The following is a 72089-nucleotide window of genomic DNA, read 5'->3' on the forward strand; positions in this document are numbered from 1 at the left end:
ACTCATTCCGAATAACATGGAACTGGAGAAATTTCAAATAACACTATGTTACCTCAACGGGGATATGCACATCCCTAATAATAAGAATATCATATTTCTTCTTGACAGTAGGAAGAGGAAATTCAAAACCTCCAAATATAATCGATGGTATTTTTCCAATAGAGTTGATACTATGAACTTGAGGTTGTTTCCTCGAAAGTGTACCGTATGCTCATTACCATTAACATGAAAAGTGACATTGCCTTTAGTGCAATCAATAACAGCCCCTGCAGTATTCAAAAGGGTCTTCCAAGAATAATAGACATACTATTGTCCTCGGGAATATCAAGAATAACAAACTCCGTTAAAATAGTAATGTTTGCAACTACAATAGGCACATCCTCACAAATACCGATAGGTATAGCAGTTGATTTATCAGCCATTTGCAAAGATATTTCAGTAGGTGTCAACTTACTCAAATCAAGTCTACGATATAAAGAGAGAGGCATAACACTAACACCGTCTCCAAGATCACATAAAGCGGTTTTAACATAGTTTCTTTTAATGGAGCATGGTATAGTTGGTACACCGGGATCTCCAAGTTTCTTTGGTATTCCACCCTTAAAAGTATAATTAGCAAGCATGGTGGAAATTTTAGCTTCCGGTATCTTTTTTTATTAGTAATTATATCTTTCATGTACTTAGCATAAGGATTGGTTTTGAGCATATCAGTTAATCGCATACACAAAAAGATAGGTCTAATCATTTCAGCAAAGCGCTCAAAATCCTCATCATCCTTTTTCTTGGATGGTTTGGGAGGAAAAGGCATGGGTTTCTGAACACATGATTCTCTTTCTTTAACATGTTTCCTAGCAACAAAGCCTTTTTTTATCATAACGTTGATTCTTTGATTGTGGGTGATCAAGATCAACAGCAGGTTCAATTTCTACATCATTATCATTACTAGGTTGAGCATCATCATGAACATTATCATTAACATTATTACTAGTTTCAGGTTCATTACCAGATTGAGTTTCAGCATTAGAAATAGAAATATCATTTGGATTCTCAGGTGGTTCAATAACAGGTTCACTAGAAGCATGCAAAGTCCTATCATTTTTCTTTTTCTTCCTTTTAGAAGGACTAGGTGCATCTATATTATTTCTCTGAGAATCTTGCTCAATTCTCTTAGGGTGGCGTTCAGGATACAAAGGTTCTTGAGTCATTTTACCACCTCTAGTCATAACTCTAACAACATTATCATTATTCTTACTATTCAATTCATTGAGCAAATCATTTTGAGCTTTAAGTACTTGTTCTACTTGAGTGGTAACCATAGAAGCTTGTTTACTAATAAGTTTAATTTCACCTTTAAGATTAGCCATATAATCACCCAAGTGTTCAAGCATATTTGAATTGTATTTCAATTGTCTACCAAAATAAGCATTAAAGTCTTCTTGCCTAGCCATAAATTTATCAAACTCATCTAAGCATGGGCTAGCAAATTTAGTTAATGGGATTTAAGCTTTATCATATCTGTAGAGAGAATTTACCTTTACTACCTGTGTCGGGTTATCAAGACCATGAGTTTCTTCAATAGGCAATGGATTAAGATTATATGTTTCTTCAATGGGCGTAAATTAAGACCATGTATTTCTTTAATAGGAGGTAAATTATTAACATCTTCAGCTTTAATACCTTTTTCTTAAATAAATTTCTTTGCCTCTTGCATATCTTCAGGACTGAGAAATAGAATACGCCTCTTCTTCGGAGTTGGTTTAGGAATAGGCTCAGGAATTGGCTCAGGAGGTGTCCAATTATATTCATTTGTCAACATATTATTCAATAGAATTTTAGCTTCATCCAGTGTTCTTTCCCTGAAAACAGAACCAGCACAACTATCCAGGTAATCTCTGGAGGCATCAGTTGGTCCATTATAAAAGATATCAACTATTTCATTTTTCTTAAGAGGATGATCAGGAAAAGCATTAAGTAATTGGAGAAGCCTCCCCCAAGCTTGTGGGAGACTCTCTTCTTCAATTTGCACAAAATTATATATATCCCTTAAAGCAGCTTGTTTCTTATGAGCAGGGAAATATTTAGCAGAGAAGTAATAAATCATATCCTGGGGACTAGGCACACAACCATGATCAAGAGAATTAAACCATATCTTAGCATCACCCTTTAATGAGAACGAAAATATTTTAAGGATGTAAAAGTAACGAGTTCTCTCATCTTTAGTGAACAGGGTGGCTATATCATTCAATTTAGTAAGATGTGCCACAAAAATTTCAGATTCATAACCATGAAAAGGATCAGATTCAACCAAAGTAATTATATCAGGATCAACAAAGAATTCATAATCCTTATCAATAACAAAGATAGGTGAAGTAGCAAAAGCAGGGTCAGGTTTCATTCTAGCATTTAGAGATTGCTTACTCCATTTAGCTAATAACCTTTTGAGTTCATTTCTATTTTTGCAAGCTAAAATAGCTAAAGAAGCTTCTTGATCAAAAACATAACCCTTAGGAATAACAAGTGATTCTTCATCATCACTTCCATCAGTATCATTAGATTCAATATTTTCAATTTCTCTAGCTCTAGCAAGTTGTTCATCAAGAAATTTACCAAGTGGCACAGTAGTATCAAGCATAGAAGTAGTTTCATCATAAGTATCATGCATAGCAGAAGTGGCAACATCAATAACATGCGACATATCAGAACGAATAGTAGAAGCAGGTGTAGGTGTCACAAGCTTACTCAAAATAGAAGGTGAATCAAGTGCAGAGCTAGATGGCAGTTCCTTACCTCCCTTTGTAGTTGAGGGATAGATCTTGGTTTTTGGATCTCTCAAGTTCTTCATAATGATAAGCAAATATATATCCCAAGTGACTCAAAGAATAGAGCTATGCTCCCCGGCAATGGTGCCAGAAAATAGTCTTGATAACCCACAAGTATAGGGGATTGCAATAGTTTTCAAGGGTAAAGTATTCAACCCAAATTTATTGATTCGACACAAGGGGAGCCAAAGAATACTCTCAAGTATTAGCAGCTGAGTTGTCAATTCAACCACACCTGGAAACTTAGTATCTGCAGGAAAGTATTTAGTAGCAAAATAATATGATAGTAGTGATAATGGTAACAAAAGGTAACGGTAGTAAAAGCAATGTTTTTGTATTTTGCAGTGATGATAGCAATAGCAACAGGAAAGTAAATAAGCGAAGAACAATATATGGAAAGTTCGTAGGCAATGGATCGATGATGGAGAATTATGCCGGATGCGGTTCATCATGTAACAGTCATAACCTAGGGTGACACAGAACTAGCTCCAATTCGTCAATGTAATGTAGGCATGTATTCCAAATATAGTCATATGTGCTTATGGAAAAGAACTTGCATAAAATCTTTTGTCCTACCCTCCCGTGGCAGCGGGGTCCTTACGGAAACTAAGGGATATTAAGGCCTCCTTTTAACAGAGAAGCGGAACAAAGCATTAACACAAAGCATTAACACTTAGTGAAGCATCGTCAGTGCTCCACCACCACCATCACCCCCACGCCATCGTGTTGGTTGTGATCCCATCTACTTCTCCTCTCCTGCTTGGTGGATCATGAAGGAGGAGACATCATCGAGCAGCACGTGTGCTAAAGTCGGAGGTGTTGTCTGTTCGGCACTAGATCGGTTGGATCATGATCGGGTCATGAAGAGTATGACTACATCAACCGAGTTATATACGCTTCCTCTTAGCAATCTACAAGGGTATGTAGATGCTCTCCCCCTCTTGTAGCTATGCATCTCCATGGATAGATCTTGAATGTGCGTAGAAATTTTTTGTTTTCCATGCAACGTTCCCCATAAGTTGCACATGAGCCAGGTCTATGTGTAGATGATATGCACGAGTAGAAACCAAGGGAGTTGTGGGCGGTGATGTTCATACTGCTTGCCACCAATGTCTTATTTTGATTCGGTGGCATTGTGGGATGAGCGGCCCGGACCAACCTTACATGTTGCTACCTCTTCAGTTTGTGTTGGTTTTTCCCTTGAAGGGGAAAGGGTGATGCATCAAAGTACAGTAAGTATTTCCCTCAGCTTTTGAGAACAAAGGTATCAATCCAGTAGGAGACAACGCGCAAGCCACCGAATACCTGCACAAACAAACACCAACTTGCACCCAATGCGACAAAGGGGTTGTCAATCCCTTCACGGTTATTTAAAAAGTGAGATCTGATATAGATGGATAAATGGTAAAATAATATTTTTGGTATTTTTGGTTTATAGAATGGAAAGTAAAAGATTGCAAAGAAAATAAATAGGAAACTAAAATGTTAGATCGGAAAAATATATGATGGAAAATAGACCCGGGGCCATAGGTTTCACTAGAGGCTTCTCTCAAGATAGAAAATATTAAGGTGGGTGAACAAATTACTGTCGAGCAATTGATAGAAAAGCGCAAAGTTATGAAGATATCTAAGGCAATGATCGTGAATATAGGCATCACGTCTGTATCAAGTAGATCGAATACTGCCAACATCTATTACTATTACTCCACACATCGATCGACTCCTGCCTGCATCTAGAGTCTTAAGTTCACGAAGAACAGAGTAACGTATTAAGTAAGATGGCATGATTTAGCTGGATAAACTCAAGCAATGTGATGAAAATCCCATCTTGTTATCCTCGATGGCAACAATACAATACGTGTCGGTTCCCCTTCTGTCACTAGGATCGAGCACCGCATGATTGAACCCAAAGCTAGGCACTTCTCCAATTGCAAGAAAAACCAATCTAGTTCGCCAAACCAAACCGATAGTTTGAAGAGACTTGCAAAGATATCAAATCATCCATAAAAGAATTCAGAGGAGATTCAAATAATATTCATAGATAAGCTGCTTATAAATCCACAATTCATCGGATCTCAGCAAACATACCGCAACAAAGTATTACATCGAATAGATATCCAAGAACATCGAGGAGAACATGGTATTGATAATCAAAGATAGAGAAGAAGTCGTCTAGCTAGTAGCTATGGACCCGTAGGTCTGTGGTAAACTACTCACGCTTCATCAAAGAGGCAATGGTGTTGATGTAGAAGCCCTCCGTGATCGAATCCCCCACCGGCAGGACACCGGAAAAGCCACCTAGATGGGATCTCATGGGGTACAGAAGGTTGCGGCGGTGGAAAAGTGGTTTTGTGGCTGCCCTGGAAAGTTTTGGGGTATTTGAGAATATCTAGGCGGAAGAAATAGGTCAGTGGAGTCATGAGGGGCCCACAAGGGTGGGGGCGCGCCTCCCAACCTTGTGGTCACCTCGTGGCTTTCCTAACGTGCACTCCAAGCCCTCTGGATGTCTTCTGGTCCAAGAAAAATCATTGCGAAAGTTTCATTCCGTTTCGACTATGTTTGCTATTCCTTTTCTGCGAAACTCTAAAAAAAGGAAAAAACAAGAAGTGGCACTGGGCTCTAGGTTAATAGGTTAGTCCCAAAAATAATATAAAATAGCATATTAATGCATTAAAAACATCCAAAACAGATAATATAATAACATGGAACAACAAAAAATTATAGATAAGTTGGAGACGTATCAGGCATCCCCAAGCTTAATTCCTCCTTGTCCTTGAGTAGGTAAATGATAAAAACAGAATTTTTTGATGTGGAATGCTACCTAACATATTTATCCATGTAATTCTCTATTGTGGCATGAATGTTCAGATCCGTATGATTCAAAACAAAAGTTTAATATTGACACAAAAACAATAATATTTCAAGCATACTAACAGAATAATTATGTCTTCTCAAAATAACACGGACAAAGAAAGCTTATCCCAACAAAATCATATAGTCTGGCTATACTCCATCTTCATCACACAAAATATTCAAATCATGCACAACCCCGATGAGAAGGCAATCAATTTTTTCATACTTTTGACGTTCTCAAACTTTTTCAACTTTCACGCAATACATTAGCATCAGCCATGGACATAGCACTATAGGAGGAATAGAAGGTGGTTGTGGAGAAGTCAAAAAGAAGGAGATAGTCTCACATCAACTAGGCGTATCAACGGGCTATGGAGATGCTCGTCAATAGACATCAATGTGAGTGAGTAGGGCTTGCCATGCAACGGATGCACTAAAGCTATAAATTTATGAAAGCTCTAAAAGAAAACTAAGTGGGTGTGCATCCAACTCGCTTGCTCACGATGACCTAGGGCAATTTGAGGAAGCCCATCATTGGAATATACAAGCCAAGTTCTATAATGAAAATTCCCATTAGTATATGAAAGTGACAACATAGGAGACTCTCTATCATGAAGATCATGGTGCTACTTTGAAGCACAAGTGTGGTAAAAGGATAGTAGCATTTCCCCTTCTCTCTTTTCTCTTAGTTTTTTATTTGGGCCTTCTCTCATTTTTTGGCCTGTTTTTTATTTATTTATTTTTTTCGTCCGGAGTCTCATCCCGACTTGTGGGGGGATCATAGTCTCCACCATCCTTTCCTCACATGGGACAATGCTCTAATAATGCAGATCATCAAACTTTTATTTACTTACAACTCAAGAATTACAACTCGATACTAGAACAAAATATGACTCTATATGAATGCCTCCGATGGTGTACCGGGATGTGCAATGAATCAAGAGTGACATGCATACAAAAGATGAACGATGGCTTTGCCACAAATACGATGTCAACTACATGATCATGCATAGCAATATGACAATAATGGAGCGTGTCATATAAACAGAATGGTGGAAAGTTGCATGGAAATATATCTCAGAATGGCTATGGAAATGCCATAATAGGTAGGTGTGGTGGCTGTTTTGAGGAAGGTATATGGTGGGTTTATGGTACCGGTGAAAGCTGCGCGGTACAAGAGAGGCTAGCAATGGCGAAAATGTGAGAGTGAGTATAATCCATGGACTCAACATTAGTCATAAAGAACTCCTATACTTATTGCAAAAATCTATTAGTCACCGAAACAAAGTACTACATGCATGCTCCTAGGGGGATAGATTGCTAGGAAAAGACCATCACTCGTCCCCGACCGCCACTCAGAAGGAATACAATCAATAAATAAATCATGCTCCAACTTCATCACATAACAGCTCACCATACGTGCATGCTACGGGACTCACAAACTTCAACACAAGTATTTCTCAAATTCACAACTACTTACTAGCATGACTCTAATATCACCATATTTATCTCAAAACAATCATAAGGAATCAAACTTCTAACAATATTCAATGCGCTTTTACATGTAAGCTTTTATTATATCCCTCTTGGATGCCTAGCATATTAGAACTAATTTTATAACCAAAGAAAATTACCATGCTGTTTTTAAAGACTCTCAAAATAATATAAGTGAAGTGTGAGAGTTCATCAATTTATATAAAATAAAGCCACCGCCGTGCTCTAAAAAGATAGCACTAGAGCAAATTTGCCTAGCTCAAAAGATATAAGTGAAGCATATAGAGTATTCTAATAAATCACGATTCATCAGTGTCTCTCTCAAATGGTGTGTACATCTAGGATGATTGTGGCAAACTAAAAATCAAAGACTCAAATCATACAAGATGCTCCAAGAAAAACACATATCATGTGGTGAATAAAAATATAGCCTCAAGTAAAGTTACCAATATACGAAGACGAAAGAGGGGATGCCTTCCGGGGCATCCCCAAGCTTAGGCTCTTGGTTTTCCTTGAATATTACCTTGGGGTGCCTTGGGAATCCCCAATCTTAGTCTCTTGCCACTACTTATTGCATATTCCATCAAATCCTTACCACCCAAAACTTGAAAACTTCACAACACAAAACTCAACAGGAAATCTCATAAGCTCCGTTAGTATTAAAAAATAAATCACCACTTTTGGTACTGTTGTGAACTCATTCTTTATTTATATTGGTGTAATATATACTGTATTTCAAGTTTTCCATGGTTCATACCCCCCGGTACTAGCCATAGATGCATCAAAATAAGCAAACAACACGCGAAAAACAGAACCTGTCAAAAACAGAATAGTCTGTAGCAATCTGGAGGTTTCGAATACTTATGTAACTCCAAAAATCCTGGAAAATTAGGAAGACCTAAGAAATTTGTTTATTAATATTTTTCAAAAAGAATCATTATTTATAGTGCTTCTGCTAAAATTATTAATTAATCTCCTGGGCGCAAAAGTTTCTGTTTTTCAGCAAGATTAAATCAACTATCACCGTAAGCTATCCCAAAGGTCTTACTTGGAACAAACACTAATTAAAACTTAAAACCACATCTAACCATAGTATAGATGAATTATTTAATGCAAAATAGGACCTAAAAAGCAAGAACAAAAATAAAATCGGGTTGCCTCCCAACAAGCGCTATTGTTAACGCCCTTAGCTAGGTATAAAACACGAATAGATCTAAGTATTCTCCTCTTTGGCATGCAATCCATAAGTGGATCTCATAATAGATTCATAAGGAAATTTAATTTTCTTTCTAGGGAAGTTTTCCATGCCTTTCCTTAACGGAAATTGAAATCTAATGTTTCCTTCTTTCATATCAATAATTGCACCAATCATTCGAAGGAAAGGTCTACCAAGAATAATGGGGCATGTAGGATTGCAATCTATATCAAGAATAATGAAATCTATGGGCACATAATTCCCATTTGCAACAAGAATAACATCATTAATCCTTCCCATAGGTTTCTTAATAGTGGAATCAACAAGATTCAAATTTAAGGAACAATCATCAAATTCACGGAAACCTAACACATCACATAAAGTTTTTGGAATCATGGAAACACTAGCACCCAAATCACATAAAGCATGACATTCATAATATTTAATCTTCATTTTAATAGTAGGTTCCCACTCATCATAATTTTTTCTAGGAATATAAACTTCCAATTCAAGTTTTTTTCAAAAGATTGCATCATAGCATCAACGATGTGTTTAGTAAAAGCTTTGTTTTGATTATAAGCATGAGGAGAATTCAACATGGATTGCAACAAGGAAATACAATCTATTAAAGAACAATTATCATAATTAAATTCCTTGAAATCCAGAAGAGTGGGTTCATTGCTACTTAAAGTTTTGACCCCCTCCAATCCCACTTTTATCAAATTTTGCATCAAGATCTAAAAACTCCGTATCATTGGGATGCCTTCTAACTAAAGTTGACTCATTTCCAGTCCCATATTTATCAAGATTTATATTAGAAAACAAAGATTAAATAGGAGTTACATGAATCACTTTAAGATCTTCATCGTTATTTTCATGGAAACTAGAACAACACCCTTTTATAAACCAATCTTTTTTTAGCACGCATCTTAGCAGTTCTTTCTTTGCACTCATCAATGGAAATTCTCATGGATTTGAGAGACTCGTTGATATCATGCTTGGATGGAATAGATCTAAGTTTCAAAGAATCAACATCAAGAGAAACTCTATCCACGTTCCTAGCCAAATCATCAATCTTAAGCAATTTTTCTTCAATCAAAGCATTGAAATTCTTTTGCAAACTTATAAATTATTTAACACTATTCTCAAATTCATAGGGATCTTATTATAATTTCCATAAGAATTTTTGTAGGAATTACCATAATTATTAGAGGAATTACTAGGAAATGGCCTATGATTAAAATTACCTCTATACGCGTTATTACCCAAATTGTTCCTACCAACAAAATTCACATCCAGAGATTCAGTATTATTCTCAATCAAAGTAGACAAAGGAATATCATTAGGATCAGTAGTAGAACTCTTACTAGCAAATAATTTCATAAGCTCATCCATCTTTCCACTCAAAACATTAATCTCTTCTATAGCATGCACTTTTTTACTAGTGGAAGATCTTTCGGTATGCCATTGAGAATAATTAACCATAATATTATATCGGAATTTAGTAGCTTCTCCTAAAGTAATTTCCATAAAAATACCTCCCGCGGCCGAATCTAAAAGATTTCTAGAAGCAAAATTCAATCCGGCATAAATTTTTTGTGTAATCATCCACAAATTCAAACCATGAGTAGGGCAATTTCGTATCATCAGTTTGATCCTCTCCCAAGATTGTGCAACATGTTCATGATCAAGTTGCTTAATTCATAATATCATTCCTAAGGGAGATGATTTTAGCGGGAGGGAAATACTTGGAAATAAAAGCATCTTTGCACTTATTCCATTAAGAAATATTATCTTTAGGCATAGATGAAAACCAAGTTTTAGCATGATCTCGAAGCGAGAATGGAAAATTCAATTTAACAATATCATTATCCACATATTTTTCTTTTTCATATCACACAAATCAACGAAATTATTAAGATGGGATGCGGCATCTTCATTGGGAAGGCTGAAAAATTGATCTTTCATAACAAGATTCGGTAAAGCAGTATTAATTTCACAAGATTCCGTATTAGTAGCCGGAGCAATCGGAGTACTAATAAAATTATTGTTGTTGGTATTGGAAAAGCCACACAGTTTGGTATTATCTTGAGCCATCGTGACAAAGCAAGCAATCCAACACACGAGCACACAAAAAGAAAGCGGAGAAGAAGGACAAAATAGGGGTGTAGAAAAGGCAAAACTTTTCGAAAATTGTTTTAGAAGTGGGGGAGAGGAAAACGAGAGGCGAATGGCAAGTAATGTAATGTGAGGGATGCGAGTTTATGATGGGTACTTGGTATGTCTTGGCTTGGCGTAGATCTCCCTGGCAACGTCTCCAGAAATTCTTCCTGCTACCTCTTGAGCTTGCATTGGTTTTTCACTTGAAGAGGAAAGGGTGATGCAGCAAAGTAGAGTAAATATTTCCCTCAGCTTTTGATAACCAAGGTATCAATCTAGTAGGAGACAACGCACAAGCCACGAATACCTGCACAAACAAAAACCAACTTGCACCCAACGCGACAAAGGGGTTGTCAATCCCTTCACGCTTATTTGCAAAGTGAAATCTGATATAGATGGATAAATAGTAAAGTAATATTTTTGGTATTTTTGGATTATAGAACGTAAAGTAAAATATTACAAAGAAAGTAAAAAGGAAACTAAAATTGTAGATCGGAAACTTATATGATGGAAAATAGACCTGGGGGCCATAGGTTTCACTAGAGGCTTCTCTCAAGATAGAAAATATTACGGTGGGTGAACAAATTACTACCGAGCAATTGATAGAAAAGTGCAAACTTATGACGATATCTAAGGCAATGATCATGAATATAGGCAGCACGTCTGTTTCAAGTAGACCAACTCCCGCCTGCATCTACTACTATTACTCCACACATCGACCGACTCCTGCCTACATCTAGAGTATTAAGTTAATGAAGAACAGAGTAACGCATTAAGCAAGATGACATGATGTAGCGGGATAACCTCAAGCAATATGGTGAAAACCCCATCTTGTTATCCCTGATGGCAACAATACAATACGTGTCGGCTCCCCTTCTGTCACTAGGATCGAGCACCATAAGATTGAACCCAAAGCTAAGCACTTCTCCCATTGCAACAAAAACCAATCTAGTTGGCCAAACCAAACCGATAGTTCGAAGAGACTTTCAAAGATATCAAATTATGCGTAAAAGAATTCAGAGGAGATTCAAATAATATTCATAGATAAGCTGATCAAATAGCTTATCGGATCTCGGATAGCTCTCCAAGAACACACCGCAAACACACCGCAAAAAAGTATTACATCGAATAGCTCTCCAAGAACATTGAGGAGAACATGGAATTGAGAATCAAAGAGAAAGAAGAAGTCATCTAGCTACTAGCTATGGACCCGTAGGTCTGTGGTACACTACTCACGCTTCATCGGAGAGGCAATGGTGTTAATGTAGAAGCCCTCCATGATCGAATCCCCCTCCGAAAGGACGCCAGAAAAGGCCCCAAGATGGGATCTCATGGGGTATAGAAGGTTGTGGCGATGGAAAAGTGGGTTTCGTGGCTTCCCTGGTAGGTTTTGGTGTATTTTAGAATATATAGGCGAAAGAAATAGGTCGGTGGAGTCATGAGGGGCCCACAAGGGTGGGGGCGCACCCTACCCCCCAGGGCGCACCTCCTAACCTTGTAGTTGCCTCATGGATTTCCTGACATGCACTCCACGCCCTCTGGATGTCTTCTGGTCCAAGAAAAATCATCGCAAAAGTTTCATTTCTTTTGGACTCCGTTTGCTATTCCTTTTCAGCGAAACTCTAAAACAAGGAAAAAAATAGGAACTGACACTGGGCTCTAGGTTAATAGGTTAGTCCCAAAATAATATAAAATAGCATATTAATGCATTAAAAACATCCAAAAAAGATAATATAATAGCATGGAACAATAAAAAATTATAGATACGTTGGAGACGTATCATATGTTCATGCACATAAGACCGGTTCCACCGACTAACATGCATCTTGTTTTGCATAAAGGTGGTTGGCGGGTGTATGTTTCTCCTACTTTAGTTGAATCAAATTTGACTACGGTCGGTGCTTGCAGAAGGTTAAAATAGTAAACTTGACACCGTTTTGGTTTTGCGTATGTAACATCCCAAATTTTCAACTTGGAATGTTATACATAGGTCATTCATGCATGTCATATTTTATTGCATTTCGTTTTGTGATCCTCGAAATCCTAAGCAACTAAAGGACCCTCGGAGAGAGTTGGGGATTTTCCCTCGTTCTCATATTTGAGTTTTATCAAATATTGAAACAAGGATCACTTTGGTTTTCATTATTTTTCTCCCGAAAAATATTTCATATTAAAATTATATGAGAGGAGATAATATGACTTCTCCAAAATAAATGAAATGTTGGAGGAAAAATATTAAAATCAATTTGCATTTTTATTTGGGGTTTTATCGCTATTTTATTTGAATTAGGAAAAATATGTGTTTTTCAAAATTGCATTAGAGGCCAAATAAATGTTCACCTTGTCCGGCGTATTTTTAGATGACGGGGAAAATTTATTTCGAGATTTTTGGAGTCTGTTTAGTATTTCTTTTCTTTGTTTTTCTATGCGTCAGATATTTAAAAAAAATGAACTGCCTTACCCGGCCGTGTCCGCCTAGGACACTGACCCGGCCGACCTCTTAAAAGGCCGAGGCCCGAGCCGCCAGCCCCACCCCGATCCGCCGAACCCTAGCCGAGCCCCGCCAGTGCCGCCGCCGCCTCGCGCCAGCGCCGCTACCGCCGGACGCCACCATCGCCGCTGGAGTACGCCGCCGCCGCCGTCCCGTTCTACGAGGTAGCCATCGTTTTTTATTTTAGAAAAACCGATTGGTTTTTCGTAAACCTAGATCTAGTTTTTTTATTAGATTGGTTTTTTGGTTTTCTCGGTTTATTTATTTTGCGGACGTTCATCCGTACGTTTGTTTTAACGAACATCGTTCATACGTTAGTCACAGACAACAAACGTTCGTTCGTTAGCCTGTTCGTCAGTTTTTCTTTTTCCAGGGTTTTCCGCGATTATTTTCGATCGCGATTTCTGCCCTGATCTTAGTTTTAGTTTATCTTTTCGCTCGTTTATCGGAATTAGGCGATTCAAGCGCCTGGATCTTTGTCTCGAAGCCCTCTTTCTGTTTAACCAACTTGAAGAAGATTTTGGTACTGTAAAAGTTTGACTTTAGTCCAAATTAGTAATCGGATCTTGTTTCTTTCGCAGTTTGAGTTTCGTTGCTCCATTTGATTTGGTTCTTTTTGCAAACCGGAGTTCTTTAGTTGAACTTTCTGGTTAGATCTTCTTATTTGAGATTTACCCGTGCATCCTTGCTTGATTTCTTATGTACGCTATTGTTTGTTTGCGATAGAACACCCGGAGTGTGAAGCGTGCTACTACGAGTCTTTAGGATTTGCACATCGTCAGCAAGGCAAGTAACACTTTGATCATACCCCTTTATTACCTAGTTTTTATGCATTAGTTTCAACCTTCACACATTGCATGAAGTAGATAATGAGGTAGAACCTATTACCTGTTCTGTTATCAAACCCTTGGGAGTTACTTCTACGTTATGCTTATATTGCCACGCTATGCTTGTAGACGTGGATTGGGTTTGAGGGTATCCATAACAGATGTGAGTTGCTAATTAATGGTTCAACTTAAGGTGGCAACTTTAATACACATCTGGGTGGATTGCTTGTGGGCACCTGGAGAATCCAGTGTTGTCCTAGGATATCCCTGAGTACCCGTGTGATCATCCGACGGTCCGCCACCCAAGCTCAAAGGGATCATAAGACTATTCATGCTAGAAACTTCCGTTTGCAGCCACAAGCCATTATGGGATCTGGCATAGTTGAGTAAGTTGCGTGAGTTCTTGAAGAGGTGGACTAGCAGATGTAGGGGATGTAGGTGTACCGCCCCGCCCGGGGTAGAGAGCAAATTCTTCTGGAAGATTGTGTCTCGGTCATCCATTTCTCAAACACCCTGTAGTTCGAGAAATCCAACGGAGGAGATCGAGTCTTGTGGGGAAAAGTGCACAAACCTCTACAGAGTGTACAAACTAATCAGGTTAGCCGTGTCCCCGGTTATGGACATCTTGAGTATCTGGCTCTTGGATTATCATATGGATCTCATCACTCTAAATTAATTTGTTGGGTTGATAATTACCTTTAATTGGGATTGAGTTGGAGGAACCTTCTAAATGTTGTTCAACTACCATGATAGTTAAATAAAATATATTCCTTTGTTGTAGGGAAAAATTGGCTTTTCGCAAAACATATTAACCATATAGCCTCCACCAGCGATATATGCATGTAGTGATAGCTTTTATCTGTTCATTACTCTCCTGTGTTACATTGCCAACATATTCCATGTGCTAACCCGTTTTCGGGCTGCAACGTATCATGTTGCAGACTTTTCAGACGAGGAGTAAGGTGCGATAGGTCGTTTGTCATGCACTCAGCTATGTCGTTGGAGTTGATGGACTCACTTTATCTTCCAAGCCTTCCGCTGTTATCGTATTAGATATCCTTAAGACATATTTATTGTAATAAGTTATCTCTTGAGACATTCAGTGTAATAAGTGTGTGATTGCCACTCTGTTATAAATCCTTCGAGTACTGTGTGCGTGTCAGCATTACCGATCCATGGATGACACTGAAGCACAGAGACTTGACCATTTGAGGTCGGGTCGCTACAGCGTAGGTAAGAACGGTTCTTGCTAGTTGCCCATAGCAGCCACGTAAAACTTGCAACAACAAAGTAGAGGAAGTCTAACTTGTTTTTGCAGGGTATGTTGTGTTGTGATATGGTCAAGATATGATGTGATATATGTTGATGTATGAGATGATCATATTTTGTAATAAGTTCATGACTTGCATGTTGATGAGTACGACAACCGGCAGGAGCCTTAGGGTTGTCTTTAATTATTGTATGACCCGTGTGCCAATCACTAATCGCCATGTAATTGCTTTACTTTATCGCTATGCGTTAGCAATAGTTGTAGAAGAAATAGTTGGCGAGACGACCGTGATGCTACGATGGAGATCATGGTGATGTGTCGGTGATGATGGAGATCATGCCGATGCTTTGGAGATAGAGATCAAAAAGCACAAGATGATGATGGCCATATCATGTCACATATTTTTAATTGCATGTGATGTTTATCCTTTATGCGTCTTATTTTATTTAGCATGATGGTAGCATTATAAGATGATCCCTTCACTTAATTTCAAGATAATAGTGTTCTCCCTGAGTATGCACCATTGCCAAAGTTCGTCATTTAGAAGCACCTCGTGATGATCGGGTGTGATAGACTCTACATTCACATACAACGGGTGTAAGCTAGTTTTGCACATGCAGAATACTTGGGTTAAATTTGATGAGCCTAGCATGTATAGACATGGTCTCGGAACACTGGTGACCAAAAGGTCGAACGTGCGTCATATAGTAGATATGATCAACATAGAGATGTTCACAATTGAAGACTACCCCTTCTCACGTGATGATTGGACATGGGTTAGTTGATTTGGATCATGTATCACTTAGAAAACTTGAGGGATGTTGATTTAAGTGGGGGCTCATTAGTAATTTGATTATTTGAACTAAAATTTATCATGAGCTTAGTCTTAATAGTTTTTGCATATCTATGTTATAGATCAATGACCCATGCTACCGTTCCCTTGAATTTTAATGCGTTCCTAGGGAAAGCTAAGTTGAAAGATGATGGTAGCAACTACATGGATTAGGTCCCTAACTTGAGGATTATCCTCATTGCTGCACAGAAGAATTATGACCTTAATGCACCGCTAGGTGACACACCTGATGCAGGAGTGATGCGGCTTGAAGCTACGTCAGTATTTCCCCACAGAGCAAGGGATGATGCAGCACAGCGACGATAGGTATTTCCCTCAGTGGTGAGACAAAGGTTATCGAACCAGTAGGAGAACCAAGCAACACAACGTAAACAGCCCCTGTGCACAAATAACAAATACTCGCAACCTGAAGTGTAAAAGGGGTTATCAATCCCTTTCGGGTAGCGGCGCCCCAAGATAGGAAAACGGACGTGAAATAAATTGTACTAGATTGATAGATCGAACGCCAAATAAAATAAATAAGAATAAAACGCATTAAGGTATTTTTGTATTTTTGGTTTAATAGATCTGAAAATAAAAGGAAAGGAAAAGTAGATCGCAAAGGCAAATAATATGAGAAAGAGACCCGGGGGCCGTAGGTTTCACTAGTGGCTTCTCTCGAGAAAAATAGCAAACAGTGGTCAAACAAATTACTATTGGCAATTGGTAGAACTTCAAATAATCATGACGATATCCAGGCAATGATCATTACATAGGCATCACATCCAAGATTAGTAGATCGACTCCTGCCCGCATCTACTACTATTACTCCACACATCGACTGCTATCCAGCATGAATCTGGTGTATTAAGTTCATGGGGAAATGGAGTAATGCAATAAGAACGATTACATGATGTAGACAAGATATATCTATGTAGAGATAGACCCCATCGCTTTATCCTTAGTAGCAACGATACATACGTGTCGGTTCCCCTTCTGTCGTTGGGATCAAGCACCGTAAGATCGAACCCACTACAAAGCACCTCTTCCCATTGCAAGATAAATAGATCAAGTTGGCCAAACAAAACCCAAATATCAGAGAAGAAATACGAGGCTATAAGAAATCATGCGTGTAAGAGATCAAAGAAACTCAAATAACTTTCATGGATATAAAAAGATAGATCTGATCATAAACTCAAAGTTCATCCGATCCCAACAAACACACCGCAAAAAGAGTTACATCATATGGATCTCCAAGAGACCATTGTATTGAGAATCAGACGAGAGAGAGGAAGCCATCTAGCTACTAACTACGGACCCAAAGGTCTACAAAGAACTACTCATGCATCATCGGAGAGGCACCAATGGAAGTGGTGAACCCCTCCGTGATGGTGCCTAGATTGGATCTGGTGGTTCTAGACTCTGCGGCGACTGGAATTGATTTTTCGTCGACTCCCCTAGGGTTTCTGGAATATTGGGGTATTTATAGGCAAAGAGGTGGTCCGGGGGGCACCCGAGGTGGGACCAACCCACCAGGGTGTGCCTGGGCCTCCTCGCGCGCCGTGGTTGGTTGTGCTCCCCTTGGAGCACCCCCAGGCGCTGCCTTGGCCCATTGGGTGTCTTCCGGTCCATAAAATATCTCCGTGAAGTTTCGTTGCATTTGGACTCCGTTTGGTATTGATTTCTCGCAATGTAAAAAACATGCAAAAAATAGCAACGGGCACTTGGCACTATGTCAATAGGTTAGTACCAAAAAATGATATAAAATGACTATAAAACATCCAAGATTGATAATATAACAGAATGGAACAATAAAAAATTATAGATACGTTGGAGACGTATCAGCATCCCCAAGCTTAATTCCTGCTCATCCTCGAGTAGGTAAATGATAGAAACAAATTTTTTTGATGTGGAATATGCTGCCTAACATGTCATATCATATTCTTTTCTTTATAGCATGGACATTTTGACTTTTATATTGCTCAAAGCAATAGTCTAGTTTTGACATGATAACTTAAATACTCAAGCATATCAACAAGCAACCATGTCTTTCAAAATATCAACGTTAAAATAAGCTATCCCTAGCCCATCATGCTCAATCATTGATCCATTCATGAAACACACTCGCATATTAACTACACCCAATGATTGACTATGATCATAGTGCCTCCTAGTCTCCGCTTTTATAAAAGAAGAAGGAGACTCAAATTCAAAAATAAAAATTGCATAAAGTAAAAGAAAGGCCCTTCGCGGAGGGAATTAGGGATTTGTAGAGGTGCTAGAGCTCAAAGCGAAAATTGCGAAATAAAAACATTTTGAGAGGCATACTTTTCCCACCAACCAAAACAACTTAGAGTTCCCAACACTTTCCATGCTAGATATATCATAGGCGGTTCCCAAACAAAAATTAAAGTTTATTCCTTTTTCCACCATACTTTCACTTTCCATGGCTAACCGTATCCACGGGTGCCTTCCATACCAACACTTTCCAAGGAATATTATTTGACAACATAAACTAAATTCATTTTTCATTTCGGGACTGGGCATCCCTAATACTTTTGCCTTACTCTCGTGTAATGACACGTGAATAAACACTCATCGTGAGAACAACACATCTAGCATGGAAAATATTAGCCACCCCTCACCACCTCACGAGCGGTACGAGTACACAAAAGAGAAATTTGTTTTCAATATTAGAGATGGCACATACAAATTTGCTTAGAACGACAAAAGAGTACCGCATATAGGTAGGTATAATGGACACATGTAGCAAAACTGGTTTAAAAGAATTTGGATGCACAAGTAGAGATCATACTTATTGCAAAATGAAGGCTAGCAAAAGATTGAGAAGCGACCAACCAAGAAACAAATAATCTCATAAGCGAGCATTAAGAATAATTAACACTGAATAATGCACCACAAGTAGGATATAATTTCATTGCATAATTATTGACGTTCGTTCTTGCATAGGGAATCACAAACCTTAACACCAATATTCTTACTAAAGCATAATTACTCATCAACATGACTCACATATCACATCATCATATCTCAAAACTATTAGTAATAATAAAGTTTATTTTTTTCAATGATCTTCATGAAAGTTTTTATTATATCCTTCTTGGATATCTATCACTTTGGGACTAATTTTCATTTGTTGCTTTTGATAAGCTCAAGCAAATATAAGTGAAGATCATGAGCATAAAATTTCTTTCTCTCAAATTAATTTAAGTGAAGCAAGAGAGAATTTATTAAAAAAATTACTAACTCTCAAATAAATCTAAGTGAAGCAAGAGAGCATTTCTTAAAAAATACTAAAGCACACCATGCTCGAAAAGATATAAGTGAAGCACTAGAGCAAGTCTATAGCTCATAAAAATTTAAGTGAAGCATAGAGAGCAATTCTAACAAGTCATGACATAATTCTGGCTCTCTCAAATAGGTGTGTCCAGCAAGGAATCAAGACTTAAAACACAAAATAAAACAAGCAAATACTCATATCATACAAGACGCTCCAAGCAAAACACATAGTATGTGACGAATAAAAATATAGCTTCGAGTAAAATATCGATGGTTGTTAGAAGAAAGAGGGGATGCCACTCGGGGCATCCCCAAGCTTAGTTGATTGCTCTCTTTTGGATAATAGCTTGGGATGCCGGGGCATCCCCAAGCTTAGGCTCTTCTTACTCCTTATTCTTCATCCATCGTAAGATAACCCAAAACTTGAGAACTTCAATCACACAAAACTCAACAAAACCTTTGTGAGATCCGTTAGTATAATAAAGCAAATAACTACTATAAGTACTGTAGCAAACCAATTGATATTTTGTTCTTGCATTATCTACTGTATTACAACTTTTCTATGGCAAAAAATCATCAAAGAAAACCATAGAATCATCAAAACAAACACACAACGCAAAGAAAACAGAATCTGTTAAAAACAGAACAGTCTGTGGCAATCTGGATATTCCAAATATTTCTGTAAATCCAAATACTATGAAAAATTACGACAAACTAGAAATTTGTATATTAATGTACTGCAAAAGGAATTGGTATTTTATCACCCTCTAGTTAAAAATGAAAATTATTTTTGTGAGCACAAGAGTTTATATTTTTTCAGCAAGATCAAACAACTATCGCCCAAGAAGATCCTAAAGGCTTTACTTGGCACAAACACTAACTAAAACACAAAAAACACAATCATAATAGTAGCATAATTGTGCAAACACTCAAGAATAGAAAGCAAAAAGCAAAAATAAATTTTATTCATTGGGTTGCCTCCCAACAAGCGCTATAGTTTTACGCCCTTAGCTAGGCATAAAGCAAGGATATAAGTTTTGTCATCTTTGTTCAACTCTTCAATCAAACACATAGAATTCCTTAAAGATTTATCATAGAGGTTTTCAATGACAATACTCTTGGGAACAAATTTAAAGAATTCATTCTTGCCAAAGGGATCTCTTATAACTTCAATAAAATCCGGGTGGATACTAATCATCTTAAGATCCTCTTTACTAGAAGTTGCACCCTTGCTCTTAGTAACTTGGGTAATCTTGTGATGTCTACTACACAACCTTCTTCTAGTAGACGTTGTGTCATGACCGGATTTTCAATAAAACATTTATTGAAAAACCGACCATTTTATCAGACCAGTAAAGAAGAATCCTCCTTACTGGCAGACAAATCCTTGATACAGAAATCCAGAAGTACTAAATATTATACAAGGTTCAGCTAAGGCTGCTCAACAATTTATTACAAGCACGCCGATATTATACATAAAGGCGGATATGACACAAAGGGGGTATGGTGGCATAACTACTGACTCGTAATAAAGGTGGTGGTGGATATGTCACAGTGAAGTGGGTGACATGACTCCAAAATCTTACAGCTCATCGAGCGCCGGAGTGAGGCTCGATGAATTTATTTAGGTAGTGGAAGCGTATATAATACAAGTGGCCAAATCCAGGATCACACGGGACTGACTGGGACTCCTCTAGGCATCGGAATCGCTATCGAACTCTTCATCCATAAGATCGCCTTCGTCAACATCTGGCCAAATCAACAAGCCAGGTGAGTACTTTGAATGTACTCGCAAGACAGTTTGGACATAAGATATAACAAATGCAAACATGATGCACATGAGCAGATTAGTAATGCACACAAAGATAATAAATTTGCACTGCACGATAAATAAAAGGAAGTCAGGCGGTAGCCCTCCCGAAATCCCAATAAAATAGCTGAAGACCGATCGGGTGTCTGAAGCGACGCCTCGAAAGGTAAAAATAAATTAACATGTCGTAGTCGGGCATCAGGGCGACACCACATAAAGGGCTTATATGGAATGTAAATGATAGTGCGTGCCACAGTCGGACGTCTAAGCGACATCTCGAAAATGGCTTATAAATGAAGTATATAACAAGGATGCCACAGTCGGACGTCTGAGCGACATCACATAAAGGGCTTATATCCAAAGTAAATAACAAGAATGCCACAGTCGGATGTCTGAGCGAGATCACATAAAGGGCTTATATCAAAAGTAAATAACAAGAATGCCACAGTCGGATGTCTGAGCGACATCGCATAAAGGGCTTATATCAAAAGTAAATAACAAGAATGCCAGAGTCGGATGTCTGAGCGACATCGCATAAAGGGCTTATATCAAAAGTAAATAACAGGAATGCCACAGTCGGACGTCTGAGCGACATCACATAAAGGGCTTATATTTCGTCATTCGAATTCAAGTAGCTCATGAAAGTAACATCATCCCAAGGAATACTTGGTACATAATAATAAACTGGTTAGTCCATTCATAAGAATAACATTCTGTCGGGTTTACCATTCCCGGTTTCATGCTCACTCTCCAGAGACTGTCATTGAGACTGACACTGAGACTAACACGAAGACTGACACTGATTGATGATCGAGGTCCTTGACCACGGATATGGTCACTTGACTGGTTATGACTCTGCAGAGTTTGTACTCTTTACCCACAGCCAGCGGATTTTAGTAGTCACATAGGACTAGTTCCATTTACGGTATTTTAGAAGAAACACATCTAACCAGTACACACCCATTCCACATTCCGCTGCCAGGAATCACCCTAGGCAACGTTCAACAAAAAACTTTAAGACGGGGAGGCCACAACCTCAAATAGCAAGTGATCAAATTTATATCGCGCGCTCTAAGGGGTGCCCCCCTCTCGGTCCCAACCGGAAACACCCATGCCCCCTGACCGGATGAGGGGCTTTAATCCAGGGCCATGGAACCCTCATCACGACCCCTCTATTTGGTGTGTACAAGGAAAGAGGTTTGCAACTTACTAAACCGTATCCTTTGCAGAAAACATGTGGTAGAACGAAAGGGAACGAACGGGAACAAGACTTGATCCACGTTGATACTGGTGTTACACGGTTGACAAAAGGCTGGCATGCTTCAACAATACCAGCTTACAACCTATCATGCCACCACATGACCAGGTTATCTCACCATCATAAGGAAACATCAAACTTCGACGCTGACTTGTAGCTTGCCTTGCATAAAATATAACATTCACTAATGCTTATGTAAACATGCCATGAGGAAACTACTCAAGCAAACATGCAAAACACTCATCATATCAAAGGTTCAAACATGCTTGCCTGCTTCGGAGTAGTCGGAGTCTAGCTCGGTGAAGTTTGCGGTTCCGTCACCTCCTTCGGTATCTACGGTATAAAAGAAATTGGATACTAACGTAAATACCATGTGTGCATAAAATTATTTCCAAATATTTTTCAAATAAATATGATAAAAAATTAGATAGAAAAATAAAGATGACATAAAAAGAATCAATTCAAAATCATCTTTTGTTTAAATGTTATTAAGGTTTTAGTCCAGGGACTAATCTGTGATGAAACAGAATCTTTCCAGGGGCTAGCTTAGAAACACAGAAAACGCTTTGGTTGGAATACGCCTTCCAGAGTAGAAAACGCATATGGTCCGAAGGCGCCAACAGAAAACGGTTTGAATAGAAGGGGAGAGGCTGACGAGGGGGTCCCACCCGTGAGGTTTGAAAATCAAAACAGAGTCCACTGGCGCCCGAGGCTTGCGGTGGTCGCCAGCATCGATCCACGGCGAGGTAGGGGGAGGGGATGGTACCTACGGACTCATGGAGCTCTCCCGCGTCTGTGGGTGGTGGAGGTGGTCGTCGGCGAGCACCACGTCGACGGCGGCCTCCACTCCGGTGGACGGTGGTTCGGGCGGTGATGGATCTCGCCGAGGAGGGCTGCAAACGTCAAAATGGGGCTCTGGTTAGAAGAGTGGGTGCACTAGGAGGCTGCTGGCAAGGTTTGGGAGGCGGGGGTGCCCTCACCAGAGAGAACCTTGCCGGAGCCCGAAGCGGATCGGGGCGGCCGGAGTCTGGGAAGAAGGCTCTCCCGAGGCCTTCTGATGAGCGTGGCGAGGTTCTGAGGTGAGGAGGGGGAGGTGCTGGGTCGAGAACGAGCTCGGGGCCTCCTTTTATAGCCGGCCCAAGGTGGTTGCCGAGGACAGGATTTCTCCGGCGAGCGATTACGGTGAGGCAGTGGTCGGCCAGGAGGTTTAGGTGACTGGGCAGCTGCGGACTGGTCCACTGGCTCCATCCAACGGCTAACCTTGGTCGGATTTGATCTGCTCCCATGGTTTCGACGGAACGGCCTCACGGGCTCGTCGGCGGCAGAGAGCGCGCTCTGCACTTCTCAGGCCACGGTGACTGTGTTGTAGCACGCATGGGGAAGAGGATGGCCACGCAGAGGCTTCTGGTGGTTTGGGTGGTGCTGGACGGCGCCGTATGGCAGGGCGGGTTCCTGCTGACCGCCACGGGCGGCTCTGCCATCATGGAAGACGCCGGCGTTGGCGAGACACGTCGCCACCGACGCTTGCGCCCGTCCAAACGACCGTGCGGCACACTGGATAAGAAGGAGGAGCAGGGAGCAAGGCGCCAACGCGTGCACTGGCGAGATTGACGCCGCGGTTCTGAAGAAAACGACACTGTCTCTAAACTGAAACACTGAATTTTCTGAATTGGAGCAGAAACAATGCACACCAACTGTTCGACGAAATGTTTTGAGCACGTGAAAAAAAATTCTGGAGCTGGGACTTGGTGAAATGGTCTCTTGATGCATCTAGAGGCTGCCTGTTTTATCTCAGATTTTTAGGGAGAGAAAAAGAATGATTTTCACCAAAAATGGCAAATCTGGTCCAAACGTGCAGCAAGCAAATTTTGAAAAATTTGAACTGTGGACTAGCAGATCTTGATGGATCTAGGTTGAGGGTACTAAGGACTAGCCAGAGGAGTTTATTTGGGACCAAGACTCAAAGGAAATCTGGTGGTTCCTTTGTAAATCATCAAGGCCCAAATAAATGACAGAAAATGGTTCTAAGGATAAAATAAATAGAATAAAAAATTAAAAGAAGTTGAGACTTGCTGGAATAGGATGCTTGGCTTGACCCAAAGTGGGGAGGTGGGTATTGGAAGAAAATTTTCTACATAGGCCATGGCAAGAGGATACTTTCTGAATGGGGAAGAATAAATCCATAATTCTATTGGAATTCTTTTTAATAAAAAGGATTGCAAAAACCTTCCAATGTTATTTGTGTTGAGCCAACACAAGATGAAAAACCCTCAAGACCAAAGATCAAGATTTGGAAGAGCCCCAAAAAATACTTGTCACAAATGAAAATTTTGAGAAGGAGAGTCTTTTAGAAAAAAATTAAATGACCTCCTCCCAATTAAATAAAGAATTTGATAAAACCAAATCAGAAAATTTGGAGTGTTACAACACCTACCCCCTTAGGAAAAATCTCGTCCTCGAGATTTCGGCTGATCCTCAAATAGGTGTGGGTACTCTGCCCGAAGGAAATCCTCTCTTTCCCATGTTGCTTCATCCTCGGTGTGATTGCTCCACTGAACCTTGAAAAACTTACTTGTTTTCTGATGGGTCCTCCTTTCGGATTCCTCCAATATTTTTATGGGACGTTCCGCGTAGGTGAGGTCTGGTTGCATGTCAATGTTCTCGTGAGATACATGCTTTTCTGGGTTGCTTACACATTTCCTCAACTGTGAGATGTGGAACACGTCGTTGACGTCTGATATTTCTTTGCGTAGGTCTAGCTGGTAGGCCACTGTGCCTCTTCGTGTAACCACACAGAAGGGTCCAATAAACCATGGTGCTAGCTTTCCTTTAACTTTGAATCGTTGCAGGCCCCTCATAGGACATACTCGTAGATACACATATTCACTGGGTTCAAAGCTGACTTCACGATGCTTTAGATCGTAATAACTCTCTTGTCGGCTCTGGGCTGTCTTGAGTCGATCCCTGATTAGTCTAACTTTTTCCTTGGCTTCCTTGAGCATGTCGGGGTCGAAGATACGACTGTCTCCTGCTTCTGACCAATTTAATGCGGTACGGCATCTTCGCCCGTACAATGCTTCAAAAGGTGCCATTTGTAGACTGGCTTGGTAAATGTTGTTGTATGCGAACTCGGAATACGGTAAGCTTTCTTCCCAACTGGTTCCATAGGTGAGAACACATGCTCTTAGCATGTCCTCTAAAATTTGGTTCACACGTTTAGTTTGTCCTCCAGTCTGGGGGTGGTATGCTGTACTGAATACTAGTTGAGTTCCCAGAGCTTGTTGTAAATGATCCCAAAATCTAGAGATGAATTGGGTGCCTCTATCGGATATTATAGTCTTTGGAATTCCATGCAGACAAACTATACGGGAGAGATAAAAGTTTGGCAAGCTTCTGAGTGGTGTGGGTTGTCTTTACGGGGATGAAATGTGCCACCTTAGTTAATGTATCTATGATGACCCATATGGCATCATTTCTGTGTCGTGACCGAGGTGGTCCAACAATAAAATCCATTCCAATTTCGTCCCATTTCCACTCAGGTATCCTGTTTGGCTGTAATAGTCCTGCTAGTTTTTGGTGCTCGGCTTTAATGCACTGACATGAATCACAACATGCAATGAATGTGGCTATATCCCTCTTCATACGGTGCCACCAAAATCTTTCCTGAAGGTCCTTGTACATTTTGGTTCCTCCAGGGTGGATTGAATATGGAGCGGTGTGGCCTTCGGCTAGAATTTCCTGTTTGAGGTCCTCTATATTTGGCACGCAAAGTCTGTCTCCATACCATAATATCCCCTTATCGTCTACGACGAATTCCGAGGCCTTGCCCAGACTCACTTTTCTTTTTATGCCTTCGATGCTGGGGTGTCCATGTTGAGCCTTCTTGATCTGTTCCATTAGGGTGGGCTGTAATTCCAAATTTAACACAGTGCCTTCAGTGACCATCACCAAGTTGAGTTTGGTGAACTCCTGCTGAAATTCAGGTCTCAAGTTCTATAGACTGTCGTTGCCCGAGCTGGGGTTTCGACTAAGAGCATCTGCCACTACATTCGCCTTTCCTGGATGGTAATGAATGCCAACATCATAATCTTTCACTAATTCCAACCAGCGTCGTTGTCGTAAATTGAGTTCGGGTTGTGTGAAAATATATTTGAGGCTTTTATGGTCCGTTTATATTTCACAACGATTTCCAAGCAAAAAGTGCCTCCACTCTTTGAGTGCATGAATGACTGCTGCCAATTCCAAGTCATGGGTAGGATAATTTTCTTCATGCTTTCGTAGTTTCCTGGAAGCGTATGCGACCACCTTGCCTTCTTGCATTAGTACGCATCCAAGGCCTTTCCGGGATGCGTCACAATATACTTCAAAACTTTGATGTATGTCTGGTACAACCAATACTGGTGCTGTTGTTAACTTCCTTTTGAGTTCTTGGAAACTTTCCTCGCAAGCTTCAGTCCATACAAATTTCTTATCCTTCTTGAGTAACTGTGTCATTGGTTTTGCTATGGTGGAGAACCCCTCAATAAACCTTCGGTAATATCCAGCCATCCCTAGGAAACTTCGTACATTTGTTACGTTGGCTTGTGGTTTCCAGCCAAGTACGGCCTTGACTTTTTCTGGGTCCACGGCAACACCTTCTTGTGTCAATACGTGGCCTAGAAAACCAACCTGTCTTAACCAAAATTCGCATTTGCTGAATTTGGCGTATAACTTATGTTTCCTTAATTCTCCCAGTACAATTCTGAGATGTTCAGCATGTTCTTCTGGGGTCTTAGAGTATACCAGAATATCATCAATGAACACCACAACAAATTTGTCCATAAATTTCATAAACACTTTGTTCATGAGGTGAACAAAATATGCGGGCGCGTTTGTTAGTCCAAACGGCATAATTGTAAACTCATATAATCCGTATCTGGAGGTGAATGTTGTCTAAGGGATATCTTCTGTCCGTACTTTTAATTGATGATACCCCAACCTTAAATCAATTTTTGAGAAGACCTTGGCTTGTGCGAGCTGGTCAAATCATTTCTCCGTGGCATCGGACATTTGTTTTTGATGGTGACCATGTTGAGGGCTCGATAGTCTATACATAATCTCAGTGTCCCATCCTTTTTCTTGGCAAATAATACTGGTGAATCCCAAGGTGAGGAGCTCGCCCGTATAAATCCTTTGTCCAGTAATTCTTTTATTTTCTTCTTTAATTCTACCAACCCGGAGGGTGCCATTCTATAAGGTTTCTTGTAAATGGGGGTGGTTCCAGGTGCTAGTTCAATGATGAACTCTATTTCCCGGTCTGGTGGCATGCCTGGTAGTTCTTCGGGAAATACGTCAGGGAACTCACATACCACTCGAACTTTTCTTAACTCTGAAATGTCCACCTTGTTCAACTTTGGTTGCCGTGATATTGGTCTTTCTTAAGCTACAACTTTTATCGTCTTCCCGTGATGATGAGTAAGAATTACAGTCCAATTGAAGCATTCGATAAATCCCTAGTTGGTGGTTAACCAGTCCATTCCTAGGATAACATCCAGCCCCTTATTTTCCAATACAATGAGGTTTTCCTGAAACTTTAGTCCCTCGATCTCAATAACCACACCTTGGCAGTAACTCTGACTGATTTGCTTAATCCCGGGGGACTTGATGGTCATGGATTTTCCCAAGGGAAGCATCGAAAAATCTTGTTGCAAAGCAAATTTCTTTGAAATGAACGAGTGAGAAGCTCCAGAATCAAACAAAACCATGGCAGGTATTGTGTTGACAGGGAACGTACCGAGTACGATATCCGGGGCATCCTGTGCTTCCTCCTTGGTCACATGGTTCAAGTGACCCTTCTTGTGATTGTTATTGGGGTTGAAGTTGTTACGCTTGGGTGTTGAATTATTCCCACTGTTGTTCGGCTTGGGGGCCGAGTTTCTTGGCTTTGGGCACTATTTGGCATAGTGTCCTTCCTCTCCACAAGCGAAGCAAGTAACACCTGGGCGATATGTAAAATCCTTGTCTCTTGCGTGAAATTTTTTGTTTGGGCGTGGAACAATGGTTGTGGATTTGTTCGCTCCAATTTTCTGAAGATCAGTCTTGTTCCGGTTGTTGCGAGCATGAGTAGTCTTGTCCCTTTTGCGCTTGCGAAAATCCTCCAAGCTGCGGCGCTCATTTTCCAATGTAATAGCTTTGTCCACAAGAGTTTTGAAATCCGGAAAGGTGTGTACGACCAGCTGGCATTTAAGTGCTGGTGCCAGACCGTCCAGAAATTTTTCCATCTTTTTATTTTCAGTCATATGCTCTTCGTTAGCATAACGAGATAATTGAGTAAACTGACTATTGTACTCAGTCACTGTCATGCTTCTCTGCTTGAGGTCATCAAACTCCCTTTTCTTGATCTTCATAATACTTCTGGGAATATGCGCCCCACGAAAACCTTCTTTAAATTCTCCCCAGGTGATATTATTTTCATTGGGGTGCATGTGTAGGAAATTTTCCCACCATGATGCAGCTGCTCCCGTGAGGTGCATAAAGTACCTTCTCACGGTCCGAACACTGTGCAATAATTAACTTCCTTTCAATGTCTCGAAGCCAATCATCGGCCTCAAGAGGTCTATCGGTGTGAGAGAACGTTGGGGGACGTGTCTTTGGTAGTTCAGACAATTTGGAATGCTGCTGATATGGTTCACGGTGATTTCCAATATTGATCACATGGTTTATCATTTCTTGATGCTGCTGCTGGCTTTGCTCATAAAGGCGGCATACTTGAGAAAATGATGTTTCACTGCCTTGCTGACTTGACTGCCCCTGTGTGAAATTGTTACTTGTTTGGGTTCCATAATTTTCTTCAGGCGGACTTGGCATAGAACGAGTCGAGGGACGAGGCATTTTCCACTCTGGGGTGTTTTTGCAGAATTCATGAGAAAAACTGAGTGGAAAAAATAATTAATATTGCAAAGGGGGAAATTTTAAGAACTCCAAATTTTTTCAAGAAAATACTTGGTTGCGCATGGAGAAGGACCGCTCAGTACATATTTTACACGCAAGTCGTACTTATACAATACATCACTCAGGATGTGCGTACACATTCCTGACATGTTATTTAGGCTAGTGCACTTCTTCGAGTTCCTACATGATGCGCACACAAACTACTTCTTACCAAACCTATATACATATGAACATATCATACAAGCTGGTACATCACACGGCTACTAGGCACACTCAGTCGGAGATGGTAAAAACTTCCTGTTGCCTGTCGAGGGTAAGACCCAGTGATGCTGGAGACTCAACCTCCTCCTCACTAATAGGCTCCAGGCGCGAAGTACTAGTTTGAGGAGCTGGTGCAGGCGCGGCTGGTGGTGCAGCATGGACTGGAGTAGGGGCAATGACTTGGTCAAACTCCTCAGTAGTAGGCAGGCGGCGAGCGGTGGCTAAGATGGCAGGTGCATAGGAGGCTGAGGACGAGACGTAAGTTAGTGGTGGTGCTGTATGGAGGAGCTCCCTCTTGTTGGCGGAACAGCCCTGAACAAAGTCCATACGAGCAGCCACAAGGTCGTCCACGAGGTTATCAAAAGCTGCCTCAAGAGCCTTGAGATACTCAACCAACATTTCAATAGCCTCATCTCTCTCTCCCCTAGCGTAAGCGAACGCATAGTGACAAGTGTATGGCACATGGCATGGGAGGTAGCGGTAGCGACGAGTCTTCATCGAAGGAAGAGCATCCCAGAGACGGGCTATCGCCTCACGGGCAGCCATCTGCATGGCATGCCTCTCCGTAGGCATGGCCCTTCCCACAAATCAGAAGCGGCGTGTCTCATAATGTCCTCCCTTGAATTGCATCGCGGCCTGGTACATAGACACGCTGTCGCTAATCTTGTGCTGGTAGAGTGTGAACTCCGGACGAGTTGATGGCCCGATCGCGACCTTGGTGATGGAAACGAGAAGCTTGACAAACCCCTCAGGTACATTGGCGAACACCTGTGACTCACAGTCGCTGCCAGCCATCTACAAAGGTAGACAAAAATTCTGAATAGTCAAATCATAAATTTATGATGACTAACAGAAAATTGCTACATTTGCAAAATGCTTACAATAGCACTTAATACGCTAATAACTGATTAGCGATCGCACCTAGTGGCTTCCTACAGTTAGCCTGGCTCTGATACCAAGGTTGTCATGACCGGATTTCCAATAAAACATTTATTGAAAAACCGACCATTTTAGCAGACCAGTAAAGAAGAATCCTCCTTACTTGCAGACAAATCCTTGATACAGAAATCCAGAAGTACTAAATATTATACAAGGTTGAGCTAAGGCTGCTCAACAATTTATTACAAGCACGCCGATATTATACATAAAGGCGGATATGACACAAAGGGGGTATGGTGGCATAACTACTGACTCGTAATAAAGGTGGTGGTGGATATGTCACAGTGAAGTGGGTGACATGACTCCAAAATCTTACAGCTCATCGAGCGTTGGAGTGAGGCTCGATGAATTTATTTGGGTAGCGGAAGCATATATAATACAAGTGGCCAAATCCAGGATCGCACGGGACTGACTGGGACTCCTCTAGGCGTCGGAATCGCTATCGAACTCTTCATCCATAAGATTGCCTTCTCAACATCTGGCCAAATCAACAAGCCAGGTGAGTACTTTGAATGTACTCGTTAGACAATTTGGACATAAGATATAACAAATGCAAACATGATGCACATGAGCAGATTAGTAATGCACACTCCGATAATAAATTTGCACTGCACGATAAATAAAAGGAAGTCAGGCGGTAGTCCTCCCGAAATCCCAATAAAATAGCTGAAGACCGATTGGGTGTCTGAAGCGACGCCTCGAAAGGTAAAAATAAAGTAACATGTCGCAGTCGGGCATTAGGGCGACACCACATAAAGGGCTTATATGGAATGTAAATGATAGTGCGTGCCATAGTCGGACGTCTAAGCGACATCTCGAAAATGGCTTATAAATGAAGTATATAACAAGGATGCCACAGTCGGACGTCTGAGCGACATCACATAAAGGGCTTATATCCAAAGTAAATAACAAGAATGCCACAGTCGGATGTCTGAGCGAGATCACATAAAGGGCTTATATCAAAAGTAAATAACAAGAATGCCACAGTCGGATGTCTGAGCGACATCGCATAAAGGGCTTATATCAAAAGTAAATAACAAGAATGCTCTTCAATCAAATTTAAAGAATTCCTTAAAGCAAGGATATAAGTTTTGTCATCTTTGTTCAACTCTTCAATCAAACACTTAGAATTCCTTAAAGATTTATCATAGAGGTTTTCAATGACAATACTCTTGGGAACAAATTTAAAGAATTCATTCTTGCCAAAGGGATCTCTTATAACTTCAATAAAATCCGGATGGATACTAATCATCTTAAGATCCTCTTTACTAGAATTTGCACCCTTGCTCTTAGTAACTTGGGTAATCTTGTGATGTCTACTACACAACCTTCTTCTAGTAGACGTTGTGTCATGACCGGATTTTCAATAAAACATTTATTGAAAAACCGACCATTTTATCAGACCAGTAAAGAAGAATCCTCCTTACTGGCAGACAAATCCTTGATACAGAAATCCAGAAGTACTAAATATTATACAAGGTTGAGCTAAGGATCCTCAACAATTTATTACAAGAACGCCGATATTATACATAAAGGCGGATATGACACAAAGGGGGTATGGTGGCATAACTACTGACTCGTAATAAAGGTGGTGGTGGATATGTCACAGTGAAGTGGGTGACATGACTCCAAAATCTTACAGCTCATCGAGCGCCGGAGTGAGGCTCAATGAATTTATTTAGGTAGTGGAAGCGTATATAATACAAGTGGCCAAATCCAGGATCACACGGGACTGACTGGGACTCCTCTAGGCGTCGGAATCGCTATCGAACTCTTCATCCATAAGATCGCCTTCGTCAACATCTGGCCAAATCAACAAGCCAGGTGAGTACTTTGAATGTACTCGCAAGACAGTTTGGACATAAGATATAACAAATGCAAACATGATGCACATGAGCAGATTAGTAATGCACACAAAGATAATAAATTTGCACTGCACGATAAATAAAAGGAAGTCAGGCGGTAGCCCTCCCGAAATCCCAATAAAATAGCTGAAGACCGATCGGGTGTCTGAAGCGACGCCTCGAAAGGTAAAAATAAATTAACATGTCGTAGTCGGGCGTTAGGGCGACACCACATAAAGGGCTTATATGGAATGTAAATGATAGTGCGTGCCATAGTCGGACGTCTAAGCGACATCTCGAAAATGGCTTATAAATGAAGTATATAACAAGGATGCCACAGTCGGACGTCTGAGCGACATCACATAAAAGGCTTATATCCAAAGTAAATAACAAGAATGCCATAGTCGGATGTCTGAGCGAGATCACATAAAGGGCTTATATCAAAAGTAAATAACAAGAATGCCACAGTCGGATGTCTGAGCGACATCGCATAAAGGGCTTATATCAAAAGTAAATAACAAGAATGCCACAGTAGGATGTCTAAGCGACATCGCATAAAGGGCTTATATCAAAAGTAAATAACAGGAATGCCACAGTCGGACGTTTGAGCGACATCACATAAAGGGCTTATATTTCGTCAGTCGAATTCAAGTAGCTCATGAAAGTAACATCATCCCAAGGAATACTTGGTACATAATAATAAACTGGTTAGTCCATTCATAAGAATAACATTCCGCGGGGTTTACCATTCCTGGTTTCATGCTCTCTCTCCGGATACTGTCACTGAGACTGACACGAAGACTGACACTGATGTGATGATCGAGGTCCTTGACCACGGATATGGTTACTTGACTGGTTATGACTCTGTAGAGTTTGTACTCTTTACGCACAGCCAACGGATTTCAGTAGTCACATAGGACTATTTCCATTTACGGTATTTTAGAAGAAACACATCTAACCAGTACACACCCATTCCACATTCCGCTGCCAGGAATCACCCTAGGTAATGTTCAAGAAAAACTTTAAGACAGGGAGGCCAAAACCTTGAATAGCATGGGATCAAATTTATATCGCGCGCTCTAAGGGGTGCCCCCCTCTCGGTCCCAACCAGAAACACCCATGCCCCCTGACCGGATGACGGGCTTTAATCTAGGGCCATGGAACCCTCATCACGGCCCCTCTATTTGGCGTGTACAAGGAAAGAGGTTTTCAACTTACTAAACCGTATCCTTTGCAGAAAACATGTGGTAGCACGGAAGGGAACAAGACTTGATCCATGTTGATACTGGTGTTACACGGTTGACAAAAGGCTGGCATGCTTCAACAATACCAGCTTACAACCTATCATGCCACCACATGACCAGGTTATCTCACCATCATAAGGACACATCAAACTTCGACGCTGACTTGTAGCTTGCCTTGCATAAAATATAACATTCCCTAATGCTTATGTAAACATGCCATGAGGAAACTACTCAAGCAAACATGCAAAACACTCATCATATCAAAGGTTCAAACATGCTTGCCTGCTTCGGAGTAGTCGGAGTCTAGCTCGGTGAAGTTTGCGGTTCCGTCACCTCCTTCGGTATCTACGGTATAAAAGAAATTGGATACTAACGTAAATACTGTGTGTGCATAAAATTGTTTCCAAATATTTTTCAAATAAATATGATAAAAAACTAGATAGAAAAATAAAGATTACAGAACAAGAATCAACTCAAAATCATCTTTTATTTAAAAGTTATTAAGGTTTTAGTCCAGGGACTAATCTGTGATGAAACAGAATCTTTCCAGGGGCTAGTTTAGAAACATAGAAAACGCTTCGGTTGGAATACGCCTTCCAGAGTAGAAAACACATACGGGCCGAAGGCGCCAACAGAAAACGGTTTGAATAGAAGGGGAGAGGCTGACGAGGGGGTCCAACCCGTCAGGTTTAAAAATCAAAACAGAGTCCACCGGCGCCCGTGGCTTGCGGTGGTCGCCGTCGTCGATCCACGGCGAGGTAGGGGGAGGGGATGGTACCTACGGACTCATGGAGCTCCCCCGTGTCTGTGGGTGGTGGAGGTGGTCGTCGGCGAGCACCACGTCGACGGCAGCGTCCACTCCGGCGGACGGTGGTTCGGGCGGTGATGGATCTCGCAGAGGAGGGCTGCAAACATCAAATTGGGGCTCGGGTTAGAAGAGTGGGTGCACTAGGAGGCTACTGGCAAGGTTTGGGAGGCGGGGGTGCCCTCACCAGAGAGAACCTTGCCGGAGCCCGAAGCGGATCGGGGAGGCCGGAGTCAGGGAAGAAGGCTCTCCCGAGGCCTGCTGATGAGCGTGGCGAGGTTCTGAGGCGAGGAGGGGGGGTACTGGGTCGAGAATGAGCTCGGGGCCTCCTTTTATAGCTGGCCCAAGGCGGTTGCCGAGGACGAGATTTCTCCAGCGAGCGATTACGATGAGGCAGTGGTCGGGCAGGAGGTTTAGGTGACTGGGCAGCTGCGGTTGGTCCACTGGCTCCATACAACGGCTAACCTTGGTCGGATTTGATTTGCTCCCGTGGTTTCGACGGAACGTCCTCACAGGCCATGGTGACTGTGCTGCAGCATGCACGGGGAAGAGGACGGCCACGCGGAGGCTTCTGGTGGTTTAGGCAGTGCTGGACGGCACCGTATGGCAGGGCGGGTTCCTGCTAACCGCCACGGGCGGCTCTGCCACCGCGAAAGATGTCGGCGTTGGTGAGACACATCACCACTGATGCTTGCGCCCGTCCAAACGACCGTGCGGCGCACTAGATAAGAAGGAGGAGCAGGGAGCAAGGCGCCAACGCGTGCACTGGCGAGATTGACGCCGCATTTCTATAGAAAACGACACTGTCTCTGAACTGAAACACTGAATTTTCTGAATTTGAACAGAAACAGTGCACATCAACTGTTTGACGAAATGTTTTGAGCACGTGAAAAAAAATTCTGGTGCTGGGACTTGGTGAAGTGGTCTCTTGATGCATCTAGAGGCTGCCTGATTTATCTCAAATTTTTAGGGGGAGAAAAAGAATGAATATCACCAAAAATGGCAAATCTGGTCCAAACTTGCAGCAAGCAAATTTTGAAAATTTTGAACTGTGGACTAGCAGATCTTGTTGGATCTAGGTTGAGGGTACTAAGGACTAGCCAGAGGAGTTTATTTGGGACCAAGACTCAAAGGAAATCTGGTGGTTCCTTTGTAAATCATCAAGGCCCAAATAAATGACAGAAAATGGTTTTGAGGATAAAATAAATAGAATAAAAACTAAAAGAAGTTGAGACTTGTTGGAATAGGATGCTTGGCTTGACCCAAAGTGGGGAGGTGGGTATTGGAAGAAAATTTTCTACGTAGGCCATGGCAAGAGGATACTTTCTGAATGGGGAATAATAAATCCATAATTCTATTGGAATTATTTTTAATAAAAAGGATTGCAGAAACCTTCCAATGTTATTTGTGTTGAGCCAACACAAGATGAAAAACCCTTAAGACCAAAGATCAAGATTGGGAAGAACCCAAAAAAAATACTTGTCACAAATGAAAATTTTGAGAAGGAGAGTCTTTTAGAAGAAAAAAATTAAATGACCTCCTCCCAATTAAATAAAGAATTTGATAAAAACCAAATCAAAAATTTTGGAGTGTTACACATTGTTGGGCCTCCAAGTGCAGAGGTTTGTATGACAATAGCAAATTTTCCCCAAGTGGATGACCTAAGGTTTATCAATCCGTGGGAGACGTAGGATGAAGATGGTCTCTCTCAAACAACCCTGCAACCAAATAACAAAGAGTCTCTTGTGTCCCCAACACACCCAATACAATAGTAAATTGTATAGGTGCACTAGTTCGGTGAAGAGATGGTGATACAAGTGCAATATGGATGGTAGATATAGGTTTTTGTAATCTGAAAATATAAAAACAGCAAGGTAACTAATGATAAAAATGAGCACAAATGGTATTGCATTGCTTCGAAACAAGGCCTAGGGTACATACTTTCACTAGTGCAAGTTCTCTCAACGATAATAACATAATCGGATCATATAACTATCCCTCAGCATGCAACAAGGAGTCACACCAAAGTCACTAATAGTGGAGAACAAACGAAGAGCTTATTGTAGGGTATGAAACGACCTCAAAGTTATTCTTTTCGATCAATCCATTGGGCTATCCCTATAAGTGTCACAAACAACCCTAGAGTTCGTAGTAAAATAACACCTTAAGACACAAATCAACCAAAACCCTAATGTCACCTAGATACTCCAATGTCACCTTAAGTATCCGCGGGTATGATTATACGATATGCATCACACAATCTCAGATTCATCTATTCAACTAACACAAAGAACTTCAAAGAGTGCCCCAAAGTTTCTACCGAAGAGTCAAGACGAAAACGTGTGCCAACCCCTATGCATAAGTTCACAAGGTCACAGAACTCGCAAGTTGATTACCAAAACATACATCAAGTGGATCACGTGAATATCCCATTGTCACCACAGATAAGCACATGCAATACATACATCAAGTCTTCTCAAATCCTTAAAGACTCAAACCGATAAGATAACTTCAAAGGGAAAACTCAATTAATGACAAGGAGATAGAGGGGGAGAAACATCATAAGATCCAACTATAATAGCAAAGCTCGTGGTACATCAAGATCGTGCCATGTCAAGAACACGAGAAAGAGAGAGAGATATCAAACACATAGCTACTGGTACAAACCCTCAGCCTCAAGGGTGAACTACTCCCTCCTCGTCATGGAGAGCGTCGGGATGATGAAGATGGCCACCGGAGAGGGATTCCCCCCTCCGGCAGAGTGCCGGAACGGGTCTAGATTGGTTTTCGGTGGTTACAGAGGCTTGTGGTGGTGGAACTCCCGATCTAGGTTATGTTCTAGAAGTTTGAGCATATATAAGAGGTTTTGGCATCGGGAATGAGTCAGGGGGTCACCGAGGCGGCCACGAGATAGGGGGGCATGCCCCCACCCTCGTGGTGGCTTCGGGGCTCTTCTGGCCCATCTCCGGTACTCCGTGGGCTTCTTCTGGTCCAAAAATGATATGCATGAAATTTCACGTCAATTGGACTCCGTTTGGTTTTCCTTTTCTGCGATACTCAAAAACAAGGGAAAAAAGAGAAACTGGCACTGGGCTCTAGGTTAATAGGTTAGTCCCAAAAATCATATAAATGCATATAAAACATACAAGGTTTATAATATAATAGCATGAACAATCAAATATTATAGATACGTTGGAGACGTATGAAGCATCCCCAAGCTTAATTCCTGCTCGTGCTCAAGTAGGTAAATGATAAAAAACAGAATTTTTGATGTGGAATGCTACCTAACATATTTTTCAATGTAATTCTCTTTATTGTGGCATGAATATTCATATCCATAAGATTCAAGACAAATGTTTAATATTGACATAAAAATAATAATACTTCAAGCATACTAACAAAGCAATCATGTCTTCTCAAAATAACATGGCCAAAGAAAGCTTATCCCTACACAATCATATAGTCTGGCTATGCTCCATCTTCATCACACAAAATACTCAAATCATGCACAACCCCGATGACAAGCCAAGAATTTGTTTCATGCTTTAGTATTCTCAAACTTTTTAAACTTTCACACAATACATGAGCGTGAGCCATGGACATAACACTCTGGCTATGCTCCATCTTCATCACACAAAATACTCAAATCATGCACAACCCCGATGACAAGCCAAGCAATTGTTTCATGCTTTAGTATTCTCAAACTTTTTAAACTTTCACACAATACATGAGCGTGAGCCATGGACATAACACTATAGGTGGAATAGAGTGGTGGTTGTGGAGAAGACAAAAAGGAGGAAGATGGTCTCACATCAACTAGGCGTATCAACGGGATATGGATATGCCCATCAATAGATATCAATGTGAGTGAGTAGGGATTGCCATGCAACGGATGCCCTAGAGCTATAAGTGTATGAAAGCTCAAAAAGAAACTATGTGGGTCTGCATCCAACTCGCTTGCTCACGAAGACCTAGGGCATTTTGAGGAAGCCCATCATTGGAATATACAAGCCAAGTTCTATAATGAGAGATTCCCACTAGTATATGAAAGTGACAACATAGGAGACTCTCTATCATGAAGATCATGGTGCTACTTTGAAGCACAAGTGCGGTAAAAGGATAGTAGCATTGCCCCTTCTCTCTTTTTCTCTCATTTTTTTTTGTTTTTTTGGGGCCTTCTCTTTTTTTTATGGCCTCTTTTTTCGTATTTTTTTATTTTTCATCTGGAGTCTCATCTCGACTTATGGGGGAATCATAGTCTCCATCATCCTTTCCTCACATGGGACAATGCTCTAATAATGATGACTATTACACTTTTATTTACTTACAACTCAAGAATTACAACTCGATACTAAGAACAAGATATGACTCTATATGAATGCCTCCGGCGGTGTACTGGGATGTGCAATGAATCAAGAGTGACGTGTATGAAAGAATTATGAACAGTGGCTTTGCCACAAATACGATGTCAACTACCTAATCATGCAAAGCAATATGACAATGATGAAGCGTGTCATAATAAACGGAACGGTGGAAAGTTGCATGGCAATGTATCTCAGAATGGCTATGGAAATGCCATAATAGGTAGGTATGGTGGCTGTTTTGAGGAAGGTAAATGGTGGGTTTATGGTACTAGCGAAATTTGCGCGGTACTAGAGAGGCTAGCCATGGTGGAAGGGTCAGAGTGTGTATAATCCATGGACTCAACATTAGTAATAAAGAACTCACATACTTATTGAAAAAATCTATTAGTTATCGAAACGAAGTACTACACGCATGCTCCTAGGGGGATAGATTGGTAGGAAAAGACCATCTCTCGTCCCCGACCGCCACTCATAAGGAAGACAATCAATAAATAAATCATGCTCCGACTTCATCACATAACGGTTCACCATAGGTGCATGCTACGGGAATCACAAACTTTAACACAAGTATTTCTCAAATTCACAACTACTCACTAGCATGACTCTAATATCACCATCTTCATATCTCAAAACAATCATCAAGTATCAAACTTGTTATAGTATTCAATGCCCTTTATATGAAAGTTTTTATTATACCCATCTTGGATGCCCATCATATTAGGACTATTTTCATAACCAAAGCAAACTACCATTCTGTTCTAAAGACTCTCAAAATAATATAAGTGAAGCATGAGAGTTCATCTATTTCTTCAAAATAAACCCACCGCCGTGCTCTAAAAGGATAAAAGTGAAGCACTAGAGCAAATGACAAACTACTCCGAAAGATATAACTGAAGATCAATGAGTAGTTGAATAATTATGTAACTATGTGAAGACTCCCTAACATTTAAGAATTTTAGATCTTGGTATCTTATTCAAACAGCAATCAAAGCAAAATAAAATAAAATTATGCTCTAAGCAAAACACATATCATGTGGTGAATAAAAATATAGCTCCAAGTAAAGTTACCGATGAATGAAGACGAAAGAAGAGATGCCATCTGGGGCATCCCCAACCTTAGGCTCTTGGTTGTCCTTGAATATTACCTTGGGGTGCCTTGGGCATCCCCAAGCTTAGTCTCTTGCCACTCCTTATTCCATAATCCATCGAATTTTTACCCAAAACTTGAAAACTTCACGACACAAAACTTAACAGAAAACTCGTAAGCTCCGTTAGTATAAGAAAAAAAAATCACCACTTAGGTACTGTTGTGAACTCATTCTAAATTCATATTGGCGTAATATGTACTGTATTCCAACTTCTCTATGGTTCATACCCTCCGATACTACTCATAGATTCCTCAAAATAAGCAAACAAGACAATGAAAACAGAATCTGTCAAAAACTGAACAGTCTGTAGTAATCTGTATCATTCGAATACTTCTGTCACTCCAAAAATTCGGAAATAAATTGGTGGACCTTAGGAATTTGTCTATTAATCATCTGCAAAAAGAATCAACCTAAACGCACTCTGCAATAAAAAAAATGGCAGCTAATCTCGTGAGCGCAAAAGTTTCTGTTTTTTACAGCAAGATCGCAAAGACTTCACCCAAGTCTTCCCAAAGGTTCTACTTGGCACAAACACTAATTAAATAAAAAAACCACATCTAAACAGAGGATATATGAATTATTTATATTACTAAACAGGAGCAAAAAGCAAATAACAAAAATAAAATTGGGTTGCCTCCCAACAAGCGCTATCGTTTAACGCCCCTAGCTAGGCATGATGCTCACATAAAAGATAAGAATTGAAACATAACGGGAGCATCATGAAGCATATGACAAACACATCTAAGTCTAATCCACTTCCTATGAATAGAGATTTTTTGAGCAAACAACTTGTGGGAACAAGAATCAACTTGCATAGGAAGGTAGAACAAGCAAATCTTCAAGATTTTCAACACATAGAGAGGAAACTTGATATTATTGCAATTCCTACAAGCATATGTTCCTCCCTCATAATAATTACATGTAGGATTATAAACAAATTCAACAATATAGCTATCACAAAACATGTTCTTAACACGGTCCACATGTATGCAAAGTTGACACTCTTCCAAAATAGTGGGATTCTAAAGTCAGGACCTCTCCAAACCCAATTTCATAATTATCACAATAAGATTCAACACCCTCCAAAATAGTGGGATCATTACTTCCTAAAGTTGACACTCTTCCAAACCCAGTTTCATCAATATAATCATCATAAATAGGAGGAATGCTTTCATCATAATAAATATTCTCATCAAAACTTGGAGGACTAAAAATATCATATTCATCAAACATAGCATCCCCAAGCTTGTGGCTTTGCATATCATTAGCATCATGGATATTCAAAGGATTCATACTAACAACATTGCAACCATGCTCATCATCCAAAGATTTAGTACCAAACATTTTAATGCATTCTTCTTCTAACACTTTGGCACAATTATCGGAATCCTTATTTTCACGAAAGACATTAAAAAGATGAAGCATATGAGGCAACCTTAATTCCATTTTTGTAGTTTTATTTTATAGACTAAACTAGTGATAAAACAACAAACTAAAAGATTCAATTGCAAGATCTAAAGATATACCTTCAAGCACTAACCTCCCCGGCAACGGTGCCAGAAAAGAGCTTGATGTCTACTACATAACCTTCTTGTAGACGTTGTTGGGCCTCCAAGTGCAGAGGTTTGTAGGACAGTAGCAAATTTACCTCAAGTGGATGACCTAAGGTTTATCAATACATGGGAGGCATAGGATGAAGATGGTCTCTCTCAAACAACCCTGCAACCAAATAACAAAGAGTCTCTTGTGTCCCCAAAAACCCAATACAATAGTAAATTGTATAGGTGCACTAGTTCGGCGAAGAGATGGTGATACAAGTGCAATATGGATGGTAGATATAGGTTTTTGTAATCTGAAAAATATAAAAACAGCAAGGTAAATAATGATAAAAATGAGCACAAACGGTATTGCAATGCTTCGAAACAAGGCCTAGGGTTCATACTTTCACTAGTGCAAGTTCTCTCAATAATAATAACATAATCGGATCATATAACTATCCCTCAACATGCAACAAAGAGTCACTCCAAAGTCACTAATAGCGGAGAACAAACGAAGAGATTATTGTAGGGTACGAAACCACCTCAAAGTTATTCTTTCCGATCAATCCATTGGGCTATTCCTATAAGTGTCACAAACAGCGCTAGAGTTCATAGTAAAATAACACCTTGAGACACAAATCAACCAAAACCCTAATGTCACATAGATACTCCAATGTCACCTCAAGTATCTATGGGTATGATTGTACGATATGTATCACACAATCTCAAATTCATCTATTCAACCAACACAAAGAACTTCAAAGAGTGCCCCAAAGTTTCTCCCGAAGAGTCAAGACGAAAACGTGTGCCAACCCCTATGCATAAGTTCACAAGGTCACAGAACTCGCAAGTTGATCACCAAAACATAGATCAAGTGGATCACATGAATATCCCATTGTCACCACAGATAAGCACATGCAAGACATACATCATGTGTTCTCAAATCCTTAAAGACTCAATCGGATAAGATAACTTCGAAGGGAAAATTCAATTAATCACAAGGAGATAGAGGGGGAGAAAAATCATAAGATCCAACTATAATAGCAAAGATCGCGGTACATCAAGATCGTGCCATATCAAGAACACGAGAGAGAGAGAGAGATCAAACACATAGCTACTGGTACATACCCTCAACCCTGAGGGTGAACTACTCCCTCCTCATCATGGAGAGCCCCGGGATGATGAAGATGGCCACCGGAGAGGGATTCCCCCCTCCCGTAGGGTGCCAAAACGGGTCTAGATTGGTTTTCAGTGGCTAAAGAGGCTTGCGGCGACGGAACTCCCAATCTAGGTTATGTTCTGGAAGTTTGGGTATATATAAGAGGTTTTGGCATCGGGAACAAGTAAGAGGGGTCCCCAAGGCGGCCACGAGATAGGGGCGCGCCCTGCTACCTCTTGAGCACTGCGTTGGTTTTCCCTTGAAGAGGAAAGGGTGATGCAGTAAAGCAGCGTAAGTATTTACCTCAGTTTTTGAGAACCAAGGTATCAATCCAGTAGGAGACCACGCGCGAGTCAACTCGTACCTACACAAATAAATAAGAACCTCGCAACTAACGCGATAAAGGGGTTGTCAATCCCTTCACGGCCACTTGCAAGAGTGAGATCTGGTAGAGATGATAACAATAAGATAAATATTGTTGGTATTTTTATGATATAGATTGGAAGTAAAGATTGCAAAATAAAGTAGATTGGAAACTTGTATAATGGAGAATAGACCCGGGGGCCATAGGTTTCACTAGTGGCTTCTCTCAAGAAAGCATAAGTATTACGGTGGGTGAACAAATTACTGTCGAGCAATTGATAGAAAAGCGAATAACTATGAGAATATCTAGGCATGATTATGTATATAGGCATCACGTCCGAGACAAGTAGACTGAAACGATTCTACATCTAGTACTATTACTCCACACATCGACCGCTATCCAGCATGCATCTAGAGTATTAAGTTCATAAGAACAGAGTAACGCCTTAAGAAAGATGACATGATGTAGAGGGATAAACTCATGCAATATGATGTAAACCCCATCTTTTTATCCTCGATGGAAACAATACAATACGTGTCGGTTCCCTTTCTGTCACTGGGATCGAGCAGCGCAAGATTGAACCCAAAGCTGAGCACTTCTCCCATTGCAAGAAAGATCAATATAGTAGGCCAAACCAAACTGATAATTGAAAGAGACTTGCAAAGATAAACCAATCATACATAAAAGAGTTCAGAGGAGATTCAAATATTGTTCATAGATAAACTTGATCATAAACCCACAATTCATCAGATCTCGACAAACACACCGCAAAAGTAGATTACATCGAATAGATCTTCAAGAGAATTGAGGAGAACTTTGTATTGAGATCCAAAGAGAGAGAAGAAGCCATCTAGATACTATCTATGGACCCGAAGGTCTGAAGTAAACTACTCACACATCATAAGAGGGGCCATGGAGTTGATGTACAGGCCCTCCGTGATCAATGCCCCTTCCGGCGGAGCTCTGGAAAAGGCCCCAAGATGGGATCTCTTTGGTACAGAAGGTTGAGGCAGTGGAAATAGGGTTTCGTAGTGCTCCTGGATGTTTGCGGGGTATATGGATATATATAGGAGGAAGAAGTACGTCGGTCGATCAACGAGGGGCCCACGAGGGTGGAGGGTGTGCCCAGGGGGGTGGGCGCGCCCCTGACTATTGGCCGCCTCGTTGATTGGTTGACATCCACTCCAAGTCTCCTGGATCATGTTTGTTCCAAAAATAACGCTCCCGAAGGTTTCATTCCGTTTGGACTCCGTTTGATATTCCTTTTCGGCGAAACTCTAAAATAGGCAAAAAATAGCAATTTGGGCTGGGCCTCCGGTTAATAGGTCAGTCCCAAAAATAGTATAAAAGTGTAGAAATAAGCCCCTTAACATCCAAAATATTAAATCATGCAAAACCCCGATGACAAGCCAAGCAATTGTCTCATACTTTTGATGTTCTCAAAAATTTTCATTCTTGACGCAATATATGAGCGTGAGCCATGGATATATCACTATGGTGGAATAGAATGGTGGTTGTGGAGAAGACAAAAAAGGAGAAGATAGTCTCACATCAACTAGGCGTATCAATGGGCTATGGAGATGCCCATCAATAGATATCAATGTGAGTGAGTTGGGATTGCCATGCAACGGATGCACTAGAGCTATAAGTGTATGAAAGCTCAACAAAAGAAACTAAATGGGTGTGCATCCAACTTGCTTGCTCATGAATACCTAGGGAAATTTGAGGAAGCCCATCATTGGAATATGCAAGCCAAGTTCTATAATGTAAAATTCCCACTAGTTTATGAAAGTGACAACATAGGAGACTCTCTATCATGAAGATCATGGTGCTACTTTGAAGCACAAGTGCGGTAAAAGGATAGTAACATTGTCCCTTCTCGCTTTTTCTCTCATTTTATTTATTTATTTGGGCCTTCTTTATTTTTTCCCTTTTTGGCCTCTTTTCTCTTTTCTTTTTTTCGTCCGGAGTCTCATCCCTACTTGTGGGGGAATCATAGTCTCCATCATCCTTTCCTCACTGGGACAATGCTCTAATAATGATGATCATCACACTTCCTTTTACTTACAACTCAAGAATTACAACTCAATACTTAGAACTAAATATGAATCTATGTGAATGCCTCTGGCGGTGTACCGGGATAATGAATCAAGAGTGACATGTATGAAAGAATTATCAACGGTGGCTTTGCCACAAATACAACGTCAACTACATGATCATGCAAAGCAATATGACAATGATGAAGCGTGCCATAATAACGGAACGGTGGAAAGTTGCATGGCAATATGTCTCGGAATGGCTATGGAAAGGCCATAATAGGTAGGTATGGTGGTTGTTTTTAGGAAGGTATATGGTGGGTTTATGGTACCGGCGAAAGTTGCGCGGTACTAGAGAGGCTAGCAAATGTGGAGAGGGTGCGTATAATCCATGGACTCAACATTACTCATAAAGAACTCACATCTTATTGCAAAAATCTATTAGTTATCGAAACAAAGTACTACGCGCATGCTCCTAGGGGGATAGATTGGTAGGAAAAGACCATCGCTCGTCCCCGACCGCCACTCATAAGGAAGGCAATCAATAAATAAATCATACTCCGACTTCATCACATAACGGTTCACCATACGTGCATGCTACGGGAATCACAAACTTCAACACAAGTATTTATCAAATTCACAACTACTCAACTAGCATGACTCTAATATCACCATCTCCATATCTCAAAACAATCATCAAGTATCAAACTTCTCTTAGTATTCAATGCACTTATATGAAATTTTTTATTACACCTAAAAGCAAATTTCCATGATGTTCTAAAGGACTCTCAAAATAATATAAGTGAAGCATGAGAGATCAATTATTTCTATAAAATAAAACCACCACCGTGCTCTAAAAGATATAAGTGAAGCACTAGAGCAAAAATTATATAGCTCAAAAGATATAAGTGAAGCACATAGAGTATTCTAATAAATTCTAATTCATGTGTCTCTATCTCAAAAGGTGTGTATAGCAAGGATGATTGTGGTAAACCAAAAAGCAAAGACTCAAATCATACAAGACGCTCCAAGCAAAACACATATCATGTGGCGAATAAAAATACAGCTCCAAGTAAAGTTACCGATGAACGAAGACAAAAGAGGGGATGCCTTCCAGGGCATCCCCAAGCTTAGGCTTTTTGGTGTCCTTGTATTTTACCTTGGGGTGCCATTGGGCATCCCAAAGCTTAGTCTCTTGCCACTCCTTGTTCCATAATCCATCAAATCTTTACCCAAAACTTGAGAACTTCACAACACAAAACTTAACAGAAAAATCTCGTGAGCTCCGTTAGCGAAAGAAAACAAAACACCACTTCAAGGTACTGTAATGAACTCATTATTTATTTATATTGGTGTTAAACCTACTGTATTCCATCTTCTCTATGGTTTATAAACTCTTTTACTAGCCATAGATTCATCAAAATAAGCAAACAACACACGAAAAACAGAATCTGTCAAAAACAGAACAATCTGTAGTAATCTGTAACTAATGCAAACTTATGGAACCCCAAAAATTCTAAAATAAATTTATGGACGTGAGGAATTTATCTATTAATCATCTGCAAAAAGAATTAACTAAATATCTGTAACGCCCTCAATGCGGCTATATCTCCTACGTGTCGAAGCACGACTTAGAGGCATAACTGCATTGAAAGCAATGTCGCAAGTAAGGTAATCTTCACAACAACCCATGTAAATATATAAAAGGGGAAAGGATACATAGTTGGCTTACACTCGCCACGTCACACAAATACATGAATAACATTACAATCATCCAATACACTCATGGTCCGGCTACGGTACCAAAATAAAGATCAACCCCTACATGCGACACGGTCCCCGATCGCCCCAACTGGGCACCACTACTGATCATCTGGGAAAGACACATAGTAACGACGAGAGTCTTCATCGAACTCCCACTTGAGCTCAAGCGCATCGTCTGGAGCGGTATCATCGGTCCCTGCATCTGGTTTGGAAGTAATCTGTGAGTCACGGGGACTCAGCAATCTCGCACCCTCGCGATCAAGACTATTTAAGCTTATAGGTAAGACAAGGTATGGTGTGGAGCTGCAGCAAGCGACTAGCATATATGGTGGCTAACATACGCAAATGAGAGCGAGAAGAGAAGGCGAAAGCACGGACGAACAACTATGATCAAGAAGTGATCCTAGAACAACCTACGTCAAACATTACTCCAACACCGTGTTCACTTCCCGGACTCCGCCGAGAAGAGACCATCACGGTTACACACGCGGTTGGTGCATTTTAATTAAGTTAAGTTTGATGTTATCTACAATCGGACATTAACAAATTCCCATCTGCCCATAACCGTGGGCATGGCTTTTGAAAGTTCAAATCCCTGCAGGGGAGTCCCAACTTAGCCCATCACAATCTCTCACGGTCAACGAAGGATATTCCTTCTCCCGACACATTCCAATCAGGCTCGGCATCCCGGTTACAAGAAATCCTCGACAATGGTAAAACTAAACCAGCAACACCACCTAGATGTGCCGACAAATCCCGATAGGATCTGCACATATCTCGTTCTCAGGGCACACCAGATGAGAAAGACGTCGGGTAGGCCAGCCCAGAGTTGCCCCTGGTAGCCCCGGACATCGCTCAGTTGGACCAACACTTAGAGAAGCACTGGCCCAGGGGGGGTTAAAATAAAGATGACCCTTGAGTCCGCAAAACCCAAGGGAAAAGGCTAGGTGGCGAATGGTAAAACCAATGTTGGGCATTGCTGGAAGAGTTTTATTCAAGGCAAACTGTCAAGGGGTTCCCATTATAACCCAACTGCGTAAGGAACGCAAAATCCGGGAACATAACACCGATATGACGGAAACTAGGGCGGCAAGAGTGGAACAAAACACTAGGCATAAGACCGAGCCTTCCACCCTTTACCAAGTATATAGGTGCATTAAGATAACAAGATAATATAGTGATATCCCAACAATAAACAATGTTCCAACAAGGAACGATCTCCAATCTTCACCTGCAACTAGCAACGCTATAAGAGGAGCTGAGCAAAGCGGTAACATAGCCAATCAATGGTTTGCTAGGACATGGTGGGTTAGAGGTTTGACATGGCAATTTGGGAGGCATGATAAGCAAGTGGTAGGTATCGTAGCATAGGCATAGCAAAAGAGCGAGCATCTAGCAAGCAAAGATAGAAGTGATTTCGAGGGTATGATCATCTTGCCTGCAAAGTTGTCAGAGTTGACTTGATCCTTGTAAGCGAACTCAACGGGCTCCTCGTTCACGAACTCGTCTCCCGGATCTACCCAAACAAGAACAACAAGCAAACGGAACACAATCAACCACGTGCAATGCCCAAACAACATGATGCAAACATGGTATGCTATGCGGGATGCGGTATGTGATGCATATGCAAGATTTGACAAGGAATGACTGAACCTAGCCTCAACTTGGAAATCCAAGAGTGCCACTGGAAAGGTGAGGTGATTTCAGTTGAAATCGATATAAAGATCACCGGAATTGGATGCACGGTTTGGAAATGGCAAGCAAAACAAATATGGCACCGGTCTACGATAATCAGCAAGTGACCACCTAAATGCATCAAGATAAATATGCTACAACACTCAAACATGGCAACAAAATACATGGGAGGGATCCACTTACGAAGCTTGACAAAATATGAACAATTAGCTACGGCTAATTCATCCATTAACAGGTTCAAACAAGCATGGCAAAAGTGCAAATGATAACAGGTTTCAGACTTAGTGAAATTAGCACAAGTCTGGAATTTATCATCAGGAAGCACACTTTAGAGCATGAAAACTACATGCTACAAGAACTTAACATGGCAAAGCAAGGCATGACATGAAGCTACTCAAAGCACGTAACAGAAGTCCCTTAGTGACCTTGAGCCAAAAGGGATCATAAAATACAATTGCAAGCATGTGAACATGGCAAAAACATAAACAGATCCCAGACTTAGTGAAAAACTGGAGCATGCAAATCAGTTAACGAGTAGGCATGTTTACGAGCTCGATGCACTTACTACAGAGCATGGCATGACAAACTAATCATACACCCATCAAGAAAACATAGCATAGAATCTAGATATGGCAAGAACAACATCATAGCATGCACGGATCAATAGCAACATCCTCGGCAAAATCGCTAATCATGTCAACAATCTTCCATGATTCACTTAATAGCAAAAGTAGAGCTCGATTGACTCAAGCTAGGATGCTCCATAATTGCAAAAAAAGACATGGATGGATAAAGCTAAACAATATTAATAAAACATCCTTAGTTATCATCCTCAAAACAAGCACGGATCACTAGGAAACAACATGAACATATGGCATAACAACAAAAACAGGACAAGGACTTAGTGAAAAACTAAGTCCCTGAAATCAGCATTACCGATTACGCTACTTTGCAAGCTTGTGCTAGTCACCACAAATATCAAAAAAATACATGGCAAGCACCTCTGTAAACATGGCATGGCATATAACAAAACACATGTAGAGCTCAGGAACATAGCATGCACACATTAAACATGGCAAAAATGACAAAAAGTTATTTGATGAAACAGATCTGCCAAATTCATCACATAGCCCTCTTCCAACAGCATTTCAGGCATCAAGATGAGCTCAAATGAAAATAATGCAGTGATATGAAATTATGTACTCGTCCAGACGAACATTTTGATATGCTACACGCGCAAATCGGAGCTACGGAGAGGAAGTTACGACATGTCAAAGTATGCATAAAATATCTGGGAGAGGGAGAAGAAGTCAACCGAGTGGATTTAGGGTTTTCCAGATCTGGCGGTACTGTAGCTGCACGTAGATCGAGGATGGCCAACCGAAGTCGCTGGAGTGTCACCGGATTCGCCGGGGAAGAAGAAGTAGCGGCTGGCAGGAGGACGGGGGGCGGCGCGCGGCGGTGGTCCGTGCAGGCGTCGATGCGGAAGACAGCGGTGGTCGGCGCCGGTCTTGGAGTAGAGGACGGCGGTGGTCGGTGCCGGCCTTGGAGCGGATGGCGGCGGCGGGCGGCACCGACGTCGAGGCCCGACGGCGGCGGAGCGGGAGGCCGACGCGGGCGGCGCGGCTCCCTCGCGAGGGACGCAGGCGGCGGGAAGGCGCGGGCCAGGGAGGGCCTGCCCCAGGCCCGAGCGGGCTGCGGCGGCCGGAGTGGAGCCACTTGGCAGATCCTAATTGGCGCAGACGGCAGCGGCGGACTCGTCTGCTCCGCTCCGGACGTGTCCGGCGCGGCGAAGGAGCGGGGAGCTAGGGTAGGGTTGGAAATGACCCGAAATTTCGGGGGAGTGTCTATATTTATAGGTAGGAGGAGCTAGGAAGCTCCAAATGGAGTGCGGTTCTCGGCCACGCGATCGTGATCGAACGACCGAGACGATGGAGAGGGTTTAGGTGGGTTTTGGGCCAAATTGGAAGGGTGTTGGGCTGCAACACAAATGAGGCCTTCTTGGTCCCTCGGTTAACCGTTGGAGTATCAAACGAAGTCCAAATGACACGAAACTTGACAGGTGGTCTACCGGTAGTAAACCAAGGCCGCATGGCAAGTCTTGGTCCAATCCGGAAATGTTTAACCCCCACACACGAAAAGAGGTAGAAAGGGGCACCGAAGGAGATAGGAGCGCCGGAATGCAAAACGGACAACGGGGAAAAAGCTCGGATGCATGAGACGAACACGTATGCAAATGCAATGCACATGATGACATGATATGAGATGCATGACAAATACAACAACACACGGAGACAAAAACCCAAGAACGAGGAAAATAAAATAACTTAGGCCGGAAACGGCAAGAGTTGGAGACACATATAAGGTAAATTACACCCGGGGTGTTACAACACTCCACCACTATGAAAGGATCTCGTCCCGAGATCTAGGACTGGAAAAACGCCAGGTACTCAGAATGGATGTGGTCCTCGCGTTCCCAGGTGGCTTCACGGTCGGAATGGTGTGACCACTTGACTTTGAGGAATTTGATTGACTTGTTGCGAGTCTTGCACTCAGTTTCTTCAAGAATAGCAACGGGGTGCTCATGATAAGAAAGGTCTTCTTGGAGATCAATGTCTTCTAAGTTGATGGTGCGGTCAGGGGTCTTGAAGCACCTGCGGAGCTGAGAGACATGGAACACGTCGTGCACATTTGCAAAGTTGGAGAGAAGCTCGAGTTGATAGGCGAGATCGCCTCTCTTGCTGACGATCTTGAAAGGACCCACGTATCTAGGGGCAAGCTTCCCTTTGATACTGAAGCGACGAGTACATTTCATTGGAGAGACGCGGAGGTAAACATGGTCTCTGATCTCGAAATCCAAATCATGATGCTTACTATCATAGTAGCTCTTCTGGCGCGATTGCACTGCTTTGAGATTATTACGAATGACTTTGCACATCTCTTCTGCCTCTGTGATCAAGTCGTTTCCAACAAGTTGGCGTTCACCAGTCTCTGACCAGTTAAGGAGTACGACACTTCCTGCCATAGAGAATTTCAAATGGGGCCTTTCCCGAACTCGCTTGGAAGCTGTTGTTGTAGGAGAACTCGACATATGGAAGACAATCTTCCCACTTCATACCGAAAGAGATGACGCAAGCCCTGAGCATATCTTCGAGGATCTGATTGACACGCTCGACATGGCCGCTAGTTTGAGGATGAAAAGTTGTGCTGAAACGGATGTTGGTGCCCATGGCCTTCTGAAAAGAATCCCAAAACTTCGAGGTGAAGATGCTGCCATGATCTGAGGAAATCAGCTGCGAAATGCCGTGCAGAGAGACAATCCGAGAGGTATAAAGCTCCGCCAATTGAGCTGCAGTGATAGACTCTTTGATAGGAAGGAAATGAGCCACTTTAGTGAGTTTGTCGATGACAACGAAGATAGCATCATTGCCACGCTTGGACTTTGGAAATCCAGTCATGAAGTCCATCTCAATGTGGTCAAACTTCCATTCTGGAATGGCAAGAGGCTGGAGGAGACCAGCTGGTCATTGGTGTTCTACCTTCACTCTTCTGCAGACATCACATTCATTCACGAACTGAGCAATCTCGCGCTTCATTCGAGTCCACCAATATGCCTGCTTGAGGTCCTGGTACATCTTCGTACTCCTAGGGTGGATGGAGAGGAGTGAATTGTGAGCCTCATTCATAATGACTTTACGAAGGTCACCTTTAGGCACAACAATGCGATCCTCGAAGAAGAGAGTATCCTTGTCATCAAGACGATGGCATTTGTACTTGGATTGACTCTTGGCAATCCCAATCTTCACCTTCTTCACCATAGCATCAAGAAGTTGAGCCTCGCGAATCTGATCTTCCAAAGTAGGAGAGACTTGAAGGTTGGCGAGGAAACCTTGAGGAACAACTTGCAGATTGAGTTTGCGGAAAGCTTCACAAAGCTCGGGTTGGTAAGGCTTGAGAATCAGACTGTTGTAGTAAGCCTTCCTACTCAATGCGTCAGCAATTACATTGGCCTTGCCTGGAGTATATTCGATACTCGGATTATACTCTTGAATCATTTCGACCCAATGAGTCTGCCTGAGGTTGAGATTAGGCTGAGTGAAGATGTACTTGAGACTCTTGTGGTCAGTGAAGATGTCCACTTTTCTACCCAATAAGAGATGTCTCCAAGTCAAAAGAGCATGAACAACTGCCGCCAACTCGAGGTCGTGAGTGGGGTAGTTCTTTTCATTGGGCTTCAACTGGCGAGAAGTATAGTCCACAACTTTCTTCTCTTGCATCAACACCGCACCAAGACCTTGAAGGGAAGCATCACAGAAGACCTCGAACGGTTTGGATTCATCAGGAGGAGTCAGAACTGGAGCAGTGACTAATTTCTCTTTCAGGGTGTTGAAAGCGATGTCGCATTCCGGAGACCAAACGTACTTGACGTGCTTCTGGAGAAGGTTGGAAAGCGTCTTTGTGATCTTTGAGAAGTTCTCAACAAACCTTCGACAGTAGCTTGCGAGACCAAGGAAGCTGCGGAGTTGCTTCATGTTCTGAGGTGGTTCCCAATTCACAATTGCAGACACCTTCTCAGGATTCACCGCTATGCCCTTGGCAGAAATGATATGCCCAAGGTAGAGAACCTCATCGAGCCAAAACTCGCACTTTGAAAACTTGGCGTAGAACTGATGTTCTCTAAGCTTATCCAGCACCAAATGCAAGTGCTTGGCATGATCTTCCTTGTTCTTGGAAAAGACCAAAATGTCATTGAGGTAGACAAAGACGAAGTCATTTGTGTAGGCGTTGAAGATGAAGTTCATCATGCGAGAGAATGTCGGAGGAGCGTTGACAAGGCCAAAAGACATGAACCATAGCTTGTTCTGAATGCCGTCTTGGGGATATCTTGCTCGCGAATTCGAATCTGGTGATAACCCATATGGAGATCAAGCTTGGAGAATACTTTAGCACCTTTGAGTTGTTCGAACAGCTCGTTGATGTTGGGAAGTGGGTACTTGTTCTTTATAGTCTTCTTGTTCAATGGATGGTAGTCAACACAAAGTCGGTCCATTCCATCCTTCTTCTTCACAAAAATAACTCCACAACCCCACGGAGAAGAACTAGGTCGGATGAGACCCATTCGCTCTTGAATATCGAGTTGCTTCTTCAGCTCCTTCAACTCTTCAGGTCCAAGCTTGTAAGGACGTTTGCAAACATGTTTTGTGCTAGGCTCAAGATCGATAACGTATTCAACTGGCCGGGGCGGAGGCATTCCTAGAAGCTCTTCTCGAAAGACATCTTGATATTTGCAAACGACCAGAATTTAAGAGATGGCATCCAATTCACCCTTCTCATTGAGAGAAAACAGACGGATGGTATCATCCCTTGTAGCAAAGACAATTACATCCTCAGACAAATGAATCAATTGAATCTGCCTAGCAGCACAATCAAGCTGAGCCTTGTGCTTAGAAAGCCAGTCCATTCCCAGAATAAGATCAATATCTGAGTTACCAAGGACCATTGGAGAAGAAAGAAACTTCTAGTCGCCCAAAGTGATAGTAACATCCAGAGCCATCATTTTGGTGTTCATGAACAAACCCGAAGAAGAAACCGCTATCGGCTTAGGCAAATCAACAGTATGCACATCATGCATGGATGCATAAGGCTTTGATAAAAATGACAAAGATGCACCAGTATAAAAAAGAACTCTTGCGGGAATGTCATTAACAGGAAGGTTACCCATAATCACATCTGGCGAGTCCTCTGCCTGAGCTGCGTTCAACAAGTTGACCTTAGCAGACTTGGGGCTATGCTTGACCACAGCTGTACTTGCCGATCTCACAGGAGGAGGAGGAGGAAGGCGCCTCTGATTGAAGCATTTGTTGGCATAGTGACCCTTCTATTGGCACTTGTTGCACGTGACCTCCAAGAGCGGACGGTGATATGGAGCACTTGATCTTGGAGCTTGAGACGAAGTCTTGTTCTGAAAGCCAGGGTTGGGTGGGTGGGAAGATCCACTGCCACCTTTGCTCTTCTATTGATAAGGCTGACGGAACAGAGGAGGAGGAAGCCAATACTTCTGCTGCTTAGCCACTTGAGTATAGGAAGAAGGAGTTGCATCTCTGACTCACTTCTTGGAAGCATCGCACTTCCGTTGAGCAGTCTCTTGCTTCATTTCCATGTTGTAAAACTCATCGTACTTCTTGGGCTCAAAGAGGACGAGAGCTAGCTGGATTTCTTCTCTGAGACCACCCCTGAACTGGTATATCATGCTCTTCTCGTCAGGGACGTCCTGCTTAGCAAAACGGGCGAGCTTCTGAAACATGATGTTGTACTGGTAAACAGTCATAGTGCCTTGCTTCAAGTTGCGGAATTCCTCACGCTTGCTTTCAACAACTCTCTGAGGAATATGATGAGCTTTGTAGTCTTGACGGAATTCATCCCAGGTAATCACACGGTCTTTGAGTTGGAAGGAGGCGAACTTGACAAAGTCCTCAGGCCTAACGTTACTGCACTCGAAATGCTTGCATATGTCCACGAGCCAATCATCAGCGTTTGTTGCCTCAACACAATTGCTGAAGGTCTTTGGCTGGTTAGCAAGGAACTGGTTGAGTGTAGCAAACTGATTCTGATTGTTGCCATGGCCCTGGTTCCCTTGGTTGCGCTCTTGAAGAAATTGCATGATCAGCTGCATGTTTGCATTGGTAGCGGCCATCACAGCTTGCCATGCCTCCGGAGGTGGAGGTGGTGGTGGCGGATCAGGATTCGGAGTTGTGCGCGTTGGAGGAGCCATCCTGAAGAGGTTGACATCCATTACCATCTTGACAGACAAATATTGAAGCTGAATCAAACGGGTTGAAATTGCAACATAAAGTCTTCACATCCGAACCAAATGAACGAATGCATTCCAATCGAAATGGTCACATATCCAAAAATTGAGAAGCCACTTAGAATTGAGGTAGAAGAAAAACAACAAGGTACGGAACAAGACCAAATACTTGGTGAGGATTACCCAATCCCAAACCAAATATCCGTGGAAGAAGAACTAGAGCTACAAGAATTCCCACCTATGAAACTCCCGAACCTTTCCGGTCATGCAATCAGGTGTTGGGGATACAAGGGAAGCATAATATCTCACCCAAATCTAGCAAATCCTACATCCAGTTGTATCCATCCTTCAACACATAACCGAGAAACCTTCGGAAATCATTTACCTCAACCTTCGAAAAGCATCCGTTATCCGAGTTATGGCAATACTCCCGAACTCCCGCCCCAGTACTGGGTGGCGTCGAGGTTATCTCACCAACAACTACATAAAAGAGATTTTTGATGTCGGCGAAACTTAGGTATTCTATAATCTCAATGATAAAATTGTGACGACAACACCTTGGAGCTCAACTCCCCAGGATGCTGCCACAACCCCTAAATGACAGGAGGCACCAAGAACAATGTTCTCGTCACAAATCGATCGGAACGATTCCAAGATACCCGCGTGATCCTAATTTTTTTTGTGAAATTTGAGAAGAGAAGAGTCAAAACTCTACGTCAGGATGCCTCACCAGAGCGATGAAGGGAATGGGGAGTAAAAAGAATTCCTAACTCTCCGATATATAAAATCCTAAATGACTCAAAACATTTTTCTAGACTCAACAACGCCAACGATTCGATCAAGCAGGGGGCTCCTAAGGTCGAGGAATGCTCTGATTACCAACTTATAACGCCCTCGATGCGGCTATATCTCCTACGTGTCGAAGCACGACTTAGAGGCATAACCACATTGAAAGCAATGTCGCAAGTAAGGTAATATTCACAACAACCCATGTAAATATATAAAAGGGGAAAGGATACATAGTTGGCTTACACTCGCCACGTCCCACACACATAAATAACATCAATATCATTCTCCAATAAAAAAATGGCAGCAATTCTCGTGAGCCCTAAAGTTTCTGTTTTTTACAGCAAGATCAAAAAGACTTTCCCCAAGTCTTCCCAACGGTTCTACTTGGCACAAACACTAATTAAACACAAAAAAACAACCAAAACAGAGGCTAGATAAATTATTTATTACTAAACAGGAGCAAAAAGCAAGGAATAAAAATAAAATTGGGTTGCCACCCAACAAGCGCTATCGTTTAACGCCCCTAGCTAGGCATAAAAGCAAAGATAGATCTAGGTATTGCCATCTTTGGTAGGGCATTCTTCAATGAGACACCTATAATTCTTAGGAGTTTTTTTATTATTTATCAAGCTCCTAGGCACGAAATCAAGAAAATCATTTGTAGCAAAAGGTTCCTTAAGGATAGTGAGAAAGTTGGGGTGAACACTTATGGATTTGAGGTCCGCATTTTCCTTACTAGAAGTTTCACCCTTATTTTTAGGAACATACATCAATTTGGCAATCTTAGCATTAGGAGGAGTGTTTTTTACGGAAGAAAAGGCAGACCCAAGGTTGGTAATAATATCCTCAATTTTATCAATTCTATTGGAATCTTGATCTATCTTTTCATTAACCATAGGTCCCTTTTCTTTAAAAAAATTAAGAGCAACTCCTACCTTAGATCCGTATTGGTAATCTGGTTATGGATCTTTCTATCCAAATTTTCAATTAAATCTACGGTGGCAATTTTATTTTCAATAGTTTCAAGCCAATGCATAACATGTTCCAAAGTTAAAATAGTTCCATTAACCAAAAGAGCTGGTGGTCCAAAAAAATCTATCATAGCATTATAAGAATCAAAAGTATGGCTACCCAAGAAATTTCCTCCGGTAATGGTATCAAGAATATATCTATTCCAAGGGGTGATTCCTACATAAATATTGCAAAGAAGAACGGAAGTAGATTGCTTCCTAGTAGATCTATTTTGAGCATTGCAAATTCTGTACCAAGCATCTTTTAGATTTTCTACCTCCCTTTGTTTAGAATTAAGGACCTCATTCTCGGGAGATAAAGGAGTAGATAAAGGACTAGCCATAACGACGAAGCAAGCGGAAAAGAGGCGAATGGAAAGAGAGGGCGAATAAAACAGCAAGGGTGAAGTGGGGGAGAGGAAAACGAGAGGCAAATGGCAAATAATGTAATGCGAAGGATAAGACTTGTGATGGGTACTTGGTATATCTTGACTTGGCATAGATCTCCCCGGCAACGGCGCCAGAAATCCTTCTTGCTACCTCTTGAGCACTGCCTTGGTTTTCCCTTGAAGAGGAAAGGGTGATGCAGTAAAGCAACGTAAGTATTTCCCTCGTTTTTTGAGAACCAAGGTATCAACCCAGTAGGAGACCACGTGCAAGTCACCTCGTACCTACACAAACAAATAAGAACCTCGCAACCAACACGATAAAGGGGTTGTCAATCCCTTCATGACCACTTGCAAGAGTGAGATCTGATAGAGATGATAATAATAAGATAAATATTTTTGGTATTTTTATGATATAGATTGAAAGTAAAGATTGCAAAATAAAGCAGATTGGAAACTTGTATGATGGAGAATAGACCCGGGGGCCATAGGTTTCAGTAGTGGCTTCTCTCAAGAAAGCATAAGTATTACGGTGGGTGAACAAATTACTGTTGAGCAATTGATAGAAAAGCGAATAATTATGAGAATATCTAGGCATGATAATGTATATAGGCATCACGTCCGAGACAAGTAGACCGAAACGATTCGGCATCTACTACTATTACTCCACACATCGACCACTATCCAGCATGCATCTAGAGTATTAAGTTCATAAGAACAGAGTAACGCCTTAAGCAAGATGACATGATGTAGAGGGATAAACTCATGCAATATGATGTAAACCCCATCTTTTTATCCTCGATGGCAACAATACAATACATGTTGGTTCCCTTTCTGTCACTGTGATCGAGCACCGCAAGATTGAACCCAAAGCTAAGCACTTCTCCCACTGCAAGAAAGATCAATCTAGTAGGCCAAACCAAACTGATAATTCGAAGAGACTTGCAAAGATAAACCAATCATACATAAAATAATTTAGAGGAGATTCAAATATTGTTCATAGATAAACTTGATCATAAACCCACAATTCATCGGATCTCGACAAACACACCGCAAAAGAAGATTACATCGAATAGATCTCCAGGAGAATTGAGGAGAACTTTGTATTGAGATCCAAAGAGAGATAAGAAGCCATCTAGCTACTAGCTATGGACCCGAAGGTCTGAAGTAAACTACTCACACGTCATCGGAGGGGCCATGGAGTTGATGTAGAAGCCCTCCGTGATCAATGCCCCCTCTGGCGGAGCTTCGAAAAAGGCCCCAAGATGGGATCTCTTGGGTACAGAAGGTTGCGGTGGTGGAAATAGGGTTTTGTGGTGCTATTGGATGTTTGCGGGGTATATGGATATATATATATAGGAGGAAGAAGTACGTCGGTGGAGCAACGAGGGGCCCACGAGGGTGTAGGGCGCACCCCCTGCCTCGTGGCCGCCTCGTTGATTGCTTGACGTCCACTCCAAGTCTCCTGGATCATGTTTGTTCCAAAAATAATGCTCCCGAAGGTTTCATTCCGTTTGGACTCCGTTAGATATTCCTTTTCGGCGAAACTCTAAAATAGGCAAAAAACAACAACTTGGGCTGGGCCTCCGGTTAATAGGTTAGTCCCAAAGATAGTATAAAACTGTAGAAATAAGCCCATTAACATCCAAAATAGATAGTATAATAGCATGGAGCAATCAAAAATTATAGATACGTTGGAGACGTATCACGCCCAGGGGGTAGGGCGCGCCCCCCACCCTCGTGGTGGCCTGGGGACTCTTCTGGCCCATCTCCAGTACTTCGTGGGCTTCTTCTGGTCCAAAAATGATCTCCGTGAAATTTCAGGTCAATTGACTCTGTTTGGTTTTCCTTTTCTGCGATACTCAAAAACAAGTAAAAAAACAGAAACTGACACTGGGCTCTAGGTTAATAGGTTAGTCCCAAAAATCATATAAAATAGCATATAAATACATATAAAACATCCAAGGTTGATAATATAATAGCATGGAACAATCAAAAATTATAGATACTTGGGAGATGTATCATATTGCCAATTTTTACGGGATTTTTTTCAATAGTTTTAGCGGAATCAAAAGTCGTACTCAAATTACTAAAGATTTCTTCCAGTTTATCAATCCGAGACGAGCTTTCTTCAATTCTTTCATGAATTATGGTTCCCTTTTGTTTGAACAACTGAAAAACTTCCCCCGCTTTTGACCCAATTTTAGTAGAAAAATTATGCATCTTTCTATCCAAATTTTCAATATTGCTCTTCAGTGAGCATTTTATTTTCAATAGCATCTAATATTTCCGTGACATGCTCAAGAGTCAGAGGTGTTTCATTAATCATAAGGGGTGGTGAGCCTACTAAATTTCCAGCACTAAAAGCATCAAGAGAGGGACACATCAAGAAATTTCCATTGGTAATCGTATCAAGGACGAATCTGTACCAAGTGGTGATGCCCACATAAAAGCAACAAAGAAGAACAATGGTAGATTGCTTTCGAATAGATCTATTATGAGCATTGCAAATTCTATACCAAGCATGTTTCAAATTTTCTCCTCCCCTTTGTTTAAAGTTGAGAACTTTGTTCTCGGGAGTGCACACAATAGAGGAAGAACTATCCATGACGATAATAAAAGCAAACAAGATTGCTCTCAAAAACAAATCCGGTCAAGAAAACGGTGAACGAAAAAGAGGGCGAATAAAGACGGCAAATTTTTGTGTAGTGGAGGAGAGGAAAACGAGAGGCAAATGGCAAATAATGTAAATTGCGAGGAGATGAGACTTGTGATTAGGAACCTGGTATATGTTGAAGAACCTCCCCGGCAACGGCGCCAGAAATTCCTTTTGATGCGGCTTGAAGCTACGTCGGTATTTCCCCAAAGAGGAAGGGATGATGCGGCACAACGGCGGTAGATATTTCCCTCAGTGATGATACCAAGGTTATCAAACCAGTAGGAGAACCAAGCAACACAACGTAAACAGCCCCTCCAGACAAATAACAAATACTCGCAACCCGATGTGTATAAGGGGTTGTCAATCCCTTTCGGGTAGCGGCGCCCCAAGATAGGCAAACGAACGTGAAATAAATTATAGTCGATTGATAGATCAAATGCCAAATAAAATAAATAAGAATAAAACGCAGCAAGGTATTTTTGTATTTTTGGTTTAATAGATCTGAAAATAAAAGCAAGGGAAAAGTAGATTGCAAAGGCATATAATATGAGAAAGAGACCCGGGGGGCCGTAGGTTTCATTAGTGGCTTCTCTCGAGAAAAATAGCAAACGGTGGGTAAACAAATTATTGTTGGGAAATTGATAGAACTTCAAATAATCATGACGATATCTAGGCAATGTCATTACATAGGCATCACGTCCAAGATTAGTGGACCGACTCCTGCCTGCATCGACTACTATTACTCCACACATCGACCGCTATCCAGCATGCATCTAGTGTATTAAGTTCATGGGGAAACAGATTAATGCAATAAGAACGATGACATGATGTAGACAAGATCTATCTTTGTAGAGATAGACACCCATTGTTTTATCCTTAGTAGCAACGATACATACGTGTCGGTTCCCCTTCTGTCACTAGGATCAAGCACCGTAAGATCGAACCCACTACAAAGCACCTCTTCCCATAGCAAGATAAATAGATCAAGTTGGCCAAACAAAACCCAAATATCAGAGAAGAAATACGAGGCTATAAGCAATCATGCATATAAGAGATCAAAAAAACTCAAATAACTTTCATAGGTATAAAAAGATAGATCTAACCATAAACTCAAAGTTCATCCGATCCCAACAAACACACCGCAAAAAGAGTTACATCATATGGATCTCCAAGAGACCATTGTATTGATAATCGAACAAGAGAGAGGAAGCCATCTAGCTACTAACTACGGACCCTAAGGTCTACAAAGAACTACTCACGCATCATCAGAGAGGAACCAATGGAAGTGGTGAACCCCTCCGTAATGGTGTGTAGATTGGATCTGGTGGTTCTGGATTCTGCGGCGGCTGGAATTGATTTTTCGTCGGCTCCCCTAGGGTTTCTGGAATATTGGGGTATTAATAGAGTAAAGAGGCGATCCGGGGGGGGCACCCGAGGTGGGCACAACCCACCAGGGGACGCCTGGGCCTCCTGGCGTGCCCTGGTGGGTTGTGCTCCCCTCGGAGCACCCCCAGGCGCTGCCTTGGCCCATTGGGTGTCTTTTGGTCCATAAAATATCTCCATGAAGTTTCGTTGCATTTGGACTCCGTTTGGTATTGATTTCCTGCGATGTAAAAAACATGCAGAAAATAGCAACTAGCACTTGACACTATGTCAATATGTTAGTACCAAAAATGATATAAAATGATTATAAAACATCCAAGATTGATAATATAACAGCATGGAACAATAAAAAATTATAGATACGTTGGATACGTATCAAGGAGCTACTACAGATGTTATGAACATCTGGCAGGCTCGATCTAGTGACTACCCAATAGTTCAGCGTGCCATGCTTTATGGCTTAGAACCAGGACTTCAAAGACATTTTAAACGCCACAGAGCATATGAGATGTTCCAAGAGCTGAAGTTCATATTTCAAGCTAATGCCCGGGTTGAGAGATATGAAGTCTCCAACAAGTTCTATAGCTATAAGATGGAGAAGAACAGTTCTATGACTGAACACATACTCAAAATGTCTGGGTATCATAACCACTTGACTCAGCTGGTCATTGATCTTCCAGTTGAGGGTGTTATTGATAGAGTTCTTTAGTCACTGCCACCAATATAAAAAGGCTTCGTGATGAACTATAGTATACAAGGAATCACAAAAACGATTCCCGAGCTCTTCACGGTGTTGAAATAAGCGGAGGTAGAAATCAAGAAAGAGCATCGAGTGTTGATGGTTAACAAGACCACCGGTTTCAAGAGAAAGGGAACGGGTAAGAAAGGGAACTTCAAGAAGAATGACAAGTAAGTTGCCGCTCCCGTGAAGAAGCCCAAAGCTGGACCCAAGCCTCATACTGAGTGCTTCTACTGCAAGAGTAATGGTCACTGGAAGCAGAACTTCCCCAAGTACTTGGCAGATAAGAAGGATGGCAAAGTGAACAAATGTATATTTCATGTACATGTTATTGATGTGTTCCTTACTAGTGCTTGTAGCAATGCATGGGTATTTGATACTGGTTCGGTTGCTCATATTTGTAACTCGAAACAGGAGTTGCGTAATAAATGAAGATTGGCTAAGAGCGAGGTGACGATGCATATCGGGAATGGTTCCAAGGTCAATGTGATCGCCGTCGGCATGCTACCTCTACATCTACCTTCAGAATTAGTTTTAGACCTCAATAATTGTTATTTGGTGCCAGCGTTGAGCATGAACATTATATCTGGATCTTGTTTACTGTGAGACAATTATTCATTTAAGTCAGAGAATAATGGTTGTTCTGTTTAAATGAGTAACATCTTTTATGGTCATGCACCCTTAGTGAATGGTCTATTCTTGTTGAATCTTGATCGTAGTCATGCACATATTCATAATATTGATGCCAAAAGATGCAAAGTTGATAATGATAGTGAAACATACTTGTGGCACTGCCGTTTAGGTCATATTGGTGTAAAGCGCATGAAGAAACTCAACGCGCGTGGATTTTTGGAATTGCTTGATTATGAATCATTTGATACTTGCAAACTATGCCTCATGGGCAAGATGACTAAAACTTCGTTCTCCGGAATAATGGAGTGAGCTAATGACTTATTGGACACAATACATACCAATGTATGCGGTCCGATGAGTGTTGAAGCATGCGATGGGTATCATTATTTTCTAACCTTCATAGATGATTTGAGTACGTATGGGTATATCTACTTGATGAAATACATGTCTGAAACATTTGAAAACTTCAAAGAATTTCAGAGTGAAGTGGATAATCATCGTAACAGGAAAATAAAGTTTCTGCGATCTGATCGCGAAGGCGAATATTTGAGTTACGAGTTTGGCCTTCATTTAAAACAATGTGGAATTGTTTCACAACTCACGCCACTTGGAACACCACAGCATAATGGTGTGTCTGAACATCATAACCGTACTTCATTAGAATGGTGCATTCTATGATGTCTCTTACCGATTTGCCTTTATTGTTTTGGGGTTATGCATTACAGACAACCGCATTCAAATTATATAGGGTACCGTCTAAATCCGTTGAGACGACACCATATGAACTATGGTTTGGAAAGAAACCTAAGTTCTTGTTTCTTAAAGTTTGGGGATGCAATACTTATGTCAAAAGACTTCAGCCTGATAAGCTCGAACCCAAATCGAAGAAGTGCGTCTTCATAGGATACCCTAAAGAAACTATTGGGTACACCTTCCACCATAGATCCGAAGGCAAGATCTTTGTTGCTAAGAATGGGTCATTTCTAGAGAAGGAGTTTGTCGATGCAACAAACCCTGGGTCTATTGCCCAGACTGTGCAAAGGCACGGGAACAGGATTGAGGCACCAGCCCAAGTCAGAGTGCAAGAGACCAAGAGCTTCGAAGGACCAACATGCAAACGAAGAGGACCAAGATCAAACCAAAGAAGCAAGATGCCACCAGGAGAAAAGCCCCCCTTTGCCGGGCAAGCGAGCTCAGCAGGGGCGGGGCCGCCCCCAGAAGAAGACGCCCAAGACGTCCCGGCAGGGCTTGCCGAGACTCACAAGGGAAAAACCACCTCACCCAACTACTCCACCACGACCCGCGTCGTCAATCAGTGTGGTATCAAGCCACAAAGTGACTAAATGGCAGCCATTCGCCACATGTCAGCCTTTCTCTACAGAAGATGCCCTCGACCAACACCCGTCCGGTGACGTGTCAAGTGAGAAGGTATGAAGGTGGCAGAATACCCCAGCAAGGCTTGCCGGGTAGCCAACGATGTGATGTTAAGTGGTGCATTTGATGCACCCTGTCAGCCTACAGAGTTAGGTATGATAGCACTGTTTGCTATCTTATCAGTGCATAATGACTATTTGCCATTGTGGTAGCCCCTTAATCTATAAAAGGAGGCCCATAGCAACCGTAGAAAGGGTTAGAAGGTTGGATAACAAACACGCCCATATGTGCGTAGCAACTGCCGCCTTTGCCAGTCAAGTGTACTACGCTCCACCACCACTCTTCCACCATCAATCCACCAAAGAAGGAGTAGGGTTTTACGCCTCACAGCGGCCCGAACCTGGGTAAAATTGCCTGCGTGATCTCTTCCGTGCTGCCCCACGCTCATCTGCTCTTTATGCAACATGACATCCCCCTGCCGAACCAGCAAGGGGCCCTTTGGTCCCATAGGTGGCCGTGGTTTCCCGCGACATCTTTGGCGCACCAGGTAGGGGGCTCACTTGCGCGAACCTGAAGGCGTGTGCAGCGCGTCATCTTCATCACCATCTTCACCTTCGACGGCGCCATCAACCATGGCACCCAAGAAGAAATCTAGTGCTTCGGCTCATCCATCCACCTCAAAGGCTCTGCCGCTCGCGGCATCTGATGCTGCGAGGGACGCGGAGGCACGCGAGGACGTGGACGCCACTGGGGATGTGGTCGGAGTAGGCGGCACCATCACCACTTCCCCCGCGGCTGACAGAGGGGTAGGAGGCATCGGAGGAGAACAACATCAGCAGCACCCCGACAGACACACTCCACATGGTACATGTGAGGGGGTTACTACGCCCGCGCCCCCTCCTCTCGCCGACGGGCACAGCCGCAACAACGGCGCTTGTTCCGGGGTGAATCGCCGTCCTCCGGCCATCCCCATCACGGGAGCGACTGCAGTGTGTGTGCCTCCCCCGGGACAGGTCGACCAAGTCACTGTGCCCGACGGAGCCGCTGGCCCTCGAGCGCCCTCGCAGCACCACCCTGCCATCCAGGTGGCCGCTCCGCAACAGCGGGGGCGCGGTGCTGCCGCCACTGGCACCGTCAGGAGACGAGCGACGGTGCTATCTACTTCATCATCTCCCATGCCAAGCACAGCCACGGAAGCCATGGCGCGGGCTCAGCTGCTGCTGAAGTTTCTGCCAGCGGCCGAGCAGATGGACGAATGGCATGCCACCATCCAAAGTTTGCTCGGTTTTGCCATGGCTGGGGGTTCGCATCAAGCTGGCCCGCCACGTCCTCCCCAAGCGACAACGACAACTCGTGCTGCTGGCTGTACGGAAGGGGCCACCCCCACGGCGCAGTCCCCGCCACGGCAACCAGCGCGAGCACAGCAAAATCAAGAACCTGACGACGTCTCGACGACCTCTTCTAACGCTCGATCACGTCCAGGCCGATGGTGAACCCCGGAGGATTGGCGAAGGGGAGACGCGTGCATCACCGTCGAGCAACGCTGCAACGACCACTGCCAAATCGATGGGCGTGATGGCCCCAACGTCGATGCGCCACCGCTCGGTATTGGCGGGTGCCTACCTTTCGAGGTTGGGTGCCCTACCTTTACTCGTGATCTGCGGTAAGTCTGTTGGCCGTCCGTTCGCACGTTCAAGCTAGAGATACCCGAGAAGTACAATGGGAGGCTGAACCCGGTAGAGTTTCTGGGCATCTACACCATCGCTGTTCAGGCTACCATGTGAAGAGATGAGAAGGTGTTTGCCAACCACTTCCCTTTGGCACTCAAGTCCAATGTGAGGTCTTGGCTAATGCACCTACCGGAGAACTCCATTTCATCGTGGGTTGACCTGTGCATGGAGTTCATTGGCGCTTTCACCGGCGGCCATTAAGAGCCAGGCCAACCCAGTGACTTACAACTTCTCCAACAGAAGGAAGGAGAGACCCTCCATAAGTATTTACAGAAATTCAGCAAGGTCCATAGGAACATCCCAAATATCCATCCGGATGCTGTGATAACTGCCTTCCAGTCCAATGTGTGCGACCGCCGAATCCGTTCCAAGATGAACGTGAAGTTTCCCAAGACTATGAACGAGCTTTACGCCTTGGTGGATAAATGTGCTTGAATGGAGGAGGGGAGGAAGCTTCCCGGTGAAGAAGATTGCACCAACATCAATTCAGAGGATGATGATGAATGTACTAGTCAGAAGAAGGGCCAGAAGTGCAATAAGAAGCGGAAGGATAAGGCAGTGATGACTGTTGAAGGATCGGGTGTACTTTGTACTGACAAGAAGGCTAAGGTTGAGGTCCCCGGCAAGGAAGCTGCCGTGTGCGTTGACTGCTGGGAGGCCATGGCTGCCGAGAAGGCTAGGAAAGGTGATGGGCCGTATTGCAAGATTCATCAGACCAAAGGCCATGACCTTCAAGAGTGCTATCAGGTTGAGCAGCTCGTCAAAAAGACAAAGAGCAGAGTATGAGAAGCGTGACAAGGAAAAGGGTGAGAATGTTCCTGGAGGTAAGGGCCGAGGCGGTGAAGTAAATCGCCCCGGCAAACCCCTCAGGAGCAAAGGAAAGCCTGCCAGAGGTCAAGAGAAGGAAGCCAGTGATGATGAGAGTGATGGAGGGGATGAAGAGGAAACCAGTGAGCAGGAGTTTCAGAAGGCCAGTGATGCCCTGTGCATTGGCGGGGGTGCATCTTTGCACACGCCTCACCGCAAGCTCAAGCGATGGGCGCGAGAAGTCAATGTCATGGAACCAGCACCAGGGGCCCAGAAACCACTCAAATGGTCATGCACGCCCATCATCTTTGACAAAGAGGATCATCCTGACCTTACCACTACTGTAGGATGTTTTCCATTGTTGGTCTCCACAATAATTTGCAACCTCAAGGTGACAAAAATGTTGGTGGACGGCGAGGTCGGGTTGAATCTGATCTCCCGGGTAGTCATCAGCAAAATTTAGATTGCAGGGGAAGAGTTAAAGGTTACCGGCACATTTCAAGGAGTTAATGCCGGTAGGAGCCATCCTAAGGGAAAGATCATGCTGCCGGTAATGTTTGGGGGGGAGCTGAACTACCGGATCTAGAAGATTGTGTTTGATGTGGTCGAACTCCTCCTGCCGTACAATGGGATCCTTGGACGCCTAGCCCAAGCTAAATTCATGGCGACATCCCACTATGCCTACAACACCTTGAAGATGGATGGGGCTGTGGGAGTCATTACCATCCGATCTGTCGGATTACGGGTTCCGGCAAACCCTTGAGGTTTGAACACTGGGATGCGCACGAAGATCTCTCTCTGCCCCTAGCTCACGCTCTTGCAACGATCTCACAATCTAGCTCGCCGAACCCGAAGAACAAGGGACACAAGAGTTTATACTTGTTCGGGCTACCGTTGTGGTGTAATACCCTTATCCAGTGTGGTGTGGTTGATTGCCTTGTAGGCCGGGGATGAACAATTACAAGGGAAGAACAGCCTCCTGAGGAGAGGTGTTCTTGAGCTCGATGAGCTTGTGTGGCTGGGGATGATCTGAATGATCCGTCTCTAGATGAGCCTCCTGTCTCTCGATGAGCCAATCCCCGGCTACGGTGGTGGCTAGCCCTATTTATAGAGGCCCGGGTCTTCTACCCAAATATTAGGCAGGAAGGGATCCCACAGTGGCCAATTTGAAGGGGGACAATGAGTACAAGTTATCATGACAAAAGGTGGTCTTCGCCTGCCAAAGGCCCTAGTGGTGACGCCGTCGTGGGCTCCGCGGTGACCTCCGTCTTGCCGCCCTGCTGGTCTTGGTCTCATTGCACCGATACGAAAACCTATTCCCGATGCCTCGGGACTCCTCTCATGTGACTGTCTCTTTAGCACCAAAGAGGAAACTGGCACTCTGCGACCGCTGGCACCCGCCTGGCCTTGGTCGTCATGGCTGATTGTGATAGCCTGGCTTATTAGGGATGATAGACTACTCATATCAATAAGGAATTCCTTCTTTTCCGGGAGCCCATTCGGACAGAACTCCAAAGTTAAGCGTGCTCAGCTTGGAGTAGTGTCAGGATGGGTGACCGACCGGGAAGTTGCTCCCTGGTGCACATGAGTGAGGACAAAGTGCGCAGAAAAGACTAGTATTGATTTGTGGGGCCAGTCTAGATCCCGCCAGGAGTAACAACCACCGACGGGTGTGTCCGGGGCGTTACAAGTTTGGTATCAAAGCCGACCCTCGCAGTTACACGGATGGTTGCGGACAGGTGCGCGGTCATGTTGTTCATGACGTTTGTGACCCGTCGTGGCACCCGGCATGGCACATGTACCGAACTGGATGCACAGACGTATGTGCCAAGAGGGAACGTTCCTGTGGCCCGACGAGGACGTCGGTTCCTCTGAGTGGGGGTGTATGTGATAGCCTGGCTTATTAGGGATGATAGACTACTCATATCAATAAGGAATTCCTTCTTTTCCGGGAGCCCATTCGGACAGAACTCCAAAGTTAAGCGTGCTTAGCTTGGAGTAGTGTCAGGATGGGTGACCGACCGGGAAGTTGCTCCCTGGTGCGCATGAGTGAGGACAAAGTGCGCAGAAAAGACTAGTATTGATTTGTGGGGCCAGTCTAGATCCCGCCAGGAGTAACGACCACCGACGGGTGTGTCCGGGGCGTTACAAGTTTGGTATCAGAGCCGACCCTCGCAGTTACACGGATGGTTGCGGACAGGTGCGCGGTCATGTTGTTCATGACGTTTGTGACCCGTCGTGGCACCCGGCATGGCACATGTACCAGACTAGATGCACAGACGTATGTGCCAAGAGGGAACGTTCCTGTGGCCCGACGAGGACGTCGGTTCCTCTGAGTGGGGGTGTATGTGATAGCCTGGCTTATTAGGGATGATAGACTACTCATATCAATAAGGAATTCCTTCTTTTCCGGGAGCCCATTCGGACAGAACTCCAAAGTTAAGCGTGCTTAGCTTGGAGTAGTGTCAGGATGGGTGACCGACCGGGAAGTTGCTCCCTGGTGCGCATGAGTGAGGACAAAGTGCACAGAAAAGACTAGTATTGATTTGTGGGGCCAGTCTAGATCCCGCCAGGAGTAACGACCACCGACGGGTGTGTCCGGGGCGTTACACTGATGTCATGGAAACCTCACGAGGTGCCCCTCGCCTTGATCTCTCCGCTCCTCACGAGCCAGCCTAGTGAGGCTGCCCCTGAGGAGGTCTTGGGTCGTCCGCCTCATGAGGCTTGGCCCCTCGCGAGGGTCTTGAGTGTTGGTTGATGAAGATGGGTCATACCAGCATTACAAAAAATACACTTCCGTGATGATACGTGTTTGTCATAGTAGGTCATGTTTTCTGTCATGCATGTACATCCATGACAAATTTATGACAGAATCAAGATAGTCATACATGTGCTGTCGTACAAGTGTTCCATGACATTACCAAAATTATCATCACGGAAGTGTCAACTTCCATGACGATAAATCGCGCATCACAGAAGTGCTTTCATCAAGGGTGACTGACACGTGGCATCCACCGTAACGGAATGCTGTTAAGCTATCGGGTCCGGTTTTGGATCCGATAACCCGTTAACAGCCCCGACCAATGGGGATTTTCCACGTGTAAAATCATCATTGGTTGGAGGAAACACGTGTCGGCTCACCGTTGGGACATATGTCATCCACTCATTGGACCCAAAGCACCTATGATACGTCGACACATGGCGCGGCCCAATAGAGGCCCATTCCTGTGAAAAGGCCGGCCCGTTTGACTTGGTCAAAAGGTGGCGGGCCGGCCCACGGCAAGCCTGCTAACGGCTTGTTTGCATATAGCCCATTTACAACCTGCTAACCCAGGGCCCATTTATGGCCTATCCGAATTAGGCCTAGTAGTGTCATCTGCGCCGTCCAATATAAATCCAGCCCGTTTTAACTTCCGGCCCATGTATGGCCCATTACGTCTTTCGGCCCGTATGAGGCCCTTATTACTCTCGGCCCATTAATGGCCCGTGGTAAAACTGGCCCGTAATGAACAGTGTATCACTTTATACCCATTAATGGCATGTGGTGAAACTGGCCCGTAATGAACAGTGTATCACTTTATACCCATTAACGGCCCATTATTCTGTTGGGCCGTTTCCACCCCATGTTATCTTTCGGCCTTCTCGAGGACCATTTATTCTTGGGTTCATTTCCACATTCGTTTACTTATGGCCCGTTACTATCATTTTCTGCTTGTGGGCCAAATTCAGCCCGTGGTTACATTCGGCCTGTTTGTGGCCCGTTAATACATTGGGCCGTTTTCATAGCGTCATCAAAATACGGCCGATTAACGACGGCCCGTTATGGTCGACCCATGAACGGATGATTTCAACTCTAGCCCATTTACGGCCATGTTTGGCCAACCGATCATAAGCTCATAGAAGGCCCATTGATGATACGGCCCATAGAAGGCCCATTGTGTCTACGGCCCGTATAAGGCCCATTGTTTCTACGCCACGTAGAAGGCCCATTGTTTCTACGGCCCTTAGAAGGCCCATTGCTTCTACGGCCCGTAGGAGTCCCATGTTAACTACAGCCGGTGGGCATCAAAGTTCGCCACCCGTGAAAATAGGGAACACCCTACACTATACAAAAATGGCTTGTTGTTTTCTTCAGCCGGTGGCTGCACGTTAAGAACAAATTTTGTATCACACCAAAACAAATTACAACTATAAAACAAAAGGAAGGTTGGCATAAAAGTTAACAGTCTAGCACATAAATGCACCACCAGAAGTTCAGAAGCTCAGTTCATTTGACCCGACTGTTACGTTTTCATGTTGTATTGTCGGATGGAGCACCATAACCTTTGCCTTCAGTTCTCCTAGGCTCCTGAACAACATAGCAAATGTCTGATAGTCTGGTTTCAAAACCATGCATATCTTAACAACATCGAACAATGTCTCTCCTTGTTTCACAAAGGGTCTCTATTAGGGAATGGACTTGTGTCTGGAGCGCAGATACAACATTATTTTGAGCTTGCATATCTTGATCATGAGGCAGTTTGGACGAGATTGCCTTAACAACCAAGCTAGTATTACGTAGGAACGTGCTTTTGGCACTATTAGTGGACAGGTACTGACCCACTGCAGTAAGAGCTGACATTGCGGTTATAGTTGCCTCGCCACCTTCATAAGGTGGCGGTTCCACCATTTTTTCCAAAGCTCGCTGAAAAGTTGTGGTTTCACATTAGTAGTACCAGAACAGAAGATATTAAGGAGGCAGCAAAACCAAACAAAATAGCTTTGGTCTATATACAAAACTTATTCTGGTGAACCCATGTAAAATAATAGTTGTATTTTATTGCAAAGTACATAATAAAACTAAGTTCCAAACATATGACCATGTACCATCGCTAATGTATTGTCTATTTCTTCACATTGTATTGAGGGCTAAGGATAAAGAGACGAAGTTTATAATACGGTAAGCATAGTATGACATCATTCATATCACAAAACAACTAAGAACAAACAAAGAGGCAATTGTAACATTGTGTGGACAAGTCCAGCACAGAACTAGATTACAGGTCAAGATCAAAGGAACATCACTCCTCTCTTTTAAACCTTGTATGGTGCAATGATATACTAAGACAATTGTGTATAAAATTGAAAAGAGTAATAGACATTGGCTGCAAACCATGCAGTTCAAGGCACAAGTCAGAGTAAGTAGTAGTTAAAAGGCATGAGGATTAAGGACTTACAACAGCGGCTTTGACTGGTGTAGTCATGCCCTTCTTCTTGCTGGTGTGATAGTCCTTGAAGATTTCGACAGCATTTGGTTCAGGTCCTTTTTGGTCCTTGCGGGCTTTCCTCTACATTTGGAACAAGTCAATATAGATCTGATAATACGGTACAG

Source organism: Triticum urartu, chromosome 5A (assembly GCF_056163025.1).
Source record: "Triticum urartu cultivar PI428250 chromosome 5A, HENAU_Tu73, whole genome shotgun sequence".
NCBI classification, from domain to species: Eukaryota; Viridiplantae; Streptophyta; class Magnoliopsida; order Poales; family Poaceae; genus Triticum; species Triticum urartu.